Source organism: Pieris brassicae, chromosome 8, assembly GCF_905147105.1.
Source record: "Pieris brassicae chromosome 8, ilPieBrab1.1, whole genome shotgun sequence".
Classification (NCBI taxonomy): domain Eukaryota; kingdom Metazoa; phylum Arthropoda; class Insecta; order Lepidoptera; family Pieridae; genus Pieris; species Pieris brassicae.
In genome coordinates, this window is record NC_059672.1 from 20,815,338 (window position 1) to 20,887,426 (window position 72,089).

At 32.8% G+C, this 72,089-nt stretch overlaps 1 protein-coding gene across 1 annotated transcript; it reads left to right on the forward strand.

The window, feature by feature from the left end:
* Window positions 1–10,389: 10,389 nt before the first annotated feature.
* LOC123713354 lies at window positions 10,390–44,692 on the forward strand. Its single transcript, XM_045666966.1, has 8 exons — window positions 10,390–10,503; window positions 38,266–39,154; window positions 39,332–39,435; window positions 39,517–39,703; window positions 39,996–40,055; window positions 42,851–43,040; window positions 43,802–43,982; window positions 44,087–44,692. Exons 2-8 carry the CDS (start codon window positions 38,326–38,328, stop codon window positions 44,126–44,128), a joined length of 1,593 nt encoding a protein of 530 aa, XP_045522922.1. The 5' UTR covers window positions 10,390–10,503; window positions 38,266–38,325; the 3' UTR covers window positions 44,129–44,692.
* The last annotated feature ends 27,397 nt before the right edge of the window (window positions 44,693–72,089 follow it).

Sequence of the window (72,089 nt, forward strand, 5' to 3'; positions counted from 1 at the left end):
GATGGATTAGCGATGCCCGTAACGTTATTATTATCGGAAAATAATTAATATGAATGGGTACTGATTTAAATATTTTGGTTACAAAAATATACCAGCCAAACGTTGACTTTCTATTGAAACTAAAGTATGACGTTACTTTTCTAATATTCATATTTTAATAAATGAACATGCAATTTATTTATACATGAAAAAAATATTAAGATCGTAAGAGCTGATAAGTTTCTCAAGCTGCCAAAGGATGTCGCTAGCTACACTCCTGCACTTCTAACGAGGAAATGACAATGTTGCTTACAAGATATATACTTTATTATATCTATGATTTTTGATAGTTTTAATTCTTATAAGTTTATTTAATAAAAATATCTTGTAAGTAGCGCTATTGGAATTTCAAATAAAATAATGTCGCCAAGTGTTGAATATGTAACTAGGTCGTGAATGTAATGGTGTTGTCAGTCGCCTCTCAAGAGGACTCTGACCGGCCTGAGCTCTTTTCTCCACTTACGACAATAGATTCAACTTTTAAATTTGGGAATACTTTCTTTCCAGATCTAGTTTTTGTTCGCGTTATAAATTAATTTAACACAACATATTTATATTGAAATATTTAAGCATATTTTTTACTAATACTTAAAGACACATAATTATTAATTATGAAATACTATTTGTGTTAAAAACCTTCTCTTCATCATTCAAAGACATTTAGCGAGTACATTTCAAGGTAAATTTTCAATATTTTTCAAGAAATTTGACTATAGTTTTAATAAAAAATAACTATAATTATGCATTAAAAAATTGAGTAATTTAGTAAAATTAAAATTTAATTTATATTGTGTAATTACACACATATTTCTATTTTAATTAGACGCGAGAGTGGAATAATGGATTTTGTCACAATAAGTACGAGGAGAACAATTGCCGTCAAACAAATTGCCAATAATTGTTTGGGCTCTGTGGTTTATCTTTAAAAATGAAAATATAAGGAACCTCTTTGTAACTTTTGTAATAATTTTCAAGAAAAATCTTATTGTTATGTAAAGATAAAAGGAAAAGATAAAAGCGGATCAAACCCTCAATATCTTTAACAAAACGTCGAATTCTCACGAGTAAATACCCTGGATGTGTATTCTGTTGGAGAGAGAAATGGGGAAGTAGTCGCTAGATTCTTGTTAGATTTTTTTATATATTAGGTCCTTACATATGAAATTGGCGTTTTGTCGTACTGGCTAGTTTGACCTCAAATACCTCCTCTTTGGTTAGGAAATTCAAATTCAAATTTGTACTGCTATTTACTCATGTATTTGTGCTTCGATGACCGTCATTCATTTGTTTTTTTCTTCTGTTTTTTTCTGTTTGCGTCACTCATTTTACAAAATGGAAAACTTAAAGTATCGCATTATTTACGAGTACGAGTTCCGCCGTGGCACTAGTGCTGCGGAAACGACTCGAAGGGTGAGTGATGTGTATGGCGGTCATGTTGCAAAAGAAAACACAGTTCTTTTTTGGTTCCAACGTTTTCGATCTGGAAATTTCGACCTGCAGAACAAGCCCCGTGGACGGCCTGAGACCCAAGTTGATAATGAAGTATTGAAGGCTACTGTGGAAGCGGATCCATCGCAAACCACGTCCGAGTTAGCTGCAGGTTGCGGTGTTAGTGATAAAACTGTTTTAATTCACTTGAAGCAAATTGGGAGGATTAAAAAGCTTGAAAGGTGGGTACCTCACAAATTGACTGAAGCAAACCGGCAAACGCGCGTCGATTGCTGCCTTACATTACTGAACCGGCACAATAATGAAGGTATTTTAAACCGAATCATTACCTGTGATGAAAAATGGATTCTTTACGATAACCGGAAGCGCTCAGCGCAATGGTTGGATCCTGGCCAGCCAGCTATATCCTGCCCGAAGCGAAAATTAACCCCAAAAAAGTTACTTGTATGCGTTTGGTGGACTAGTGCCGGTATTCTTCATTGCAGTTTTCTCAAATCTGGCCAGACTATTACGGCTGATGTCTATTGTTAGCAATTGCAAACCATGATGCAAAAGCTAGCGGCTAAACAACACAACGACAACGCTAGACCACACACTGCACAACAGACGGCTACCAAATTAGAAGAGCTTCAATTGGAATGTCTAAGACATCCTCCGTACTTCCCGGACCTTGCTCCAACAGATAACCATTTTTTTTAAAATTTGGACAACTTCTTGCAAGGGAAAAAATTTAACTCTGATGGGGCAGTCCAAATCGCCTTCACAGATTTTATTGATTCCCGTCCGACTGTTTTTTTTTAGTAAAGGGATCAATGAACTACCTATGAGATGGCAAAAATGCATAGAAAACAATGGTTCATACTTTGATTAATAAAATATATTATATTTAAAAATATTCGACTTTTTGTTCCTCCCATACAAAACGCCAATTTCATATGTAAGGATTGTACAGAATATTTCAGATTCAAAACAATAAATAGTCATCGCTAAAACATCGTTGCCTCAAACTCAAGGTTTGTTGAAAGATCTGAGTGTAATAATATTTAACAGGCCATAATGAAAGGCTAAATTAATTATATTTTTCCCGCTCAATTATAGCAAACAGAAATATTAATAGCACCCAAGCAAAAGACTAGTAAATAATATATTTATCAAAGACGGCGAAAAATACTTTGTTTGTTTTCTCCGAGGCGTAAACATCGTTTGTTTTAACCTAGGGCTACAGAGCCACGAAACTGGAAACTTATCATTTAAAATGTATACTATAATACTCTTTCTATTATTAAATTTCAGGTGCGTTCAGTCTTGGCCGTAGGTTTTATGTTTCTTGATCCTTTTTTGTTTGTAGTTTTTAGGGCGTAACACAATACGATTTATATAAGCTTAATACAAAAATAATACGGAAGATTCCAACTCAATTCAACAACCTTTCTAATAAGATTTTGATTGCTTGAACATGGAATTACAGGAATTGTCTAAAGCATTTAATATTATGAATTACAAACGGAGAAACATTTCTGGTTATATTTGTAGTCGGAAAATGTCTAGATTGTTAAAATTAATCGATTTAACCTTACTGCTACTCTCTAACATTAGCATTTAATCTCGTAATTATATTGCCAATGTAGGTAATAGCGCGTGCGTCTAACAACTCACGACTGACACTCGGTCGCTAAAATTAAGAGACATGTATTACATACATACATACCAGCGAGAGGATCAACCTTCACGTTGGAAATGTGGTATTGGAGACGGCTTCTAAAAACACCACAGTCGTTATTCCGGACCACCATTTCCATCCTCAAAGAACTTTAAGTACAAAATAGATTTTCGTCGGTGGTACAGATATGGATATTGGAGTTCTTTGGGCATACCTTTTTGTGGAATTAAACTTATCCGAGTACAATATTTATTATATATTCGGGAACATGTGGAGGGGAAACGTGCACGAGGCCGATCTCCAACGCGTTGGACCGATTTTAATTAGTGCAAGAACGGCATCCACTCTGCAAAAGTGCTGTCAAGATTCGGAAGATAGACTAAAGCTTGGGTTCTGGAATAAAACCACGATGTAGACCAGAAACTGACCATGACCACTCAAAACAGAGCACAATTATCAGATATTCAGAAGAAATTGAATGATCTCGATCAATGGGAAAGCTGAAAATCCAGTAACATAATTTCTCGGGGAGTCCGTAGGCTTAGCTCTGTTTACCCCTCGCAATCGGTGTTAGGACCAGGAGTACCAGTACGGAGTACAACAGGTGGAATGCCATCAGGACCGCTCAAATTACATATGTATGTCCAAGATGAGGTTTTGCCGTTTCCGGAAGATAATTTGCAAGATCGGCCCTCCCATACGCAGCTTGAGTTAGCGTTTAACATACCTTAGTATGTGAAAAAAAATCTGAACTATAATACGCAATTTTATTTTTAATACTGCGTTGTTGCTTAATTAAATTTAGTGGCCCTACAGAAGGACGCTAGGGGATAATGATGTTTATTTTATAAATATCTTAAAAGAAGCAGATACCATTAATAAACCAGGCTTAGACATAATATCTTGTTAATGATGATTTAAACCTCAAAAAGGTCTGTAATATGGTTATTTATTTCCATTCTTTCTTAGGTAATGCGAAATTACAGCTCTTTTGGTATCCAACTGAAAAATGGTCTTTATATATGTCTATCTTATATGAATCAAATATGTTTTTGTAGATGCTTTTTAACTGAACTAAATGTTTATAGATTCGTAAGTACAAAGTGTTTTTTGTACCTCTGACCAGTGTACACTTCATTTCTTCTAAAACTGACTGAGACAGTACCAAAGTTACTGTTGATTATTTAATTTATGTGCTAAAGCGTAATTCTTTGGTTAATGATGGCAGACTCAAAAGAGAAGACATCAAAAACATCTATGAACATTTTGTATGACGTGTTTTGAGAATGTCAAAATTGTTTCTAAATTCAGAAATTATATTACTTTAGTTTAAAATATATTTGTCCGACAAAGTGTGAAACAAGTGGTGAAAAATAGCACTTGTGATAAGTGTGTCGTCCATGAGATGGAGAAACGTTTAAACTTTAAACACTTAACGAAATGGGTTTTGTATTAGGAGGTTATAAATATGTCATACCTCTTAGTTGGAAAAGTGTATATACATAATAAAAAAAGAACTATACAAAGAGTAATAAAGTATAATACTTACTTAATAAGAATCAATAAACTTAATATTGATAAATTAATCGCCAATTATGACTGATATTAGTGACGAACACGTATCCCAAGCTTTTGACAATTAAATTAAAGTATGACATGTAATAATAGTTAAATGATAATATTTTAAACTACTACTACTATTTCTAAGTCTAAAAATAGCTCAAGATAATTGTGTCCTCCGCTTTCAAAATGTCAAGGTGGAAGTGAAATACCACAGTGATCGATGCTCAGGTGATTGATAGATCCGGCTCAAACCGGTAACAACTGGAACGATGAAATTATATTAACCCGCCAAATTGAACTCGTTTCCGCAGTATTTTCTTTTTAATTTTTTTAGATAACGTCAATAATGGGAGTTATAGAAGTGTGATGTTTTGTTTGACGCCCGGGGTAGATTCAGGAAAGTTTAACATATAAACAATCAGATATTATTAGAACCATGTTTTTGATCTCGGGATGGTATAAATCTCCACCCCATGTCTTCTACCAAGTAGTAATTGATACGCCTAACGCTAAACGAGGCCTGCCGTATCCAAACCTGCTCACCTCCGCCAAACTGTTACTTATTGTAATTGTTAGAGCCCATTCTTATTTATTGCATCATTAAACACCAAAAGAATTGAGATAGCAGATAGCTTTAAATCAGACTAATGCTATGTTGTATGCTATTTTGAATAAAATTAAATAAAAATGATTATATTATATTGTATTCTTGAATATAAATGTTAATCATTGAAAATATTGTTACGAGCTAGGGGATCGGATAGAAAATGTCGTAGATTTATTCAAGGGTTTATTTCTTGAAAAATCAATGAGGAGTTTTTGGGCACAAATTAATTGCAGAGATGCACTTATAACACAGAAAAACAATCACTTATTACTTCCCTTATGCACACTTCACACTTCACACAGTACTTTATTCGCACTTTATCGCTTCGGTGTTTCTCCCTTGTTATAGCATTCAAAACTAAAGTTACTAGTCGCGTTTCGGCTCACTTATATATCCCTGGGAATAATTCTAAACAATATTCGAGAACTCTCTAGGCGGGATAGCTACTGAGTAGCGATTGTACAATTCTAGAACGTCCGCACTCTTTGTCTCTTTCGCACATTGCTCCGTCCTTGTCGTACGGCGTTCTAGAGTGCTCAGTCAAGCTTCGAGAAGGTTCCGATCTTCTCTCTCTCTCGTATCATTTCGTCCTTGTCCCACACCTAGAAAGTTCGGTCTAGTATATTCCTTCATCAAAGGGGTATAACTAGACCTGAAAACGGGTCTCCTGAAAACTGCACCACTCGACTCACATGTTCTGAAACTGACTGAAAAAATGTTTCAGCTTCCTGAAACTAGGGTAACATTATGGAATTGTCTTTTGTTAATAGCTTTTACACAAGAAGAAAAACACACAAAGAAAAACCAACTTACTAAATATTCCAAAACACTGTCACTAGACATTAAATCTTTAACAACAGCCTGCGTAAAACCTTCAAAAATGTATGGTTTGCCAAAAATACACAAACAAAACAATCCTTTAAGACCCATAGTCAGTCATATTGACTCACCGACATACAAATTAGCCAAACACTAAGTCTCAATATTATCCCCTCTTAGGGGGCACACTAGTGCTTATGTTAAGGACTCTTACCACTTTGTGGAAACATTGAGAGATCTCAAATTACTCCACACTGAAACCATGGTGAGTTTTGACATAGAGTCACTATTTACAAACTTACCACTAAATGACTGCCTAGATATAATTGCTAAAAGACCTAATGAACAGAACATGTCACCAGATTATATAGATATTGTAAAACACTGTCTCACATCAAGATACTTAATGTGGAAAGATGAGTTCTATGTGCAGGTTGATGGAGTAGCCATGGGTTCTCCGGTGTCACCTATAGTCGCTGACATCTTCATGGAGGACTTTGAGGAGAGAGCTCTGACCAATGTCCCGGTTAAACGTCGACTGTACAAGAGATATGTCGATGAAACATTTGTAGTACTCCCGAATGACAAAATATTTGCATTTGTAACACAATTAAATTCAATAAACAACAACATCAAATTCATTTGTAGTACTCCCGAATGACAAAATATCTGCATTTCTAACACAATTAAATTCAATACACCAGAACATCAAATTTACCGTTGAACAAGAAAATAACAAGCCCAAGAAGATTCAGCAATTCCTAAGACCAATCAAAAGTAACACCCCGTTGCAAGATACAGGTATATACAAACTGGATTGCGACTGTGGCCTGTCTTACATAGGGCAAACTAAACGCAATATGTCCAGCAGACTCAAAGAGCACATTGCAGACATAAGACATAGACGACACACAAAATCAGCAGTCTGTGAACACACACTAGATAGGCCTAATCATTACATACGCTTTGACCAACCGAAAGTACTTGCGGAAAAAAAAAGATTCTTCCCAAGATTGGTACGCGAAGCCATTGAAATAAAAAAACACCCCAATTTCAATAGAGAAGACGGCCTAAAATTATCAAACACCTGGGATCCAATAATATCCAAATTAAAACCTGAAGACAAACAATCCGCGAAAACAGAGGACACCGTGAGTCATTTTTGCAAAAACCCGTCGTCTTTTAGTCGATACCAACTTCGGAGCAATAAATACAGATAAAACAACTTTCTCTGCAGCTGTGATACTTTTGACATTTAACACCTTTCGTCTTCAGTCACCGTGACCACGCACACTGAAAAGTACGCGAAACGTCGGGAAAAAATTAAAATTTAGAATTATGTAAATAACTATAAGTTTTAAAAATATTGCATTGCTTTAATCCGTTCAAAAAGTGTTTTTTCTTAACTTTATGGAAATTACAATTTTCTAATATGTGATTGAAACGGTCAGAAATCATATTACAGCCTGCTGAAAAGTTCTCTAAGTAGTGGAAAAATCTAGAAACATTGCAGTCGACCCGTCTTCGTAACAATATAGTAAAGGACCATTGTAGCTTTTTCATTCAAAAATCACGAATTTATATAAAATTCAGATCTACGATAAGATATTCTTATTTATGTTCCTCTTACTCGTAAATCTGTTACACTAAAAAATTTTACAATATTATGATTTGCCCAGGTCTGTGCCCAGGCAATATAAAAAGGCGTTTACCACTGTCTGTACACCGGTGAACTACGATTTTACGCTCTCTAGTCTATCATTAAATAAATAAATTATAAACCAAGCATTTTAGCTTTAGTAAAAATAATGGGTGAAATTCTTTGAAGTAGTAACTTTCTCTAGGACAATAGAAAAAAAATCAATACTGTCTGACATAAGAATGGAATAATTTCAGTCGATCTTTTGTTTGGTTGAGTTTCAGAGCGTTGACATTTCTGTCGAAACGAATTAATTGACCCAGATACAGGTCAAGAGGAGGTTAATACGCGACAATGGAAATTTATCCTAAAATATTGTTACGAGCTAGGGGATCGGATAGAATATGCCGTAGATTTATTCAAGGGTTTATTTCTTGAAAAATCAATGAGGAATTTATGAGCACAAATTAATTGCAGAAATGCACTTATAGCACACAAAAACAATCGCTTATTACTCCACTTATGCACACTTCACACAGTACTTTATCACTTGTATTCACTTTATTCGCACTTTATCGCTTCGGTGTTTCCCTCTTCTTATCGCATTCAAAACTAAAGGTGACTAGTCGCGTTTCGGCTTGCTTATATATCCCTGGGAATAATTCTAAACAATATTCGAGAACACTCTAGGCGGGCTTGCTACTGAGTAGCGATTGCGCAATTCTAGAACGTCCGCACTCTTTGTCTCATTCGCACGTTGCTCCGTCCTTGTCGGACGGCGTTCTAAAGTGCTCAGTCTAGTTTCCAGAAAGTTCTGATCTTCTCTCTCTCCCTCTCGTATCATTTCGTCCTTGTCTCACACCTAGAAAGTTTGGTCTAGAATATTCCTTCATCAAAGGGGTATACCTAGGCCTGAAAACTCCTGAAAACGGGTCTCCTGAAAACTGCACCACTCTACTACACATGTTCTGAAACCGACTGAAAAAAGGTTTCAGCTTCCTGAAAACTAGGGTAACATTATGGAAATTACAATTTTCTAATATGTGATTAACCCTCTCCTGGAACGGTCAGAAATCACATTACAGCCTGCTGAAAAGTTCTCTAACTAGTGGAAAAATCTAGAAACATGGCAGCCGACCCGTCTTCGTAACAATATGTAGCTTACTTTAAACGTTAAACGTGTGTTTAAAAACATAAATTTAATAATAAACGTTATTATATGTATATACATTTTTTATTAAATAATCCTATATTTTTCCCAATGGATCCATAAATAACTTTATGGAATAGTATATTTAATATAACATGTTTATCTCGCTGACACAGCAGCTAATAACGCGAAGAGTAATTTATTAAATACATTATAGTTAAAGTCTTGGGTAGATTCACCGAAGGAACTATCTCAATTTAGAAGACACAAATAGCTTAAATCAAAGATTGGCCTGTGAAATAGACGCAAAAGTATGATTGCTTCATTCTCGGGGTAAATAGTTCCCAACTCTATTCTAAACTCAATACAACATTTTCCATTAATTTGACGCATACAAAATTCAAAGATATAAATTTACACAAAGAAACGGTTTCAGTATTAAATCTGTATGGTTTGCTTTATATTTTTTTATAGAACAGGGGCAAACGGGCAAGATACCGCTGCCCATGCACACTTACAATGCCAGCCGGCTCGCGAGTGCGTTGCCGGCCTTTTAAGAATTGGTACGTTCTTTTCGTGAAGGATCCTAAGTTGAATTGGTTTGGTTCAGTGAGCAGCTGGTTCACCATAGCGGTGGTGCTAGGCAAAAATTGCCTAGCACCTAAAACAGAGATTAGAAAAACTAATTATGTAATTGTAATATTAAAAAATGCAACTGGACAAGGAAATGGAATTCTTTTAAATTTAATTTTATGCGCGCCTCAGCTTGTAGAAAATAAAACAGCATTGATAAAACTCGCGTTTTTCATTTCCCGTTTTTTTATTGATTATCCTTTATAAATACGTTTCTACAATCTACGAACAATTAAATCTCCAATTTTACTAAAGATATTCGGTCTGTTGAGTAAAATCGTTAGGCAACTAATGTTTTGTATCGTCCATTCAGTATTTTATCAAAGCTTTACAGCTCATTAGCGATAGCATTCTCCAATCATCAGGAACACATTAAGAAAAGGCACTGAATTCACTTCATTTCGCTCTAAATTAAGTAAATTTTGGGTTCAGTCTTATCTTAAATAGATTCTAGTATATTTAATTTATCCTAAATATAAAACTCAAATTAATATAGAATACTTTAAAGACATAGTGTTTCTATTATGGGGACAATTTTTTAGTTTATTCGTTTTGCCTTGTTGATAAAGAATTTATTATTGCATATATCTCATACAATTTATCTCAATAAAAAATATACTGTGAGCTAGTATATAGAAACCACACATCAGCATAAATATAGTATTCAGTGTTGTTATTATCTTTGATTAGGAATGTGGTAAAGGCGAAGGACCAGCGTCCTTATATACATGGTTTAAATCAAATATCCCAACGTGTGCTTGAATCGCTGCATGTACAACAAAGTACGTATAGGATGCCGTAGGCTTGATGTAGCTCAGTACCTTTAGGGCGCGCGCTCGTAGCTAACGTCTACGAGATCTCGTAGACTATACGGCGATTTGTTTCGTTTCTATATGTGTGAGTGACTTTGGCAGTTTTGTTACTGTGTTAAGTTATATTTCAAGGTAAGCTTTTTTTAAATATTCATACATTTTTTTCTTTTGATTGATTCTCCTTCTTTGTTTGTTTGTCTGTATAAAAGTGATTATTATCAATGATCTACATGACGTATGTTTATTTTACTTCTATGAATAAATTGTGTGGAGATACATAATTAAAAACCAACAAGTCTGTGAAAAGGCCATATAATTTGTCCCTGTTTATGTTGCTTTTCTCTTTGAATAAAGGCACAAATTATTTTCGTTGTTTAGGTATAAATAATACTTACATGTCTTTTATTTACTTAATAAATAAATAAATTAAAAGGATGTATATATATCAAAATATATAATTTAAAATATTTGAAAGGCATTATAGTAAAAGGTACCTGACTGTTTTCATGTAAGGGAAGGAAATATGCACTACAGAAGAATTACAATTTTTTATCTCTTAGATGTTACTCTTAGGCATTTCAACATTTATAAAAAAAACTAGTAACAATGCAACTAATAGCTATAATACGAAGCTGAGATGTTAAAAAGTGATAAATGTAATCAATTTAAATGTTTATCAGCAACCATGGTTCCTTATTGCCGATAAAAGGTAGTTTATAAAGCTTTAGTGGTTACACAATCACACCCACACCCACACCCTGGTTCATGTTACCGTGTGGGTGGATAACAAATACACAATAAATATTCTATGTTTTTCCTACACTCGGAAATTTTATATTGTTGTTCTCCGGTTTTCTCATGATAAGTCTAATAGTATGGAGAAATAGTTTAACAGAACTCGGTGCATAATAGCAACATCACGAATTTAAGGTTTCATCGCTGAGAACTTTTTGACATCTATAGAACAAACAGTTTGTGGCGTATATTATTTGTGCCTTGTGACAAGTGTTTGCTTTCCCAAAGATGTTTTCCTATATTATTATTATTATTATTCTCATCGGGTACACTGTTGACAAAGCAGTCGTGACCGCTATGTAGTAGGTATTAGGCAGATGAGATGCACTTACGACGTTTTGCCATTGTTCCCTATTAGAGGTCATCCTGATTGACTCATTGACTGAACCTCCTACGGCAGACTTGATCTGGCCAAACCAACGCGTAGGTGACCTTCCGCGTGGTCTAGTGCCTTTCACCTCCCCCTGGACGACGACGAAAGCGTTCTATGGACTGAACACCACGCCAAGATACGTGTCCGGAGAATGTCTTGATGCGAGATTGTACAGTTGAAAACAGACGCTGCTTAAGACCGAGTTCTTGAATTATCAAGACGTTCGTACGAAACTCGATCCATGAAACCCCAAGCATTCTCCTCCTGCACTTCATTTACAGAGCATCTATTTTCTGCCTTTACACATCTCGCAAGGTCCACGTTACAGCCGCGTACTGAAATATGGGGAATATAGGTGTCTTCACGAACCTGATCTTCGTGGCTTTTGTTTTATTCTCCATATTTTATGCATCTTGTCCATAGCCGTTCTTTTGATGCCCATACATCGTTTGACCTCATCGTTGCATACGCCATTGCTTGAAGCCCCAAGATATATATAAGATTGGATCACTTTGCATTTCGCGATTTGAGTCGCTTCAAAATTATTAAAATATGTTTGAAAACTAAACTTAACGCTGAACTATTATATTTACTGTATTAGCTACTTATGTACGTATATATACTTGAATTTATCGTCAAGTCGACTACCAGCAAAAAAAAACATGAGTTTCTATTTTATTTAAATGTTACATACAATACAATGCTATCTAGTTTCGCACAACTGAAATGTTTTGAATTATAAAAGATTTACGCGTTTTTTTCGCGTTTTTGTTTTATTTATATGTTTGTAGTTAATAGAAATACATGAGTATGGTCGTAAAATATATAGTGAACCTACCTAGGGCCAGGAGGAGAATCACATTACGCCTATAATTTCCTTAGGGAAGCACTTTATCTAATATTAAAGAGGTCACGATATAGCCAGCCCGACACGGAACATTTTATTCAATACGCCTTGAAAAACTATACGAAACCCGTTTACTAGAATAGAATTGCACATTTACAAGTGTTTTAGAAAACGACACTTGGATTTCTTTATTGAGCCTAGATTATTATTTTGTTAGAGACGTCTCAGTTAATTATTACTGCGGCCATTTTATTCCAAGCAAGCGAAACAAGATGTCTGCTTCGATCGGAAATTGCCTATTGGAAACAATCCATATGCTGTGTGCATTATTGAAACGATTAAGCATGTGATTTTCAACCGTGAAGGCGGTCCTTCAAACTCCGGTTGTGCATCAATGGATTTTTCTGTGTGCAATTCATGCTTTGAGGACTAAATCTAAGCCTGTGATCGTAGCGCCATTGGAGTTTAACCTAAATTGTAAATATTCTTAATTAAATTCATCATATCAGAAAGTAGTTTGCTTCTCATAACATCACGGAAATTTCGTATATCAGGTGACTGAAATTTATTTTTCAAGTATTAAGCGCCCTTGAAATAAATTGCTAAACACAAGCGAGTCTCATTAAATTAGTGCGGATGGCGTTTCCGGGTTTGCTAAGTTGCCTGCACAATGGATTCTTGCTTTGAGCTGTCTCTGGGGTGCTTCCATTGAATGTAGTTTAAACACTACAATGTCAACACTACATATAAGCCTTTTACTATCAAATTAGTTGACTTTCCATTCTCTTCTGGAATGAATTAGTTTATAGCTGATGATCTAGCTAACTAATGTAGCAGTCGCTTTTTATTCGCATTATTTAATTCATTTACTAAAGTAAAATCTAAAACCTCAAATAGCTATTAAATATTGTATTTCGTATTTCTATTCAAAAAATTTGCCATATCTATTATTTCAATAAAATCTTCAGGTTTTTTACAAAAAGCTGTTAATATGTCAGACTGAGCAGGCATGATCCTTGCAAGTTTTGATCGAGTATTTTCAAATAAATCTGGATTTAGATTTACATTTAAAAATAAATCCCAGAACGTTTTTCATACGTTAGTTCTTTGACTTATTAAAAACTTTTCTTGATCATAAACACTATACATTCCTCTTACATTTAAAGTGATTTTTTCATGTTATAACTTACACGCTACACGTGTTGTAAATTGCACGTGGCATTTGTGTTCATATCTTTATTACATTATTTAAATATCGTTATATTAACACATATAAATTAAACATTTTTGTTTAAAAATTTGTTGAGTATTACCTAAAATTATTTTTTTAACATTTATAACGAATTAGTGATACTGGTGTCCTATGAATAGGCTAGTTATGCAAATGATAAAGCTAATTAAGATTTTATAATATTTACTCTTACAACTACAATAACTTATACATTTAGAAATAAATGTATAAAGTAAAAGGGAAAAATGGCTCTTCGCCATGTCGATCAGTGAGCTGATATAGAAATATTTCTTCTCAATGAGGAAGTTCTATGCGAACATAATAAGCATTTCCTAAACCCTAGCTAATAAATACTCCTACAGAGACAAGGAATTGGTTTATAAATCTTATTATTGGCCTGTCCTGTTGGTGAAGGCGGATTTCACCTAACAACGTTTGCGGGATCAGAATCACCTCAAGTAAACCTGAGCATCATATAATTTATCGATTCCCTAGTAGGACTTTAGAAAAATTAGATAAGAAATTTATTTTTCTTCATTATGTCTTAAGATAGATGCACTTTAATCCCCTATCTCGATATTTTCTTCATTCCATGAGTATAATCTCTTAGCAGAGTGAGTTAAAAATGTTTGGCATTGCTCGAAAGAAAGTATAATTCCATTAAATATATTATCTACATTTACAAAGTTGTAAGGTTCTGCGATACGTGGATATAACGGAATAAAATATTTATCCGGAGCTGGATATACTCGGCAGTTGGCTGATTAATTTAAGGCTGTTTGGCTAGTAATTTTATTGTATTTAATTATTTTATAAAATTAATATGTACAATAACTGTCATATGTTTTTAAAAAAATGTTATAAACCTTTTAACTAAAGCGATAGATATAGCACTATACTTGTAAATGTCGTGGTAAACTTTAGCAAATAAATACTGTATCATACTGCCTCATTCATGTTTTATAAAAAAAAACGCAAGAGCCATTTAATTTCACATTGTATTTTCCTTAAAATCGCTTCATTCTTAAGTAAAGTTAATCTAGCACTCTCAAAGTAAATGAAGTATGTTTAAATGGTTTAAGCTTCGTGACACCAGAGTTAGGAGGACATTTCCGCAAAATTTCTCTGGCGCTTTCTAGCGCTTTGTCGTTTTACTTGGATTAAATAAGTTTTGCTTTTGAGAGAATATTAGTTTACATTATGCGGGAAAAGTTAAAATGGTAGCAATTTTTCATTTAAAAAACTTATATTTTCCGTAACGAGTAATGAGCAGTGTTGCCTTTAGGCTTATTGGCTTCAGCGGCCGAGTCAGTGCTCATACAGTGCAGGAAAACATCGTGACGAACCCGGCTTGCGTTAGTCCCAAAAAGTCGACGGTGTGTGACAGTCAAAGTTATAAAACATTTGACTTCAGTTTCAAACGGAAACATGTTTTATTGCTTATGCCTATTTGCACTTTAGCAGCGTAGCATTACTACTTGCATAAATCCAGAAACGAAATGTTTTTCTATTAACTACGAACTTGTTGTAATAAGTCCGAGTAAGAAAATAAGTATCTGTAGAAACATTTTAGAACTAAACGTACTATTTTCAAAGAAAATTTCCAATCAACTTTTAGCTAAGTTTAATGAAAACCTCTTGAAGTTCGGATTTGATCAAAGATCTTATTAATTACAATGTACTTCAATAAGGCTTTACAAAGAAGGAAGAGTTTTAAGAAGGTTCGGTTTTACAAATCTGATTAAAAAAGTTGCTGTGCGCGTGTTTTACATCATGATAAAAATCGTAAATTCTCAGGATGGCAAGCTGGTTTCTTCACAAAGTTTCGTTCACTGTATGAAGGAGTATTCAATTTATTACGTGGATAGAAAATTCCATGTACATTGCTGCAAATCTATATATGTGATTCTATATCTTATCTATACTAATATTATGAAGAAGAAACATTTGTGTTTTTGTATTTATGTTTGTAATGTTTACACACAAAAGTTACTGAACCGTTTTGAAAAACGATTTCACAATTAGAAAGGTTATATTACATTTTAAATAAAAATTAGAATCCCTTAGAATAACTTTAAAAAAATTGTGAAAAAATTATCAAAATCAATAAAAAATCTATCATCGCGTGCTAAATAAAACGTGCTTTTTCGGGACTCAAAGGTCCGAGACGCACATTGATTGATAGTTGGTATGATATCAATAAAATACAAAGGTGAAAGAAAACAATTTTTAACAATGTGTAAAAGCTATGACCAAAGACAATACTAAAATAAAACTTTACAGTTAAAACAGCTTATATTCTTTTATTCTATTTCCTTCCTGCAATGTAGTAAAAATTAGTCTGCATTTAAGAAAAAAACATAAATATTGTAGCACATTATCTAATAATATTCGCTTTTGAGGTTGTGTGAATTGATATCTTTTGTTTTTATAGTACAGTAGTTATCAATATTGGTTGTTCAAAGCTTTCGATAAATGTATAATATTATTATTAGTTGAGGATTTCTTAACGAATCAAGTTTAAATGTGGCTGTTACAACAAAAATTATATTTTATTCGATAAATAGTTGGCATATTGATCTACTAAAACAGTATTAGAACATTTTATTAAAAAAAATGTAACCGCGATGACCGTAATATAATAATAAACTGATCGACAGCGTGAATTCGTGCAACCGCTAGCTTAATTACTAAATTATTGAAGGAAGCCAACAGGGCGCCGCTAAATTACCAATTACCAGCTAATGTACTTGCGATTAATCAAGGTAAGCTTTTCTAACACTAACAATGTCACGAGACAATCTATTGTTTACTTTAAAATTTATAGAATTTTTTTTAGGATTTATATTTTACCTTTTAAGGTCCTCAACCCTGGATGGCAGTGTAAGTAGGTAGAACAAGGTTTTTTAATATGTTTAGAGGACTTATAATAATAGTTTTCGTTATCACTTATGATTGGTTTTTGTGTATTATTAGCACGCCTCAAAGTTACTAAATAATAAGCCAATTGTTGTAGGTTGTAGGTTTGATCCCCGGCTGTGCTGCAATAGACTTTCTGTCTCTGCGCACATTTAATGTTCGCTCGAACGTTCACTGGGAAACATCGTGAGGACTTGTCTATTGGATCATAAAATAGATGTAGAAATCTGAGGCCCAGACCTAAAAAGGTAGTAGCGCAACTGATTTTTTTCTTTATTGTACTAATAAATAAAGGGAGACGGAAAAGTGTATTTACTCTTTTAGTTTATTTCTTTTTACTGCATCGATAAAACAATGAATGTTTAATTTAGCAGCTAGTGTTGGGGCAAATCAATACCAATCACAAACTAAATTCAAATAGGAAGACAGAATGAAAGCGATGGGTCCAAATAATTAAAAAAAGATCCAGATTAAAATGTCAAAATGTCGATAACAGGCGTTCCTGTCAAGTGGCACTTCGGCAAATTATCAAGTCTGACCTTTTATTACACTTAATTAACAATGTGATAAATATGATTAAATTCACCTTTGATCTAAATAAAATTAGAAGTAAAGGATAAGACATTTATTTTCATGTGCATAAACACACACACACATATATATTAAATTATATGACAAACAATAAAATTGTAATTATTTCCATTACCTCGTCATTAGTCCCTTTTTCGGGACGCAAAGGTCCGAAACACACATTTGACCTAAATAAAATTGGTTTAAGACTGCTTGTCGTGTCAGTCTCAAGATGACAACGAATGAAGCTCCACCTTTAAAATGTCAAGTTGGATGATAATTAACTCGGAATTATTGTATTTTTAAAATGTTACATAAATGACATTTGGCACGTGAATGTTCATGGGTAATCCCTATTCCTCAAACTCCGGTAAGCCTCCAGCCTATGTGTAATGTAATGTTCTCGTGTAACTAAATTGTATAAACTGGTGTTTGACTTAAATGCGGCTGTTTGATAATGAAAATGGTTTTATTCTTAATGCAAATTATTTTATAAAAATGATTTAGATATACAATTTTCTTACTTGAACAAAATATATATGTGCGTAACCGTACAGTATGCAGTTGTATTTACATAGCAAGTTAGATAAAACCAATCCTATTTCAATAATGATAAAGCCAATCGTTAGTTCTACAGTTTTAAGCCGTATCTCGAAACTGAGGACCATTCGTGAGATTAGTTGAAAGGTTTAGGAGAAAGGACTTGTAATCTCCCAATTTACAAGTAAAATGACTTTTGTGGGTTGGGACCAACTATTGAAAGGATTATAGAGCTACGGTTTCTATTTTATAGATAGCTATTTGGTCGCGACTTGGTCCATGAGGAGTCAGAAAAGTGTCGTTTAATTGGTCTAAGTATACTGACAGCGGGCAGTATCTTCGTTTTTGTATCTACGGTATATAAATAAACCTGTTTACTAAGACATAGTAGTCTATGAATGAACCGCTATAATGATTTTTAAAGGCCGACAGCACGCTTGCTATCCTTCTGGCAGTGCGAGTGTCTATGGGCGGCGGTATCACTTAACATCAGGTGAGCCTTCTGCCCGTCTGTCTCCTGTTACGTAAAAAATGAAAGAAGGTATGTTATGAAATGAAATGAAATCAGATTATGAAATGACACTTTATAATACTTATAATCCTTTTTAGAATAACTATAACTTACTTGTAAATGTAGTTTCAATATTCAGTTCGACTTCATAATTTCTTGACTTGAGTTAGAAAGACTCCGATCGATTCTATCATGATTGTATCTCAATGTGAGCATAAACAATATATCTGATGATTAGATAAGATAAAAAAAATTAACGAGAAAGAGGGTAAAACAGCTAAAGTGGATGAGGAAGAAGAATTAGGCACAATAACAAGAGAGCTCGCCTGCAGAAAATGAAGAGTGCTAACGTCCAAAATTAGTTTGGCTTCAAGTTTTCTGCTTAACTTGGCTGACCGTCGTACAAACCAGTAATTATAAAATACTTTTAATAATAATAATGACTATGTAATCACTATTAAATAGTCCTTAATTTATACATCTAGAAACACTGTCAAATAAAAAATACAACGAATTATGGTTGGAATTAATGTGGCTTTGATGTTATCAAATTATAGTGACAATAGCAGCAGACACTAACGCCATTATTTCGACATAATAAACTACAGTCAAATCTATTATAATGACATCGAAGCTATTACTCATATTTGGTCGTAAAAACCGATAGTCGTAACAGCCTATGATGTGATGTACCTTAGCCTTATACAATATAATACAGCCGGGAACTTTGATTTTGGTGAATAAAACCGGTATGTTGTTCTAAATGATTTTGTGGTAAAGGGTTTTGAGTGTACTTTTATATTTTTACATTATTAATATGGACTATCAATTAGTCGTAAATTTGAAGATCTAGAAATATTGGCAAATCGAATAGACTACAAGTATTAAAGGTAATAAACTGATTAGACTTTGACGCTGTTAATTTTTGAGCTCTGTGATATTTAATGACAATGGAAGCTGGACCAGCGCGCCTTTGCTCTGTCTTATATGGTTATGGATCTGTTTAAAGAATTTTCACTCTTAGTATTTTTTTTTCTCTTACTGACCTTTTATTTTTAGTCTGTAAATACTTGTTTAATGTTGTAGTTTTACAACGATTTCTATATGTCAGCGATAATGTAATAATACGTTGCCATTTGTTTTATTAAATTGTCAACATCACAGACATCTTAGTTCAGTTGTTCTCAGACGTTCACACTGCCTTATTTTAAAATAAAAACCCAATTCCGGACCAAGATAGTGATAACTATGTAGATTATATTATTTGCTTCAAATCTTCGATGTATAGTTTGAAACTCTGTTTAAAATAAGGGGATGAAAAAGGTGAAAGAGAGAGCCATTTCGTTAAGTAACTGAAATTGCTCTTATATTTTCCGTACTTTATATTTGTTTATATAATTCGTGATAAGCAAGGCTGCTGCTGGAGCGCTAGTGTGGAGAAAAGTTCTTGAAACAAAACGAAAACGAGTTATATTAATACCTAAAAAATCTTTTATATTCGTTATACAATGTCTGTCTACTCAATATTTTCCTACATTTTCACGGAAAATGCTACAAAATGCCTGGATTACGTCAATCTCAATTTATTCCAGTGCATAGATTTATCAAGCTTTCAGCGTTGATTTTTTTACCTATAAAGATGCTTATTGAAAACATACGATTCTGTTTTAATGTTTGACTCATTAATTTTAATTGCAATTTTAAACTACCTATGTACTAAATAAATGTAACGACTTGAAACACATTTACAAAAAAAACTTTCCCTGTATAAATTACCACGTTTTTAAAAAAGGTCAGAACAGAATACATTAAGGAATGGGAAAAAAATAAGTGTGTAAGTCCGAAATATACATTACAAACTCAACAAATTAATTGTATAATCACTTTTGTGCGTGTATGCTTGTGTCTCATATATTATCTATCAAAACGCTGTGCTGTATCTTACAAAACTATATTATGTTTATGACCCTTAAGCTACGAAGCATGCACATTGACATGGATAGTACAGTGAGACAAGAACATGCAATTCAAAGACCCTTAACTATTTGATCTCTGCTATAGATGAAAAAATATATGTTTAATTTAAAACTATGAGAAAGTGAAAATTTGTGTCTATTGAAATTCATCTCCTTTTTAGTAGAAGTAAATTCTCAATATATATTCAGCAATAAATTCATCAAGCGGCAGACAGAGATTTAAGCGTTTTCGTTATCAAATAAATCAGTTAGGATTCCAGTTATTTGTTTGGACATTTTATTACCTTCGCTGTACTTAGGCACAAGTCATCTGATTAATTCACCAGATTTATTGCTTCGGGATGAAACTACTTTATTTTGAGATTTATAATAAAGATCAGAGGGTACTTTGGATTATGTTTTCGACATTACGTTGTTGGTAATATATAATATCTGTTTGAAGTAAGCCAAAAATACAATGTTCTTTTTAAACATCATGTGTATTATGTATACGTAAGTAGGTAGTACATTTTCAATGCCTACCAACAATTATTTTTGTTTTGTTAAAAACAAAAAACACACTAACTTTCCTAGTTACATTGTCATATCTCTAGAACGCACAGTACTGTGTGTTGTTTTATTGAATAAGGTATTTAGTATTAAGAATAAATGTCAGTCTAATTTCGACCGTTCTAGAGTTTTGTTTGTCTCTCATCGTCGCGATTTGACTTCCTAGTACCTAAGAAGATATAGTGGTCGAGCAAAAAGATTTTTAATAAAATAAAATTGTTAACCTAAACGTAGATAATGTTATAAGTGTACTTTTAATTTCTTTTTAATTGCAAGCCCTATTATACATTGATAAGCCAAAAGATTTTCTATATTTTCCCCTATAGGGATCATAATAATCGGACATCTTTCGGGCACAGCTAAAAATCATCACTCCGTAAAATGAATGAATATATTTCCGAGTTGGAATACGGGATCAATAAGACCCAGAGGTGATTGTTTCCATGAATATTTTATCCAATTTGACTTCGCTATTGTTTTTATGAACACGTTAAGTTTGAGTTCTCGAGAGGATTGGGAATAGGTTGGGAGTTGAGGATTATGTGACTTTCAAGTGTTTCGATAACATTTACTTTCATAGTCTCACATATTTATAAACTCAAATATCATATAACCTATTAATTAACTATTAAATACTTAAGCTGTCATGTAATAAAATTACGAATATAAAGTAATCCTACAGATAAAATTAATTAATGTAACAAAAAACAATGACTAACCTTAAAATATAATAGCTAAAATATATTGTTACGAAGACGGGTCGACTGCAATGTTTCTAGATTTTTCCACTAGTTAGAGAACTTTTCAGCAGGCTGTAATATGATTTCTGACCGTTTCAGGAGAGGGTCAATCACATATTAGAAAATTGTAATTTCCACAATGTTACCCTAGTTTTCAGGAAGCTGAAAACTTTTTTCAGTCGGTTTCAGAACATGTGTAGTAGAGTGGTACAGTTTTCAGGAGACCCGTTTTCAGGCGTTTTCAGGCCTAGGTATACCCCTTTGAAGAAGGAATATTCTAGACCAAACTTTCTAGGTGTGAGACAAGGACGAAATGATACGAGAGAGAGAGAGAGAGAGAAGATCAGAACTTTCTCGAAACTAGACTGAGCACTCTAGAACGCCGTACGACAAAGACGGAGCAACGTGCGAAAGAGACAAAGAGTGCGGACGTTCTAGAATTGTGCAATCGCTACTCAGTAGCAAGCCCGCCTAGAGAGTTCTCGAATATTGTTTAGAATTATTCCCAGGGATATTATAAGCAAGCCGAAACGCGACTAGTCACCTTTAGTTTGGAATGCGATAACCAGAGAGAATAAAGTGAATACAAGTGATAAAGTACTGTGTGAAGTGTGTATAAGTAAATTAATTAGTGACTGTTTTTGTGTGTGTGTTATAAGTGCATTTATGCGATTAATTTGTGCCCATAAATTCCTCATTGATTTTTCAAGAAATAAACCCTTGAATAAATCTACGGCATTTTCTATCCGATCCCCTAGCTCGTAACAATATTATTAAAAGTCCCTTTAGAGATCTACTCGAATTCTTTGTCCGAGGTAGCTGCCAGCTCTTCGGTCTCTTGTGATGTCGACTAACCTTTTAGCAATTTCCTTAAAAAGCCTTATAGCGTTAGGACCCCACGGACCAAAGGTCTCGACACCGAATGGGACAAAATCATATTCGGAGCCTAGACCCCTGCATTTGCATGCGTTAGCTTTTTCAACCGCTTCACAAGCTGCTTCAGTTGTTGTTGGTTCCAGCGTGTCTGAACACGTTACATCCCATACCAGCGCCCAGCCCATCTTCCATGGAATCAAACTAATACCGGTCTCTTGCCAACGTCTCTTGTAATACCAGGCGGCTCAAGTAGACTTGGCACGTTGACGGTGGCACAAATTTCTATTAGCTATGCTCACTATATTTAATTCAAAATACAGGAGTTAAAATTTGTATAGCTATTTAATAATACTTGTTATTGACGGTATAATACAGTTGTTTGATAGTTTTACCCGACAAATGTTTAGCAGCGTTTTCCAAATCTTGATTTGTTCGTGCCGCGCGGTAATAGGTGGTTTTATTGAAATACTTTCAAATACGTAACTTAAAATATATTTAATTTGTTCTTATTATTTCTAATAGTAAAATATTCTTTAGTGAATATATGATCGGAAGTTTTCAAACTGCCCTGTAAGCCAAGCCAGAAAAAATATGAAATATATATTTATTTGTTCATTTTATTATTATTAATAATCTTCAATAAACTGTACAATTCAAGGAGTCTACCAAAGTATTAATAATACATGAACTCACATTGTTTCTAGAATGTCTGTTCCATCAGATGTTTATTCTTTTCGACGGCTTGCTCGGAGTTTTGAAATAACTTTATTATATGCAGCATTCAATTTCTTATTTCAAACTTGCAAGTTACAAGAATTCTGTATGAAAACTAAAGTCGAGATGTTTTTATTGTATTAGTCTTTACACTAAAAATAAAAATGCAGACTTGGGTGACCGAATCTTGTAAGTTCGATTAATATTATTATATGATTAATATGAAAGTAACATATATAGGATCCTTCTATAATGAATGACATAAACGCTAAAAACGCTTTCTACAAAGGCCGGCAACGCAATTACGAGTCTTCTGTAAATGTGAGTATCCATGAACGGCGGTATTACTTATCATCAGTCTCCTGCCCATTTGTCCCCTCATACATTAAAAAAAAACAAAAAAAAATCTTATGTACGTTAGAAACAGGCTTAAACGTTTCTAAAATATTCTAGAAAATAAAGCTTAAAAGGAAAGTAATTGACGCTTTAAAAATGCAGCACTCCTGTCAAAAAGGAAGCTTTTGCGACGCGTGTGCTATATAGATAATGCAAGCTGAGTGCTCTCATTCAATTTGCCTCTAACTTCGTTTATGTTCTGACAGTTATTTATTTAGATGCACTTTTCTAACTGTTAATAACGGATTGTTATAGCCTGTGGTATGTACCAGGTTATCGTTTGTTAAGGTATGTGACATGTAACAAAGTACACTTATCAACGTCAAGAGAAAAGATGTTAAATTGATTCTAAATTAACATTTCGTAAGGGCGTAGAGCTGGCAAGAACTACTGGGAAGAAACACTCCGCCACTATTTTTAAAAATTTCAATTTGAGATGTTATTGCCATAATTATAACACTACTATTTTAAATTATCTATACCGTATACGTGGGTAACACTGAAAATGTTCAGAACTGGCTAGTTATAAACATTGTTATGAAAACATTTTTGAATTTCAATTTTAGAACTTTGGTAACCTAATGTAGTATATTGCATTCATTCGTCATTAGTTTTTGTAAATTGGCAGCAAATCTAAAACTCCTGTTACACGTGAAAATTAACCTAACACGAGAAAATTTTCGGTCAATGATTAATTATGACTTTCGTTGTGGGCTTACTCAACAACAAAGCTGTGATAGACTGCGATTAGCATTTCTTAATTAATTCTCATCTCGTGCCGCTATTTACAATTGATTTAACGAGTTTAAGCGTTGACATAGTAATCTCAATGATGATTCGCGTGAGGGACGTCCTTTAACAGCGACTACTGAAGATAACATCAGTGGTGTGCGACGCATGGTAGAGGAAGATAAGAGATAACCTTTCAGTAGATACGGGCAAGCCTAGGCATTGGTATGAGTCAAGTTCAAAAAATATTACACGAACAATTAGGCTTCAGGTTTAAACCAAATAGTTTCCTCATACTTTAACCTTCGCATGAACTGGTGTCGTTAAATATTAGAGGTATAGGTTCAACGGTGCTGACTCAAATGCTGTATTTGACATCGTCACAGGTGATGAAAGCTAGATATTTTGCTACAAACCCGAAACTAAAAACAATCAGGCCAGTGGTTGTTTCCTTTCGTGAATCGGCCAACTAAGGTTAAGAAAGAAAGAAGTCAAGGAAAAAAGATGATTGCCTCATTCTGTGGTCGGAAAGGTCATTTCGCGACAGTTGTGCTAGAAGATGGAAGGACAGTTACTGCGGACTAGTACGTCAATCGCAGTTTGCCTGTTGTCTTGGAAAAAACCTCGAAGCAGGATCCTCCGTCACCACGACATTGCTTCAGCGCACTCCGCAAAACAGACTGTTGAATATTTGACTATGGAAGGTGTCGAAATAATGAGTCATCCGCCATACAGTCCTGACCTGGCACCCTGAGACTTTCATTTGTTCTCAAGAACTAAAGATAAAACTCGAGGTAATCGCTTTGCGAACCCTGAAGACGCGGTTAAAGCGTACGAAAATGCCATAGAAGAGACCCCTAAGGAAGAATGGGCCCACTGCTTTTCTCAGTTCCATCGAATGCGATGATGTATAGAGAGGAACGGAGATAACTTCGAAAACCAATAAAATTATTCTTAACATTTTCAGTGTTACCTTTGTATTTATTGGAATATTACGTAGATAATGATATATTGAATCATAAGAAAAGTAAATTTATCAGTAGTAACAACGTTTATCTTAATCCAAACAACTCGCCAGAAGCTTTATCATATTTAATTTGTATGTACAAGAAGGGTTTATTTGATGTCCTAGAACTCCAAAAATGGACATGGCGTAAACGTATTTCTACGTTTGTTTTATGAATTATTTTATTTTGAAGGTGATGTCGGTAATCATGCGCCAGAAAGTAATTTGCCGTTGCATACCATGTCTCAATTATGAAGTTATTGTCACCGAATTCTCTGAAACTGAATCATATGATAACCAACGCTATATATGGAAGCTGTATAAATTTTAGTTCAAGTCTAACAAACCTATTTAGGGATTAAATAAGGTTTACTATTCGCACAACGGACCAATTAAGAGTCTAATTGCGGAAAATGAGTCCACCTTACCTACCTAGGTTTACTATTTGATTTAGGTATTTAGTTAATCTCACGTCGGCGTCAGTATAAATGAAAGCAAAATTCGTTTAATTGTGAACAAAAATGAATGTTCTTGTAATTAATCTGTAAAAAGTTGAGATATCTGCGTCGCCCGGGAATTAAGCCTTTTCAAGCAAGAGAGGTTTTGGGTCATCCCTGATATTAAAATTGAAAAGTTCACAGGCAATTGTTTACTCAAATAATTACACTTTGAAATATGAGTTACAAGCGTAATAAGATATTATCGTCGTAATGAAATTAGCCCTAGTCTTCGATTTAATTCAAATTTTCCATTATAAGATTACTTTAAAGAATAAATTTTCATTGTTTAATAATTGGGCTCCGAAAAAAACAATAATTATGCAAAACTATATTTATGTTAAATTATATTTACATTATGTATTGTTTTAAACGAGAAATTTAAATAATAATCTTTACTTAAAATATCAATTAAATACTATAAAATCACGATTTGTGAATATGTAGTTATAAAATTGATGTATTCCTCCTAATTGTATCTTACTAGTCTGGCCATAAATACCACATATTTTTTTATTATTATTTTGAATTTGTAACACGTATATTATTTTAAAAACTTCTTACGATTTTGCGCCATTTCATATATTGTTTCGTGTTAATTATCAGTCAAGATCTGACTTTCAGTGATTATCATTTCACGGTTTTCACGATTAAAAAACACAGCATTAAGCGAAATGATAAAGTGTAAACTCACAGCTCTAAGGAAGTTGCTCAAGTGGTCGGAAAAGTACAACGTGGTCATCGTCCTGCGTCAGTGATGGTTTGGTGGGGCGTATCTTATCAAGGAGTCGAAAATTAAATTTTGTGAAAAAGGAGTGAAAACTTTAGCCAAAGTGTATCAAGATACAGTCTTGGATCATGTTGTGAAACCTATCAGCTTTCACTTTTTGAAAATATACCGAGGGCTTTCCAGCAGGATTCTGCACCTGGTCACAAGGCACAAACTACCCAAGCCTGGCTTTAAACCAAAGTTCCAGACTTCATAAGAGCTAAAGACTGGCTCTCATCTAGTCCAGACCTCAACCCTTTAGACTTCAAATTATGGTAATTTTTTAGACAAAATGGCCTGTTCCAAACGAAACGCTGACATTGAGTCTCATAAAAAACCGTTGGAGAAAGTAGTGGCGAAGTTTCCCTTGGAAACATTGTTTAAATCCATAGATTCGTGGCCAAACAGATTAAAGGCCTGTAGGCCAAAGGTGGCCATTTCGAAAAGAATATTGTTTTTATTTTATTTTAAATTTAAATAATATTACATTCCTTTATTTAAAATAATGCATTTTCATTAGTATCAGAACTTAAACTCCAGTAATACTTGCTATAGGAAAGTAGCCATTGAAGATACGATACTAGATCAAGTAGTTACGCAGTCTCTATAGTTATAAAAGCTGTAACAGTATTTTAAACGTCCATCCGAAATTTAAACTCGGTAACTATAGTCGATCAGGCTAATTTGCTTAACTGTGACAGGAATATATTTCCTACATTTTTTTTATTATCTAATGTACTTTTAACAACTCAAGTTTGTTTACCCACAAGTTATTTATGACAAACAACCCCAGAGACCTTCGTCATCACGTTAAACCTTTAAAATTATAATGCCTGTTATGACGTCTATTAATAACTCGCTTTAATAACGCCTGGACAGAAAGTTTTGTACGATGTTCCACTTATGCTATATATATACTTTCTAACGACAATAAAGTACTATAATATTTATATATGTATTCTATTGAGATTTAGATTCGTATAAGTATCAAGTCTTTTCCAACAGAAATAGGAACCAGTTAACCTTTCTAGGTTAACCAATTATCCTTATACTTAAACCTGTGTGCATGTGTGTAGTAGAAGTGTACAGATGTATGAACTTTTTCACGTTTCCTTCACTGTGTTACATTGTGACGGGTGGCCAGGAAGTGCTGAAGTGAAGAGAGAGCCTTCCCATTGCAATCATCCTTCAAATTTAGTATCGTGACCTATACCCGTCGTTTTCGTGGGTGCAATTGTATTGTATCATTACAAAAATAATAACATTAATAGTTCAGGAGTTTAGCAATAACTAATAAATGATGGGCATTTATTGATTGTTGTGACTAAGTAAGCAAGATAGATATATCAAGTGGGAATATGTGGTATCTGCTTACTTCTTTAGAAACAGCGGTGAAAATATGAATTGTCTGTCTCTAATGTATAAATATGCATAACACCGAGTTAAACAATTATTTTAATTAATGTAAAACGATAATATTGCACAAAATTATTCGATAATAAAATTAGCAAATCGAACTAATGGTATTATAGTTTGTATTTGGTACTCTTTTACATAAGCAGATTACATTCAATTGTTTCCACTAAACATTTTTCAAAGTTTACGTTGTAAACAGAAAAAAAAGTTAGTTTGACCTATTTTTTAATAAAGAAAAGCCTACTATCGAAGAAAGATCGTTCATTAAGCTACGGCGTAGCAATCAGCCTTTCAGATTTTTCCCTCATTCGATACATAATTTGTTAGCGTTATTATACAAATATCTATAATTGGTACTAAAAAATCAATAATCTAAAATTAGATGGCGGTCGCGTGTTCCCAACTACTAATCGTTACTTATACTCGCTCAATAAATCTTCACCCTCAATGGACGCTATTAACCCAAAAAACAATTGTGGTTTTTAAATATTGAAAAAAAGAGATTTTATATTACATTTATTACTTGTGGAATTAGTAAAATTATTGTATGTTTTATTATGAAATATAAGATACAGGTATCACTTATTCCACGTCATTTTATTTGTCTCGGTATTCATCGGCAAGGAACACAGACAAGAAAAAGCCGGCGTAAAAAAAACTCGGTCCTCTTTTAAAACATCAAATCATTATACAAAATGACAATGACCAACACAGATAGAAGAAACCAGATATGAGGGAGATACGGTCCGCTATTTATTTGTATTAAATTGACCGACCTTGCAGTCCAGTTTCCGGGAGCGGCATCTGTCAACAAGCATGATATTTGAGGGAATTAAACGACCTATCAACAACGTGGTGCGTGGTCAAATCCTCCTATGTTCAGATTACCACAACTCAAAGACGAGTTGATTCTTATACTAATACATATTATTTTCTTGTCTTATCTGTATTTAATTGTTTGGAACACAATAGCATTTTTATGTTTATCGAATTATGTCAAAGTATTATTCAATAAATTCAAAAGTCTCTGTTACGTCGAATCCTATAATTTTTATAAATACAAACATTTAAGATACACAAAACAATAAGAATAATTGAATCTATCCCGTTTGAAATCAACAATTCCATCGTTTTACGAAATAGAGGCGAGTTAATTTGATATAGGGACACTCAGAGGCAAATTGGGAAGACAGGCGTTGTACGACAGAAATGAAAATTGGAATTTCAAAGTGCATGACGACTTTGATGTGAAACAAATTACCAGTTTACTATTTAGTATTTAGTTAACGTTATTAGGTCGCTTCAAAATAAACTAATAAAAAATATGAGAAATAACAATAATAATGTATTCCAACGTGTAGTCTCTTTCGTTTCAAAGTCAAAGTCAAAAATCATTTATTCATATATGTAACACAATGTACACTTATGAACGTCAATAAAAATTGCTTCATTAAATGCTTCTAATTTTACATTTACTGCCAGTTCTCAAATCAAGGGCGTAGAACGGAAGAGAAGAACTGGCAATAAACTCTCCGCCACTCTTTTTAATCCCAAGTTTTTTTTGTATTTCACAACGTTTGTTAGGACCTGCAACCATTACACCATGTTCCACATGACATCAGCAGGAGGCATGGTGAAATAGGAGCACGCACTTACATTCTCGTAGGAACAACACAAATACATAGTCAAAAATAACTAACATCACCTCATACACGAATTCAAGTCCGACCAGTCACCACCAGGCACCCGTTCACGAGTATGACGCATGGCCAGCTATCGGCCCCCTCGCCATATTTTAGGGAGAGAGATAACCCGACGCATGGACGCCGCCATGTTTATGAATGAGATCTTTTTTGTAGCTTCTTCTCCACCCATGGCGTTTTTCACTGGAGAGGTCCCGAGGTTCCTATTCCTGAATAAAAAAAACACTAAACCGGAAACCCGTCATAAATATTATTAGCATCTTCGCAGGGTTTTTGTCGCCAAACTTTTGAAGTAAGAAGAGGGTACATTGTAATCATTAAAATATATATTTATGCCTTAGCGAGTAGCAAAATATATAATAGTATCCTATTGTCTTGTAAAGAAATGCTTCCAATAATTTGTAATATCTATAACATTTAAGTGCGATCGTTATCTTGTTGTAACGAATTCAACGCCAAGATATAAAACCTTTATGCTTGTCTCGTATAATTTACGAGTATATTCATAGTGTATACAATGAGTTTTATTTCCTCTTGTGTATGCCTCATAACATTCTAAACCATACAATTTTTAATTATTTTAGAGATTCGATTTCGAAAAAAAATTATATAGAAAATATCCTGATTAGATTTCAGAATATTACAAGTGTATTCAATATAAAATAATTCGCTAGTCCAACTGTTAAAAAATGTTCTTAGATTGCGTAGGCGCTGCTTGATGACGGTGCTTATAATTATATGATTATACATCTTACTCTAAATAGATAAGTATAAAAAAGTCACCTCGATCTAAGCTTATAAGTTGACTGAACATAATGTTAATACATCAAGTGTTAAATATATCACGAACACAAACTGGATTACAAGAATTTGTAAGCTAAACGTGAATGGGGAAATAAAGAATGCCGAAAGCAATGGCAGATCTTCAGGTCAATCGTAAATAGATTTGTTGGCAAAAACGAAAGTGTATATTTAACCAGCTCCGGAGACAAACAATTACTCTTGAAATACAAGACCTTAAACTTAATTACAAAGCCTATCTATCGTTGAACGATAGTAAGATAATGAAACCGACCTCAATCTCACTCATTTTCTAAATTAAATGACGGCAGGGGACTGACGACCCAATTTCACTAAAACATTTTTAATAAGAATTATTATCACCCCCAAGTGGTTTCCTATAACAAGTTTATATTGTCTTGATATTTACCAATTTTCTAAAATGTACTTTAATTAACCCGGCGTTAGACGTGTGGTTATGTATTCGATACACAATATTGAGTTTGATTGTTCTAAATTTGGCTTTTTCTATAAATATGCAATTATTGATTTAACCACTTGCTGTGTTGGAGGTTATTATTATATATTTCTTTTTATATTTTGATTTGTTATACTTACAAAACCGCAATGTTGTATACATGTACTGGTGTATAGAGCAGGTAGGAGTAAGCTACTAAGCTAACTTCTAACGCACTAGAACGTTTCGAGCGGAGAGAATAATCGAGAAGAACGTTCATAGTAATTTATTTGTTGACGTGGTAACGTGTGGAAGAACGCCTGAGCCGAGCGTAGCATGAATCATTGTCGCGTTCCGCCTGAGCCGAGCGTGCAAGCGAGAGCGCGGAACAAGCGATAGAGAGGTACTTTTTTTTCTCTTCCACACAATCCGAGAGCAGCGGCAGCGCACAACCTTTACGTGAACTGTGTTGTCAACACAGTGAATAACGTGAAGTGAAAAGTTAAAGTGATTTCATGTCTCATACAACAACAATTGCAGAAAAAAAGGAAAATAATCTTTGCATTTTAAGTATTTCATTAGCGATTAGTCTCAAATTTGTTCTTTTATTATTAAATAATAGGTATATATTAGAATAAACAAGTCTCAATTTATCGAAAATATTGTAATTTTGAAAACTTCTTATTCATCTTATACAAAATATTGATAATAATTCAATGCAATTCATAAAAGTATGTAATTTTCCATCAATGTTTTCTTATGACATTATCACATCAAATTATCTTACGTAAACCGAATTAGCAACCTTTTTTTTATATATATTATATTAAAATATGTAATCATGGTACAAATTAAACCATTGTTATGTAACTCTTATCTGTGCTTAAGTAGAGTTGAAATATCTGGATAATTTCAAGCTTTTGAATGCACCAAATAAATAAATGGAATCCTGATAAGCTACCTGGAATGCATATATTAAAACAGGTTTGACATTACGTTATTATTCGAGTTGAAATAGCTCAATGTAACACGAAATACGTGGAATAATTTCGCCTAATAAAGTTAGGCGAAATTATTCCACGTATATTAGGTTAGATAGGTAATTTGCGATTCAACCCTTTTGCTACGACGCAGTTCCGTGTATCAACAAAATTAGACTTATTTACGATTAACTTGGAACGCAGCTGGGCAGTTAATTTAACGAATAGGTTGTTATTTCGATCTACGTACCTAGAATATAACTAATAACGGAGAAAGGACTGTGTCTTTTATCTGGTATCTATACTCATTATACACTGTAAACGATGAAACGTATAAATTGTCCATTGAGGTGTGTTTTACAATATATATAATTTATAAATATATTAGTAAAGAAAATGGCAATAATAAAAACGTTGTATATATAATCTTGATAATTCTAAGGGATATAATTTCAGGTATGTATTAATTGGAATTAAACACATAGGATTTAACATATTATATTTTTTCAAGGCAATTTTTGTCGCGCACCACCGCTATGTGGAACCAGCTGCCCACTGAAGTATTTTCGTACCAATTCGACTTAGGGTCCTTCAAGAAAAGAGCGTACAAATTCTTAAAAGGCCGGCAACGCACTCGCGAGCTCTCTGACATTGAGAGTGTCCATGGTCGGCGGTATCACTTAACATCAGGTGAGCCTCCTGCCCGTTTGCCCCCTATTTTATAAAAAAAAAATATAAATAAGTATTGAAAAGTACAATGTACTACAAGTCCACGGAACTTCATTCAACAGCGTGTTAATGTTAATATTTATATCTCTACAACACATTGGTGTTATTAGCTACACGATATAATTTCCAATTATAACATATTTGTTATACATGAAAAATGGGAACCTACACAGGTGTCTTATACACAACGTTTTAAGCCGTTATGTCGTTTAAGGATTATAATATATTTAAAAATATAATTGTCGTCTATTAACTTTGTTAGACATAATTTTTCTGCAATCTGTCATGCCGCGTTATACACACTAATTAGTAAAAATATTAAATCATTAAGTTACATATAAAGTGACCCAGCTCGCCGAGTCTAGACATCTCAATTACATGTACAATCTGATCGAATCTGAATTGAATATAATATCGTTAGTGCCTTCTTAAGTAAGCAATCTCCACATTTAAAAATGATATAATATTAACGTAAGTTAGTAATAAACAGTGTCATAATTCATATTCTTGTTTCTGAATATCTTAAGGTTATTAAAAACGTTGACCATTGATCCTCCCCATTTTAAGTATTTTGCTTGATGTAAATCTTTGCAGTTTTAATACGATACCTTCCTGGGTCTAAATGCATCAGTTTCATTGGTAGCCGGGTTATGGACCGACCTCAGGATTGAGACTCGGACATCTATGGCTAGTTCAACAGTGACATTTTTATGATAACTGGCAATTAATTACCTGGGTTTCATGCAGAATCTTGACTCACCCTACTAGTCAAACCTACATTCATTTATTTTAAACCAGTGAATATTGTTTCACGAGTATATACACAACAAATATACATTGCGTCTATTTTTACGCTTCAGTATTCATGTTACAGAAAAGGAAAATTCTCGTTATAAAAACTGAAAATATTCCTACGTTGTCGCAGTATTTTTCGCAATAAAACAAGTTGCCGTAGTTTATCGACAGCGGAGACTAATTGACGTGCGCGATAGAATTTTTAATGGCCACCCCTAGATTCATTCCAGTGTTTACTAGTTATCCGTTTCCTCTGCATTTAGTTGTTCCAAATTTGAATGGTGACGCGTCGTGTTATTTTCATTAGCTTTTTAGAATTATAAAACTGTCTACATCACGTGTTTCAAAGCCTCCAATGATCACGCTTTGACTGTCAGCTGCACGCTGTAAAGGTAATAAAACTGTATTTTTCAACTGCTAATTCATCCTATAAAATTGAGTTCTTTAATTAAACTATATCTATATAATTAAAATTATATATATAATGTTGTACGCGAAATTAACACTTCCTCGTTGAAAGAAAAGATTACGAAGAAATCGGCCGTCTTAAACCCAAAAATCTAATTGATATGTTAGGGCCAAAAAGTACGTGTATCATTTATTAACAATATATAAGAGAAAAGAGTTACTACCAGACTTCATACCAAGTTAAGTAACAAAGAATAAGGTAATAAATTTGGTGTTGTTCACATTAATAAATTTCCAGTTATTGTTTGAACCTAATAAAATATATATAAAAGGTAATATTAATTTACCTGCAAAAGTAATATCAATTAGGCTTCCTTCGAATTTAAGATAAAACTTCTCGCAGAAACTTTGGCATCTCTCATAAAGTTTAACTGATTTTGTTTTATAATTTAATTTTACATGGATTATGAAATAAGAAAACTTTTTTATTAAAGGAAGAAACTTACCATCCCACTTATTGAATCCGTTTAAGACATAAATATCTGCTTCACTCGTTTTTGAAAGCATTACACTTGTTTGTTTCTATGGGATCTTTTAACTTTCAAATAATCTCGTTATATGATCAAGTAGAATGAATTTTGTGTTGTTTTTTGTTAATCACACTGTGTGTATAAGTACACTGTATCGTCCTGGAATCCTACATGTAATATAAACAAATGATGATAGCCATTTAGTGTAAGCCATCTTGATGGACGAAACATGAAAACGCTTTCCAAAATCCTTTAAAAACCATTCGTATTCACTTCTTTTCTTTGAAAAGTAATTGGGTCGTATAACGCTTTAGCCGAAGCTTATGCCTATCCTCAAATTCAATGAAAATATTTCATTAACTGAGTATTCTCCTGCTTTTCTGTTACGTCTAACTTCCTTTAATTTGAATGATAATCAAGGAAAACACAAAATATTTCTTTTTAAATTTTATTTAACAAAGGGCCAATGTGCCTGTCACCTGATGTTTTATGACACACTACACAGGCACTCACATTGACACTCGCAATTGCGTGTCGGCCTTTTAAGAATTGGTACGCTCTTTTCTTAAAGGACCCTAAGTCAAACTTGTTTGGACTTACATCGTTTTGCAGGTTCCACATAGTGTAGGTGCGTGGCGAAAACTGCCATAAAAATACTCAGTTGTGAAACGAACATGATTAAATCGTTCACTATATACCATGAAATAAAATCTAAAATACCACATTAATAACCAGTAATCTGAGTAAATACAAATTTTAATATGTTTGATAAAAATTCAAATTAGATCGCAGATATACAAGAAGGTTATTTAGATCCAAGAGCCGTTGAATTCTTGGAAATGGTTTGCTGAATACTTCTAAAGTCCTGGGACTGATACCTGAAGTTAATCAATCACATATATGATTGACGAAGACCTGTACATATATAGGATATACCCATATATACCCACTCTTAGCCAAAGGTATTTACTAAACCGTATGTAATTTTTTTTAAATCTCTTATATAATTTTTATATATTATATATTCAAAACTGTTTTTAAATAACTATCATATACTCTTTAATTGCTAATGAAGCGAAATATTTAACTAAAATTAAGTTACCTAATAGGTACGATCTTGAAGAGCGTGACTCGACACACTAAATTCTCCATAAATACGATTTTGTACTTTAATACTCAGTATTAAAAGTAAAAAATCTATTGCCTCGAACGAGAAATTATGAAGAGAGTGATTACAGCATAATTTTATTAATTATATTCTTGATTTCGTAAGCGAAGTAGGAGTAATCATTTAGAAACTCCATTTATTATTAAAGTAAAGCTTTTTAAAGCTCAAAATCTTCTCTTAAACGTTCTAAAACTTAAATAATTTATTTCATTAATGTATTGGCAAAATCTATTCAATAAATGAGAACAGCAGAAATTATTGTACACTCATCATGTATTTGCATATCAACATAGCATTTCAGTTTTTTGGTTGATAATATAAGTGGTCGAAAAAAAAATGTAAAAACTTAAGCACCACAGCGAAGCGCAATGAGATTTTCAAATTCAGCTGTGGACGAAATCATATCGAGTGATTTTACAATAACATCACTATCTTTTGAAATAATTCAAGCAATATTTTTTCTTCTCCAATAACTTTATACTACTAAATATAAGACAAAAACTTCGATAGTCAATCAATACGCATATTGCTAGTATAATCTTATAACTAAACAATTTTCTATATATTCTTAATAGGTTGGAGTCGCGACACGACAGACGCATACATATTTTTTGACAAATAAGTTACTTTACAGTATCTTATGTAATTCTCATGTAAGCAATTTAATAAAACGTTGTTCTATTATGTAATCCCAATTGTTGAGCTTAAAAACTTAAGCTTTCTAAATCAATGAGCATGATGTAAATTAACCAAAGTGAAATACTAAACAGGACTGGAATATTAACTTGCTGAAATTAGACCACAACGCTACACCACAACTTAGCTCGTAAAGCCCAATATTGCTGGCTTTAGTGTTTTAAGTAGAGCATTCAAACTCTCTAATTTTAAACTGATTCTATACTATTACAAAGATGTGAAGGTTTCTCATATTGGTTTAATTTATAGTTAACAAGTAATATATATAGTTATAGTGGATTTAGTAGATATATATATAGTGGGTATAGATGGTATATAGTTTATAGTGAAAAAAACTATCCGTTTACACGCAAAGTCGAGAAGGCAGATCGTTAATAAAGTGCTTAATTAAACTATAACAATCATATTTCCATTGAATTTGACATGCAGACAAACAAGACAGATTAAGACTTAAGATTGAGTGTTATCAAAAATGTATAATTGAATGTAATTTTACATAAATAAAGAGATAGGAGATCCAATGTATCCGACAAAATCGGACATAGATAAAAAATGCGATCATCAATTGTGCAAGAGGCTTCGATTTAGGGATTTCATTAAAGTTATTTACATAACAATTTCTCTTGAAAGAAAACCTTAAGCGATTCAATTTAGCGAAAGCCGTGAAAAATGAGTCGCGACACGGCCAACGTAGATTTATTGCTTGATATTAAATTAAGTAACTGTTTTTTGTCCCGTGGGATTAATTATACTCCTTTCTTTCATAATTATTCTTTTGTACTCTAACTTCAAAAAACTGAAATATTACATGTAAAACTTTCTTATTTGCTCCCGTATGCTGTTCATTAATTTGATAGATATGTCTCTGGTGAAACAACTGTGTGGAAAACAAAACTTTAGTCCGCTATGTCCCAAGAATGTAATAAAGTATATCAGGACAATATAAATGTTCAATATCATAGAGGAGTAACGTTCTTGCTATAGAAAATATACTTTGTACATATTATTGTGAGAGATCTAATACTATGATATTAAAAAAAATCAGTGGCTGTAGGTTAGATTTCTGTATGCGTTTCATAACAATCAGTCTCCTGTGCCTGACACACGCCATCGTCTTTTTTGTACTAAGGCAAGCCGGTTTCCTCATGATGTATTCCTTCGAGCGAATTCTAAATGGAACGGCACAGCCAGGTAACGAATTTACGACTTCAGCGATGAGAGTCGCACGCAGAAGCCACTAGGCTAACACTAAAATATATATACTAAACATAATACTTGCATGCATTTACTTCGATATAATATATATGAAATGCCAAGAAATTGGATCATATAATTTTCGCCATGTCGTAGCCTAATTATTTAAGTTTGTGAGGGCAGTAGCAAAACTATTAAAGTTTCAAAGAGGGTCCGTTGTGCAGAAGAATAGTGCCCAAACTTTATCGTATTTGATAATTGACGAAGTTTAATAGACTAAATTGACACAACCAATAATGTCAGGAGTTTAAATTACATATAAATATGTAATATTATATATAATATTAATACATTTACATTACATACAATAAACTCCAACGATTTCGATAATCGTGACTTGACGTATATTATCCAAGCGTTAAAGCTTTGTATACAGCTACTAGGATAGTATATTTCATAGATTGAGTGAATTTGTTAAATGATTATCTTTCAATATTGTTTCCTGGTTCTAATTTAAAGATAAAAGTTCATTATAATTCCGGTCACGTTTTGCATTATGATAAAAACAAGTTGGGATTAAAGTCTAAAACATGATTGCCGCATTTAGGAACATCTTGGACGCAAATTAAGTGATTACTTCGGAGCCATTCAAACATAATTTAGATATTGGGACGCTTCGCTCAAAGTTTAAATCGAGGTCTCAGACAGCTTTACTATGTTACCAACTCTTGAATTGAATATGAAATATATTTGAGCTTTATTTTCTACTTGTTATGACCGTATTTATGAAGGAAAGAAAGTTTTATTAAGAAGTAGGTTCTATACTAATCTGTCGTTTTATAAATTGTATTTAATTATGAGAATTAATGACCTTTTTTGTTAAACATTAAAAAAATAATATTTAGTATATTATGTCCGATTTAAACTTACGTTTATTAATCAAATTGTCCACTTTCTATTTTGGTTGTTTTCAAAATTATTCTTTTATTTCTTGTTACAGATGTTTGTAAAGCTGAAAGGATCAAATAAATAATGCATCGTTAATCGTAAGTAATTAACAATGCTACACAGAACATCTTCGTCTCGGCGCCGGAGGGCATCAAGAAGTGCGGCAACATCGCCTCAGACTAGATCTCCGAGACCTTCTGCACAAACATCGAGACGCGCCTCATTAGCAACTACAGAAACTGACGATGAACTAGAACCTCCACCACAACGCAGCCCAAGGGCAAGTCTTGCTCCAGATGCAGCTCTAGACTATCAAAGGAGTCCTCGTCATTCCCTCGTACCAGAGACACGGTCAGCTAGAAACTCTATCACTCCAGAAACAACACTTGTAAGAAACACACTCACTCCCTCAAGGAACAATCTTGGTGTCGAACAGGCCTACGGATCTCGCCTGAGCTTAAATCCACAAGACTTTAATCGCTCACCACGTAACAGTCTCATCCCAGACGCATCAGCAAGAACACCACGACGAAGTTTAATCCCAGAAGGAACTTCATGGAACCAACCTAGAAACTCTTTAGTGCCAGACGTCGGTAGAAGTCCCAGACATTCGGTTGCAAACATACAAATTGACCCCGCAAGAAACCAAAAGAACCTGGGTCCAAGTCCTCGAACAAGTCCTCGTGGCAGTATAGCACCAGATGCGTTAAGAAAAGACTTTGCCGAATTAAATAGGGCTCCTAGAGGTTCATTGATACCCGAATCGCAAAGGAGCCCAAGAGGCAGTATTGCTGCACCTTCTGAAAGAAGCGGCCGAGGCAGTTTAGTCACTGGAGATATAGACGCTTCAAGATTAAGCCCCAGGGGAAGTTTGACATTAACTTTTCAAGAACCATTAGTTTCGAGGGAAAGGAGAGCAAGTGATGAAAGCCAAACAGCTGGTAAGTATTGAGTTTCTAATTATAACATTCTTTTATATACTCAGTACTACGAGATTAACATTATAATATCAAAAAACAAGAACAAATTGACCGACTTGCACCTCCACACGTTTGTAGAATGACGAACGAACATTAATTAATTAATGAGACATCGTATTAATATGATTTACTTCTAAGGAGGCAGAGGTCGTGTCTCCCCGTATCGGTCGTCTTTGGGAGGTCGTCAAGGTACCGGTCTATCAGATACAGGATCGCGGAGAGCGTCCAGTTCTGTCAGCCAAGTGAGATTTATTTGTTTTATTATATTAATATGGTTTAAGTAATAATAACATACAGTCTATTTATAATCTAAATTAATGCAGGTGTCAGGTGATGAGCAACGAAGGCTGTGCGGGGAACAGACCAAATATAACGATCGCACGGGTCTGGGTTTGGGCGTGGGTTTGACTACTTATGGTTCAGTTGCCTATCAGCTAAAAGATGCGAACATGGAAGCAACGGGCACGATAGATTTTGTTTGCCGAGCTGCTAAAATTATGAATAGAACTAGTGAGTATTTTAGTCACAGATTGTGTTAAGATATTAAGTGGTCACGGTGACGACACGCACGCTGTCAAGCACGCGAAACGTCGGAAAAATTTTAATTTAAAATTATGTAATTAATTATAAGTTTATAATACATAGCTTCAATCCGTTTAAAAAGCGTTTTCTTAATGTGTAAAAGCTATGTTACAATAATATGTTAAGATATTTTTTTAATATAAATAGACAAAACGAACTCAAAATTAAATTATTTACACATTTCTTAAGGAATCAAGTAAATATGTGATGTTTCTTTCAGTTGTGATGACAGTATTTTTAGCTGTCCTGTCAACTCTCCCAGTTATTATGATGATTATGGGTAAGTGAAAAGTATACTGGTCCATTTTTTTGGTCAATAACGTTAACTACTATATGACGATTCTACCCTAGACGCTGGCTTGTAATCATTTTTTTACTTTTATATATTGGAACTGGAACAGAAACTGCAAACTGTTTAAATACCAATAATTTTAAGATCTTTACTTTTTTATTATTAATTACTTAATATGTCATGTCATTATGATAGTATATATTATGTGATATAATTAACCGACATAAAGTAATCTAGCTCACATGAATTAATATAACAAAAAACAATAACTAACCTTAAAATATAATAACAAATATATATTATTAAATTATTAGGCAAGGATCCGAAGATACTGGAATTCTTTGTCTCAGGTCTCAATCGTCAGCTCTTCAATCGCCTGTGGTGCCGACTAACCTTTTTACTATTTCCTTAAAAGGCCGTATAGCTCTATGAACCCCCGAACAAAGGGTCTCGACACCGAATGGAACAAAATCATATTCTGAGCCTGTGAGGCTCTAGAAAGGTTCCTGTAGTAGACGAAGGGTACGCGTGAAGCCAATAGCCGGCATCATGCGTAACCACGGCTAAAAGCCTAGAACACACCGAACCTGTACTACAACTCAAAAAATTGTCATAAGTCAATTTGCCATTTATGTCGTCCCAGCTCCTCTGTAAATTAGAAAATAGAAAATTTTGACATGGGCATGCATTTAAGAAAGCGTTTTAGATTAGATTAATGCGAGGTAGACAAGTTATAATTATACACAAAGTTTTAACGGTATCCTACACCCTAGTTTAGTAGTAGTAGTAGTAGTAGGTTAGTTTATAGGGTATCTATATATATATTTGCATCCAGCAAATAGATATATAGATAGGATAAGGATAGGATACGGTGTGGCTTCGATGAAAGGGTTCTTAAAAGCAATGTTAATTGTCAATTGAATGCATAGGTTTCAAGTTACGTTTCTGAGCAATTCTGTTAAATTAAATTAAAAATTGCCTTTAATCTATTCAAAAAACTACGATATTTTCAATTTATTCACGTGTAAAAGTTAAATCATGTATAGGACATATAAAACAGGACATTGATTGAATAGAACATAACATAAATTCCGAACACCCAGAAGCGGTGTGAGGTATTTCATGAATATTCAGCTCGCATTCGAATTAATATCTACCTGACAATCTATTGTCTACACTCAATCCATATTTTGTTAGTTGAATATATTATATGTACTTGTATGATTATTAGAAAAGCAAAATACTATCCGATATAAGAAGAATCAAACTATTATTAGAAGGAAACTGAATTATTTATTTATATATTCATACTTTAGTTAGAGAAGTATAAATAAACATTCATAATATATATATCTTGTTATCACAATAATAAATAATCTAAACATTGACTATGATCGTGATGGATGTAATATGTAACTACTATGTCAAATTCTATCTTTTAATTGTGTATTTCAAATTTGCACGTTATTACGTGTGGCAGAATATGCGAAGTTTTGATTGTAAATATTGGTAATGAACGAGAAAAACATCGCATTTAACGATAATCGAGAAAAATAGAAATCTCTTTTCCCGAATTGTTTGGAGAGATACATAAATGTGGTAAAACCTTTTTTAATTTAAATTTTAATTACAAATTCCCAAACAACTACACAATAGTATTCCTAATATAATTATTTTCAAAAAGTATAGAAAATTAAACTTCAAGTCTGAAATGTCAACGATAATTTAATCGCGTAGAACGCAATCCTTACAATGTTGGACGATTAATAATTCACAAGCTCTCAGCCTAACGAAACTCGAACAAAATACACAATTCGTTTTAGAATAATATCATTACGACTTACGGATGCGTAAATCACATTTCAAAATTGGATATTTTTCAGAATATACGGATAAAGAGTGAATACATATTGACAATAATGTTTTAGAAAATCATAATCAATATTCTCTATTCATGTATTATTTTGTAAAATAGCGTAATGTAACGTTATGATTTCACATTGCCTAATATTCGAATTCGCTGTTTCAAACAAACTTGAAACGTATTTACGTTTTAAATGTACGCCAATCTTTCAACAATTTGTACGTTATTCAATTAAGAGAATCGCCTTATTGCGTTAACAATCAACTCGCTTATAAAATTAAGCATATTTAAAAAGTTTGCACGTTTAATATAAGTGCAAAGTAATCAGAAAGCACTTACATTTATTTAATGCTATATCTACAGTATATGTTATAAGCTTTCTTTCCTAAAATATATGACAATAATGGTAAATATAAATGTTAAAATAAATTCAATAAAAATACTTGTGGTTTTTGCTGATTGTTAAGCAAAAACAAAAAATTTCCAGAAAACACAGCGGATTATTCTTTAAAATTGACCAACGCGCTACCGAATATATTTCGCTCTGGATTAGTACTTACTAGTCACGCGCTTAACGAAGAATTCGAATAAGAGGTACCTTAACTCCTTGGTTGATTTTTGCAGACGGATTTGGACAATTCTGCTGATTTTAAACATTGGTAATGATAAGGAACTACAACGTTAATGTCCTGTAAGAGGTTACTGTTCTGTATTTAACCATTTAGCCGTTTGTATAAGAATATAACACCGGCTAAACATCTCCGATCATACAATAACATCATATTCAATTTTCTAGAGAGATTTCCGATCATGTCTACGCATTCTGCATAATACCGTAATGGCTACAAGCCAGCGTTTCTTCTTATTGTTGGAATTTATATTCATATTTTCAGCTTTTTCAATCCTATCTTGTGTTAAGGCGTTCAATATATCCGCGACTGTCCGGCGGAGCCTCGTCTACCTGTCTACATGGTGGTGGGAGGTGCAGCAGGAGGTGTGGGCATTTGTTGGTTATTGTGGGCACAGTTGGCTAGCCGCAACTCTAATTCTTCAGCATCGGTGCCTGAGACAATACTGGCCTATTCACTCACTGCATTTCTTATCGGATGGTAATTAATGTTCATTAAGCTAGTATTAAAAACTTAAATGTACTAGTAGTTTGCGATTAGGATTATTCTAGGAGGAAATTTGTTACTACTCAATATAATACCAAAAAAAAAAAATAGTTTTTCAATTTCACTTGCAAATAAAGTCAAAGTTAAATCAATTATTTTAATAAGGCCTTTTATAAAGGCATTTTCAAATTCAAAATTACAGGTTAAAAAAAATAAAAAAATAACCCCTTCCAAAAGGTAGTTTCATATGAATGGACAAGAAACTTCAAGCTTAATCTTTTAAAATTGTTTTTACAATATTTTGTTTACATTGTGATAATATAAATAAGAAGAACAATAATTAGTTTCCATACCTATAGACTTGTAGATTTATCTACGAAAATTAATATAAATGCTTGGATATACAAAATCTCCAATTTTACCTTAATATAAAGTCTTGAAAGCTATAAGCGTATGTTATATGAACACAGTACACCCGCACTTGTCCTCGTTTTTTCGTCAAACGTTCTTGTGTCGCTAATTGGGACATTTCCCGAGAGGTCTTCACGAGTGGGGGAGTGCTATTGGACATTCTATTGTCAGCGATTTACATAGACATTGTTAATTCGTATATTTTCAAGATACCCGACTTGAAAACATTAGACGTAGAAACGTTATTTTTGTAAATGTAATATACGAACGTATATTTTCTTTACTAAGAGTATAGCATAGTCTATAGTATAGGCTTAAAAAAATTGAAACATATTTAATTGTAGGTTCGCATTTGGCAATTACTGGACCCTGGGTATCATGTGGCCAGACTACGCACCAAGCCTCTTTGATCCAAACAAGTGGTGCCACCGTACTCTCTACGTATTTGCTTTAACTCAACTTGGTGTCATGTGGGGCGTTCTGGCTTTGATGTCACTATTGCTATTAGCCCTTGTCGTCTGCCAGGTAAGTTAAAATAAAGAGATTCACTTTAGATAAGTTTTTTCTAACCATCATATGATCTTAAATCTTAGTACACATAATTGTCTAATCTTACTATATGTAAAAAGGTCTTCGGTTGTGGCTGGCTGGGGCCCCCTCGCTACAAGTAGCAACGGCGCAGCGTCGTGCTCGAGTTATGGCACCGAAACATCAACAACACCATGGACGTGGCTGGAGCGCTGCTGCCCTTCACTCAAGTCGTCCGCCCAGAGCTCACCATCCATGTCCAGGAAGTGCTTACTCAAGCAGACGGAGATAAACCGAAAATAGAGATCAATGAACCCGAGGACGATAGGAGTCCAAAGGGTCCAGCTTGATGGTTATTCGCCGTGCTTCCGAAGAAGCACGTTCATTTTGAGACTTCGGACATTATTTACTACTTCTGACTAGTAACATTTTGAGAACTTGAACTTCTCTTTAGTGTGTAAGTTTTTTGGTTTGGCAACCTAGAAAGAACTACTTTTCGCTCGTTTAGTATCAGAAATTCGTAAGAAAATTATGATACAAAATGTATGAGGATTCGATACGCGTTTCAGCAGTAGTTTTGTATGATGAATTTAAACACAGATAAATAATAAAGCAACAATAGTAAAGTGTTTTCAATAAATTGAAACAACTTGTCAGCTAACGTAAATAAACGAGACTTTAGTGATTCACGCAAAATTTCGATAAAATGGGAATGAATATTTAATTGGTCAAATTAATGATAATAAATTCTTAAAAACCGTGATGTTTCCGACATTAAAAATATATATCTTTAAAAAAAAACAACGAAACTTTAGTATATTATTATATAGTTTAATATAGCTTAAAGCAACTGTAAATATGAAATATTATTTTAAAAAATCATGATTATAAGTATTCATTTACATTTATGTAGTATCGATGCACTATTACCTACGTATATATTTTTGGTGTGTGTTTAAAAATCGGTGTTATATTTATTTATTATAAAACTTAGGTTCAAGGTGCAATAAATAAAATAATGAAAACGTATATCCACAGACTAAATAAAATAAATTAATTTTAAAGACACAGTTTCAAAAACTTTAATGACAATCTTGAATCTGTTTAATCGTCGAAAATGCATGGATCAGGCTTTAATAATGAATATTGTGGAGACCTTTGTATTTTTCATATGTTGTAAATGTTAGAAAATATATTTACGCTTTCAGATGCAAAAATTATTTACTATAAATGAATAATAGATATATGATGACAATTTTTAATATTGCAGTTTATATTAAGAAAATAATATCAAATTTCTTATTTATTTCTATTAATTCACGAAATCTCCGTAATTACTAAAGCATGTAAACCGTTAGTAAGCCAAATAAATCTATATACAATGAAACACAATATTTTTTATGTTCGTGTACCGTGAAATTTTATTATTTCAGATTACCTATTTACCAATTTTCCTGATAGAAAATCGATCGATAAGCAACATTGTAAAAACTAATATATATTAACTGGAGCGACGTTTGTTAAAGCGACCGAAGGAGTAGAACACAACACGTAATAACATTTCGCTATATACGTAAGCATTTACAACATATCACAATTAAATATATATTTTGCAAAATTCAACTGTTTAAACTTGACCAACAATTATTTTCCTGACATACTTTAAAAATGCACACAATTAAAAGATGTTCCTAACTGTACAACTATCCAATTATATATTCCAATAAAATTTATTTTTAAAAATCTTACACTATAATAAATCTATAGAGTCATATTAAGTTCTCAGATACGACTCTTTAATTCTTTACTGAGGCAGCTAACACAGTAGTCACCCCTGTCTAAGCCAATCATCGCCCAATACTGCTTATATAGATATCGAATTTCATTGCAAAAATAATTATCTTAAACCACTTTAGTTCAAAAGCTTTATACGTCCTTCAAATCGTCCTACACAGACCAATTTACCGAAAATGCTTATTGCTTAAGATACCCAGTACCAAATTGATCAATGAATTTATTTTGTACGGTGCTTTATTTCGTAAAAATAACATTTGTATATTAATGCAATGCGATTAGAATTGAAGCATAGATATAATAAGTGTCTATTAATAAATACTTTATATGATACTATATAGAATTGCCTACATGAATATACCAGGTATGAAATTGTATGCGCATTAGTGCTTTTGTTATTTTTCTTCTTTAAATTCTTTGTATGGGAGGAGCCTATAAATTATATGACTAATTGACCTTCATTATTGTATCAACTATTAGATAGGATAAGTGTAATATAATATGAACGCTTTTTTTCTACATGCGACTAACAGTTTCCTTTGTAAGTTTGTGTAAATGAAAAATAACATATTGTGCATAACATGCATGCATAACCTCAAACTTTTATTAAATATAATTTAATATCAAGTTTTCTATTACTCGATATAGTTATAACTAATGTCTTAGATAATATTCTATGTAAACTGTTTGTCATTGATAAAATGATTTATAAAAAAATACAATCATTCGGAGAGATGATACTTAAAATAATTAGAATGTAATTGAAGCACTATGTATGTATACCTAAATACATTGTAACCCTCGTACCCCACTAACGAGTAGACATATATACAGTAGACAGCTACGAGGCGTAGACATACGACAGTAGTCATATCAAATAATTTTAAAATTATTAGAATCGATTTGTAGTGTCAAAAATCTTTTACAAAAAGTATTACCAATTTATATATTTTGTATAAAATCTATAGATTCGTAGAATTGTATTGGTATAAAATAAACGAACTTGATTCGGGAACATAAAATACGTAGCACTTGGTAGTATTTTTATAGGTCAATATTGTACTATGTCGTAGAATATAATATTTATGCAACATATATGTAAATCGTCTGTAAATTAAACGGAATGAATTAAAATAATTATGCATCTGTGATTTGTTTTATTCACTGGGTATTATTCCTTGGTCACTGAACTTTTTGTAGTCCATTGATCGATAGATCCAAATTAGATTTTGTCTTTTAATTTCAGTCAAATAATTAATAATATAATTTTGGTCCACGTAAATCATTCTAAAACGCAACTCGATTTTTTTCCGTTTACTCTTTATTTTTAATACATTAGTTAACATAGTCACGATTATATTACTACGATACGATTATAATAGTATTATATTATACGAAATTCAAATGATTATTTATTTTTAAATGAGCACCGGACCTTTGAAAACAAATAACTGTTAAAAGAGGTTAAAACACTGGCTACGAAAGAATACAAATTCGTTTGGATTAGAAACTGGTACATTTTTTACATAGAAACGAAGAGTCTCCAGCCATTACAATAAATTCGGAGCGGTATTTATCAAAAAAAATTTAGATTCTACTTTGCATTTGTGTTTTTATAATATCTTCAATTATTTCACGGCGTCGTTCATGTATTTTTCAGTGGTTATAGCAACGGTTTGTTTTTTGAGTTACAATTTCACACAAAAGTCGAGATTTTCCCGCCTTAATAAGAATCTCTGCACCACTCGGTACCTTTAGATTTTCCTTTAAATGTTGAATAATAACATTTTATAATAATATGCTCTAGTATATCTTGAATATAGTTTTATAAACGGAATCTTGGTTAAACGATAAGTTTGACGACAGAAAACTTTGTGGGGGTATTTATATTATATTATTATTTATATATACATAAAAAAATATGGGGGAGGTTTGTTAATCTATATATCTCGTAAATTGCAGGCATATGAAAGACCAGAACGGAACTGCACTAATGTGGAAACTTTGTGGCTAACTATACCCATCAATTCGCTTAGAGCTGATGATCGGTGTTATCTTCATATCGGTGTAATCGAATTATAATAAACTATGTCGTAATAATTATAATAATAAGTACCCCGTGTGGTACTCTAAGCCTCTGATACACGTTATAAAAGATAAACTAACCCTAAAAGCCCACAGACGTTGAAAAATTTATAAGAATATATCCAAAAAGTGCATGCTATCTTATGAACAGCATATAAAAAATAACATGGCTAAAAATCCTAAGGCGTTGTGGTCATACTTAAGTAAAAATAGGCTTTTTTGTTAGGTGTTAATCAATTCTTTGAGAGCGTCTTTCACTCTCCCGCCAGATGTTATATATAATAACATTCACATAACGGAATATGATCCTTTTAAAGCTATAAATAATTTAAATATAAATAAGGGTCCAGGATGTGACAGAATACCTGCAATTTTCCTACAAAGATGTAGTAAGGAACTTGCAACACCACTATCACATATCTGTAATCTCTCCCTTAACACATTATGTACATTCCCTTTAAAAAGGAAATAAATGTGCTTATTTGTGTTGTATTATGTAGTTCCAAGTCATAAAAAAGGTTCCAAAAAAGAAATTGGTCACTATCGACCTATCTCAATCCTTAATTCTTTTCACAAACTTTTCGAAAAACCGGTACATAATGTTATAAGTCCATTACTAAAAATCGCTTAACTACTTCTAACTTGACTATATACTGCGAGGTGACGAGGGTGACCAAATTGACGCTATCTATACGGATATAGAAAAAGCTTTTGACCGCGTTGATCATATATATCTGTTACATAAGCTTTACTCCCTTGGAATACATATTGCCACGTATTCCAAGGGAGTAAAGCTTATGTAATTACAGATGGATGAAGTCATACATACATAACCCCAAGGGTCAATACTTATCGTCACGACTTATTATTATTTAATGCTTATTTATACGATATAAAATACTGTTTTCACTTTTCTAGACATCTTAATTTTGTTTTGTCAAAAAAATTTCTTAAGATTAAAATCCATTGATAACTGTAATCAAATGCAACAAGATCTTAATAGGCTAGAAATAATAATATTACAAACAAAATAAACTATCAATAAATATAAATAAAGGTAATTAAAAAAAAAACAATGTAAATACAACCTTTTTAGGTCTGGGCCTCAGATTTCTGTATCTGTTTCATTTGTCAATCGAATAGGGAACAGCCTTCTGTGAACAGCCTTCTGTGCCTGACACACGCCGTCGACTTTTTGGGTCTAAGGCAAGCCGGTTTCCTTACGACGTTTTCCTATACCGTTCGAGCTAATAATAAATGCGCACATACAAAGACAGTCTATTGGTGCACAGCCGGGGATCGATCTTAGGACATCAGGGGTGAAAGTCGCACGCTGAAGCCATTTGAACTTTTGTTTAGGAGCAGTGCAGTTAATTTATTTTAAGATTGATCTTAGTTGTATATACAAAGTACATCACATAAGAGGTATTAGTGTTATAATAGCTGTGTCAACTGTTAAGCTATTAATTCCATTATAAGAGTTAAACTAAGCTCAGTTTAAATCGAAGTGCCTCAAACTTTTTTATACAATATATATATTTACATGGAGGCTTTTTACACTTTGTCCTTTTTTCAATCACCTAAAATTACCTCACGATCATCAAAATCTAGTCGATAAATGCTATTTTTCCTCGTCAGAACTTGAGATTCACGCGGTGTCGAATATCATAGTTTTATCTGCAAACGATGCCTTCGGGGTATACGCGTTTCAGTATCTTTATCGCATTGAGAAGAAAAGGTTTGATATGTTATTTAAGAAAATCTACAATTGTACTAGTAGTGATATGTTCTACTTATATATACTATACTAATAATAAGTACTTTTTTTTAAATAAAATTATAGCAATATATCGGCTAATTAGATAAAAATACATTATTTAATAAAAACTATATAGTTCTACCTTCTACTTTTTTTTACTTATAGAGATATCAGCCTCAGAGTGCTTTTAATAGGTGTCTTGGCCAAATGGTGATTGCGGATGAGCAACTGGACATATACCCAATACACCTAGGAAAGACACTTCATACATTACATAAACCACAACAATGATTCACAGTCAATGAACCGACGTTATACAGAATTATTAAGCGTTGAATAATTTATTATTATAACATTAAATACAACTAGGTTTGTTTAATAATGTCAATCAAGTAGTTTCATATGACCTTCGTTATGTTGACAGTTATAAAAACGAAGATAAACATGTATTGATGTTTTTGTTCTAAATACGATTTAACGTAGACTGAAAATAACATATGGATAGAGTATGTGCCTTAATCCGTCATAACCTGTGAAAAAATAAAGACGAGTGCTATAACAATATATAAACAATAAAATATAATTAGTAACTGCCAAAATAATGAAGCTTTTAAAAGTACTAAACATAAATTTATTACATATCTAAACGTTTCAAGTCATACTATGCAATCAGGATTGTTAATAATCATCATTGTACATATAGTGATATCTGTGTAAAAATAAGAAATAGATGCAGATATGCATGGCCAAATAGTGTGTATTCATTTAGATTTGTTAATAATATTCTTGGAATTTCAAAATAAATAAATAATAAAAATGAACTTTGACCACTGTTTAAAACATTGTAATTTTTTTTCAATGTTTATCCGTCCTCTCGCAATGATATTAAAGTAATTTTTCTTCTGTGGGAAACCTTTTTATCTTGCCCAAAGGCTGTTGTAAAGTGGCTACCATCCATCAAGGCTTCCTGTGGCCTAGCTTGTGCACGCGTCCAGGGTTAAGTTGTGCTTCACGGAAATAAGCTGATATAAAAAATACATTTCTGTATTTAAAACAGGCTTACCTTATATAATTTGTTAGTAGTTTTAGGTAGTATGTATATATATATATATATATATATATATATACATATATTATAAATATTGTTTGATATTTGTTTTTTCTGTAAAAAGAACTAATCCTCCTACCTACTATAATAAATTATTATATTTTGCTTGACCTCCTGACTGTAGGCTATGTATGAACCACTAAGCCACGGAATAAAAATATCCTAAAGATGTCTTTAAGAAAATGTTTTAACGGATGTAAATGAAAATATCGTATTTACATAATTCGACAGTGAGTGCTTAACAGGAGTTGCGGTTGGAAAGAAATGTAAATTAACGTTTTTTATGGAAGTTTTATGTAATTTTCAGATTAATTAATTATAAAAAAAAACACCTCACAATCAACTATATACAAATAGGCATCCAAATGTCATATAAATTTTCATAATGCCAATAATAAGTTGTTTATAATTGTTGTGAAACAAAATATATGGTATAAAAACACCTTAACTTTAAAATGTAATTACCATCCCGTTTAACGCATTACACGGCAGTGATCTATAACTTCTTCTAATCATTGTAAATATTAATATTACTTCCTCGGTAAAACTAACTAATCTTCTTAATAACCTATGGCGGCGCGGGTTGTTAAATATATATTTATACCTATTTAAATTAATATTTAATAGTGGATTGTATTTATTTAATTTATGATTGCTCAATAATTGGAATAATTGGTTTAAAAAACTAATTAGTTTAACACTTCACAGATGTAGAATAGCACTGTATATAATTGTTAATAACAAACAGCAAATTTAAAAGTTTTAAAGAAAGCGGTGCGAGCGTGCTGCTCAACGAAACACTGAATGAATGAAACACATAACATGATGGGAATTATTATAGGTGTGATGGGATATGCGTCTAAGAAAATTAGGATGGATATATTGATGAGCAACCATTAATATAAATGCGAATTCGGCGCAACCAACCTATTTATAATTAACGAATCAATTTGACCTAATTGTTCGATATATTAAATTTTACTGACTGTCGTGCATTGAAGAATATATGAATATCAATTATTTAATTAGTCTGCTTAAAATAAGTTTCTGTTCATTATCAAGACTATATATACAAGCAGCTAATCTATAGGTAATCTAAGCAGCTATCCGACATTTACTAAACGTAGTCTCTCATTTCCGGTGCTTTGCGACTTTGACGTCACGATTGTTTTCCATTTTTAAATTAGTATGTTTCTGATTAATTTCTAATACCCTGGTAACACTGAAAATGTTTAGAAAATGAAAAACGGCTTATTGTAGAACGTTGCCAATACTTTTATTATTTTTCGGATTATTGTCCGTTCCTCTCTACACATCGTCGCATTCGATGGAACCACTGAGAAAAGCAGTGGGCCCATTCTTCCTTAAGGGTCTTTTCTATGGCATTTTCGTAGGTTTCACCGCATCTTCAGGGCTCGTAAAGCTCGTATCTCGTAATTTTATTTTTAGTTCTTGGGAATAAATGAGCCCAGAGCCCCAGGTCAGTACCATATGGCGGATGACTCATTATCATAAGACCTGCCATAGTCAAATATTCACCAGTTCATGCGAAGGTGTTTCTGGTTATCGGTGAAAGTATGGGGAATCCATCTGGTACAAAGCTTCGTGACGCCTAAATGTTCGTGTAATATTTTTTGAACTTGACTCATACCACTGCCTAGGCTTGCCCGTATCTCCTGATAGGTCACTCTCTTATCTTCCTATGTCATGCGTCGCACAGCACTGATGTTATCTTCAGTAGTCACTGTTAAAGGACTTCCCTCACGCGGATCATCATTGAGATTTTTACGTCCACGCTTTAACTCGTTACACCAATAATTGTAAATAGTGGCACGAGATGGGGCTTCATTAAGAAATGCTAATCGCAGCCTATTATAGGTTGGTTGTTGAGTAAGCCCACAACCAAAGTCATAATAAATCATTGACCGAAAATTTTCTCGCGTTAAGTTCATTTTCACGTGTTTTAGATTAGACAACAAGAGTTTTATATTTGCCGCCAATTTACAAAAACAAATGAATGCAATACACTACATTAGGTAACCAAAGAGTTCTAAAATTGAAATTTAAAAAAGTTTTCATTAGCAATGTTTCTAACTGGCCAGTTCTAAACATTTTCAGTGTAACCCACGTTCCATTAACGTTGGAAAGAATATTTGACTGAACGAGGCCACAATTTTTTGCTTGTTTGCTTCTTAATACTATATTATTAATATAATAACATTGTTTGAAATAAAAATAATTTGCGTCAAATGCTTGGATATATATACTCTAACGTTTTTGTTTTCATATAGCATTAACACGAAAAACCCATCATCAAATACGCCTACCCAAAATTACTGTTCAACAAAAGGGTGTTCTAGATAAAACTCGATATTGTACAACAACTCTCCATTATAAAGAGATTACATTACAATATATCAAAGGGTATAATAGGAAAAGGTTTGTATACGAAACAGAAAAAAAAACGTACAAAGTTACGTCAAACGTCAGACTAAAGTCCCTTTTTCATTTTTAAGAGATTAGATTTATTCTTAATAGAAAACACATTAATGTAATATCCATTTTATAAAATATTAAGAAGAATATGACTCGATATTCGCCCACTCGAGAATCAAACTAATAACAGCTTTTTAAATAACCAAATTATCTCTTTACTGACATAATTCTTTAGTTTAACGTTTCTCCATAAAACACTAGAGTTTGTGCGGAAAGAAAAGCGGCGTAGCGGTTATGGGGACTAATACAATTCTTATTTGCAAATTACCTTATATTACGCAACAGTGTTGTCAACATGAAAAGCTAATTTACTGCTGCGACCGGAAATTCCACGAAGGGTCTCTTCCGCATATACTCTATAAATAGTAAGCCGAATGTATACCTGAAGGAAACTTAATAAGCAATTTATTTTATATTAAATGTAATGACGGTAAGCACACGAACAGTATTTTAATAAATAAGTTTTCTATTAAAACTGTAATGACTGATTTAACCTTTTCGACAATAACGATTTATATAGCTAATAAGACTAATAAAAGATGTTCTGTCTCTAATAAGGTGGTGATAGACTATTTCATAAGTAAGGTGTGTCCAAGTAAGAAATGTAAATACCCAATTCTTGTACATTGCTGTATATAAAGAGCTCTATATTTTAAAGGAAAAGCACTGACGGAGTAGGGATCGAGTGTTGGAGAAGTAGGGATCCGAATTACAAGAGTTCTTGGGAGGGACCGCGCTGAAACGTCAATAAAGCATCGTCAGCGTTCCGCAAATGGCCCTTAATTCTTTCTACTTGTGAGAATTACGATATTGAGGCTTGTATCCCTTGACGTTCCAACGTCTGTAAAAAGTAAATATGTGCGCATTTTATGAGCCTACATCTTCAAATAATATAAATCTCCTTTATTAAAAAGAATGACACAGAGTAGAAAGAAACCTAAGAAAACACATCACATTCTTTTAAATTATTTATTTATTTATTAAGGAACATCAACAGATTACATGTATACATTTTCTAATTAACAATATTGGGTTTTATTCTAGCATGCAATCTAATAATAGGTGTACACAACATTGACTCTAATAAATGACAGCGGACAGAGTTACTTATTTGTATATTTAAACATAAATAAATTGAAACGTGGAAAATATTACATGACTTATGGCTGAGATGACTGAATTTTTTTCTTAAAACTACGAAGTGAGACATAATACACGTCAAGAGCATATCTACAATTACATTGGTTAAAATTCCTAAGTATTCTACTGAGGAGGGAAATTAGGTAACAAATGTTATTTTTCGTTGTTTATCCTATATGCATTATTATAATAATATTTAAGTACAGTACCCAACCGAATGGGATGGGATACGTAGAAGATATTTTGTTTTACATTCAAATTAAATTACTGAATGTTTGGAGTTAATACTAATATAAAATTAGAACAGTGTGAGCCTAATGGTTTCAACGTGCGACTCTCATACCTGGGGTGGTGTGTTCGATCCCCACCTGTGCACCAATTGACTGCCTATGTAGGCATTTAACACTATTTTGTAAGATGAAGAAAAAAATCGTAAGAAAACTGGCAGCCTTTAGTCCTAGAAAAGTAGGCGCTATATGTCAGACACAGAAAAATGGTAAAACTTGCTGAGGCTAGTTCTTCTCAGAACAAAGCCTCCTGGTAGTTTTGCGAACGTATGGCGTAATCTTGCTCTATCGCGAATTTTGTAAACTTCTATGACATTCATAAGCAAGACGCTTCTAAACTGAATAAACATATTTTGATTGATTCGATTTGATTAAGAAGACTGATCACCGGCATGTCTATTAGAAAAACAAATGATCACGAAACAGATACAGATATCGTAAATATACTAATTAAATATTAATAAAAAATGCATTGACATATAATCAATGTTGGTTACATACGTGATTTAATATATTAAATTCTAAACTAATGCAAAAATCTCAAGAACACGAAATATATACAGAAAATGATTGAATTGATGAAATGAATTTTTGACTTTTATCACTTTCAAGACACTCCAATTGAGTAAAGTTAAAATAGCTTGCAACGCGCTGTATTTCTTAACCTCTGATTGATGATCTGCCAACCCTTTGAAAGATTAGTTCCCTATAATGATAAATAGGCGCAGTATATTAGGATGACACCTTAAGATTTATGGATGTTTGTGGAGGCATCTTTCCATTTTGTCCACATACTTGTGGATTTAAACGTATTATTTATAATATTTAACAAAATTCAATCCATATAACAATCACGCTTCAATCAACTTCGATTGACACATTGCTATAACATATATATATATATATATATATATTCTACGTTATGTTACGATTTGGACTTTTTGATTGTGCTTTAAAATTGAAAATCAAGAACGCAAAAAGTGAATCTTTTGCACAAAATGTCTTAAAATTACTCTCTTAATAATTAATTATTCATTAAGAACTTCCGAACAAAGTTTTAACAAAGCATTTGATAATATCAAAGAAAAATCAAAATTTAGCAAATGTACAAAATAAATGCGGTCGTGTGGAACGGGTCACTATTTGTTTTTTACCATTTCTCTACGTAACGGCTTTTTGATGTTAATTTTATTACACGTTATAACGAAATCAGAGCTCTCTTTTTAGCCAACCATATTAAGCAGTTTCTCTGCTGTAATGTTTTTATTAGATGTTAATTTAGATGCTAAGTGAAGGTCGGTCGGAATTGCCCTATCGCGAAGTTCAAGGAACAGGCGTGGTGTAATAATATAGCAACAACTAAATACTATATTATTTAAAAAATATATAATAATATGTCCAAATTTTATTTGGTTTCTCAAGTGAATTTTTAATATAGAATCAGTACTCTGTAACTCTCAATACGATATAGACTTCTTGAGTTTTAACCGTGATATCTCAAAGTTAAAATGTCAGCGCTCCTATTGAGATAACCATATCAGAATCAGTACTGCAACTGCCATTGAAACTTCTTAAGTCGAATACTTTTCATACAACTACCTATAATAAAAAGCTTTTTAAATAGATCTCAACAGAGTCTTTGCTTGCTTTGTATAGAATCTAGGGCTGAGGGACACAAATCCATTAATCGACGAGCTGATCCCAGAGCTGGTACTCTTATAATCTGTAATCGGTAGACCACGAACGAACACGGTATTTTGACAGGACCAAGTTTCTATGTCTTTTGAACAGTTATGACTGTAAAGAAGCAGCCAAAATCATTCAAAACATATAAAGAAAGTTGCCTGTGTAGCCGGAGAGATCCAACACGGCTGTGGGTATTTGGATCATAAGTTTGACTACAATTCATTATAAATAGCTTGACTTATTATCTAGCTTGACTAATCAAACTTTTTATATTTTTTCATGTACAGCTTATGTTAAGGTTATATTGTATGTTAAATTTGCATAATGTTAAGAACAGGTACTTGAGAAGAGATTAAATAATATGAAACTGTGTCAATTTAACACCGACAATAGAATATACGATTTACCTTATCGTGGAGGAAAGTAGGTAAAAGGGAAGTGAGTGTGGCGGAAGTTAGCATAAGCTGATTGCATTGATTCCTTTGCACATTCAACTCAGAAATACTTAGTTGACTTAGGTCAGTAGTTTTACAACCTTCAAATGCAAACACAAAACAAAAATTACGAAAGTATGATTGCTATCTTCACTGCCCCAGCGTGGTTTAGTGGTTCACGCATCTGATGTATAACCCGGAGGTTTTGAGGTCATATGTCTCATTAATTTAGAACTTGAGTACCAGTTGACCTGATTAGAAAGTTGTCTAAAATCTCATTGATGAAGCATATACAAAATGTCTGCCCTGGGGCAATCTGTTTAGCGGCTTATATTTTTTTTGTAATATATTCGCACAGGCAAAGACACTACTATCAAAACAATATCGGGCAGAACAAATCAGTGACTACTGAGTCACTACCATATCGCAGAAAGTGTTAAGGACATGCTATGAAAAATATCATATTTAGTGGTCAAATTTATTTATTTATAAGTTCTAAAATAACGTGTATGCATAAAATTATACAAGAAAATAAAATCTCACAAATTTTGCACACATACACATCACTTATATTAAAACATAAGAAAGCTAGCAAGGGAAAAAGGAAGCAACCACAAAATACAAAATTAAACAGTAATAACTAAAAAAGTTTAAAAAAAATTAAATAAAATCAATGGCGCTACAATCTTTTTAGGTCTGGGCCTCAGATTTCTGTATATGTTTCATGATCGTTGTGAATTAAAGTAGGTGATCTACCTTCTGTGCCTGACACACACCGTCGACTTTTTGGGTCTAAGGCAAGCCGGATTCCTCACGGTGTTTTCCTTCACCGTTCGAGCTAATGTTAAATGCGCACATAGAAATAAAATCAATTTATACACAGCCGGGGATAGAACCTACGACCTCAGGGATGACAGTCGCACGCCGAAGACACTAGGCCAGAACTGTTCGACTCAAAAAGTTATCAAAACTATAACATAAAATAATAATATCTAAAACTTAAATGTCATTTAAAGTTACGGTACGTTGGAAGATAGTTGTAAAATATATCAATATTAGTAATTAAATTGTAAAAACAAGATACCCAATTTTCTGGACCATGGAGTAGCAGATAAGCGAGCCGTAGGTACGTATATACTTAGTTCTAAAAACATCAACGACAGCACCATCTATATAACGTCATCTTCAAACCAATTTCTATACACATTTACATATTGTTACGAAGACGGGTCGACTGCAATGTTTCTAGATTTTTCCACTACTTAGAGAACTTTTCAGCAGGCTCTAATATGATTTCTGACCGTTTCAGGAGAGGGTCAATCACATATTAGAAAATTGTAATTTTCATAATGTTACCCTAGTTTTCAGGAAGCTGAAACCTTTTTTCAGTCAGTTTCAGAACATGTGTAGTCGAGTCATGCTGTTTTCAGGAGACCCGTTTTCAGGTGTTCTCAGGCTCTCTAGGTATACCCCTTTGATGAAGGAATATTCTAGACCAGACTTTCTAGGTGTGACACAAGGACGAAATGATACGAGAGAAAGAGAGAGAGAGAAGATCAGAACTTTCTCGAAACTTGACTGAGCACTCTAGAACGCCGTACGACAAGGACGGAGCAACGTGCGAAAGAAACAAAGAGTGCGAACGTTCTAGAATTGTGTAATCGCTACTCAGTAGCAAGCCCGCCTAGAGAGTTCTCGAATATTGTTTAGAATTATTCCCAGGGATATATAAGCCAGCCGAAACGCGACTAGTCGCCTTTAGTTTTGAATGCGATAACAAGAGAGAAACACTGAAGCGATAAAGTGCGAATAAAGTGAATACAAGTGATAAAGTACTGTGTGAAGTGTGCATAAGTGAAGTAATAAGTGATTGTTTTTGTGTACTATAAGTGCATTTCTGCAATTAATTTGTGCCTATAAATTCCTCATTGATTTACCAAGAAATAAACCCTTGAATAAATCCACGGCATTTTCTATCCGATCCCCTAGCTCGTAACAATATATACAAATAAAACTAATTTTAGTTTTGTAATTTAGAAAAGAGTTTGTATCTGGTCCTATTGGGTCCTTAGTTCTACGTTTCCCGAAAATATAATTTCAATTAAACGAGAGAAACTTAAAAGTGTAAATTTGGGTGTGTCCATTTCTTTACCTTTTGTGCTCTGGCGATATGCGAGATGTGAATATGCCTCTGTAAGCCGTAAAAAAACATTTTTAATAGACATTTGTTATTGCCTAAAGTATTCATGTATTCTTCATTTTATTTTGAGTAAATTCTCAATCTGTCCGCACCTTTATGTAAATCTGTATAAATTGCCACAGTGTCACATGAAAGCCAAGTTACACAATTACCCAAATGTTGGGAATGAGATTTGGAAGTTAATTTTAAACGTTGATTGGGCCGTGTGTCATCCTACATACTTAAGTAAGGGCACAGGGGCGACCTTAGAGCTTCGATTGTGAAAACATACGAGATCTGGAATTTATTTTTGTTCATTAATATCATATATAATAAATGAAAAATACAGCTTTTACGTTGAGATTATCTTAAATATTGTAGATTTCTTTCTTGTTTAACTTTCACTTAAAAAACTTTAATTTTAAAAGAAACGTTACGTACTTCTAACTTGTGCGAAATACTAAACTAAACGAAATTCGAAGACACTTTGACAATATTAAAGAAAATAAACATTACAACCACCAATAGTACCGACCAGTGTACGATAATGTAATTCAATTCCACTAACACTTAAATTTATTTGTTGATAATTGTGAATGTAGTCTATACTCTATTAGTCAATAATCTTATTTGTATTAGGAAAAACGTTCATACCTGCTGCATGTAAATCTTGAACAATATTGCAATTGTATTAAAAATAGGTACTTCATGAATCATTTTCATATACAATTTTATGAATCAATCATTTGCCAATTATAATAATAAATGTATTACATGGCTATTTTCTTATTAGTTTTTAAAATACTTCGTATTTCGAGTTCTTGTATGACTGACTATACATAATTGTATAGTCAGTCATATAAGATGTGAATTAATGATTGTTATATGGCGAGTGTGCATATGAGTCTGAATGTATTGGAGGTTTTGTTACAATTATATTAATAATTTTCTTCTTTAATTGAATAACGTATAAAGAAAATAACTACAATAGAGGAATAACGTAGTAATCATGATATAAGTTGTTACAGTCATATCTTTTAATCTAGATATCTTTAGAAAAAAATAATATTACGTCTAGAAAATGTATTTGAACGCACCGATAAGTCTCTTAGATGATTGAAACGAAGTTTTATCGCAAATAGAAGTTTTCAGAGTCTTTATGATGGCAACATAGCCTATGTTATATATAGCTCCTAACGATGTATGAGAGAAATACTTTTAGCCTTTTATGATGTCATAGTATAGACATCGGATATCCACATTTAAAAATACGAGAGTAGTGTGGTATAAATTTAAACGAAGTGACAAGGAAACAAATGTTCAGGTGAACAGATGACAAATGAGAAGCGGCTTACAAATAGGTATGGTCGGGAAGTCGTATACTTGGAACAAATTCAGGACGTCCAAGGGAAGGAAAAAGTCAAACGTACCCATAAATTGAAATTTAAAACCATTTATTGATTTAGGTAACATAATGTACACTTATGAATGTCAATGCAAACGTACACATATACATGTCGTAATCGAAGAGCATAAATTTCATGAAAGTAGAGGCAGGGGGAGTGGAATGTCAGGACAGTAGCTAGTGGATGTCAATCCCTGCCTACACCTTCGCGAAAAAGGTATAGGCAATCGACTTTCTATGTATGTACACATTTAACCCTGAATCGTACGGTGAAGAAAAACATCGTGCGGAAACCGGTATGACTTGGACCAGAAAGTCCAGGACACGACGTCGTGTGTCTATTGAAAATTGTTGCTTTTCACACTATCACTAGTCTATGGATTATAAATACATTATTACTTATGTTAAAATTGCTTTATATTTGTTAAGGTTCAGTTGAAATGTATGAGCTTAGAGAAACCGTCAATTGAAAGTTATCTTCATTCTTTTTATATTTTATCGTCATGTTGTATATAACTTGAATAAAATCACAAAATAACCATTAACTTAAATAAAAATAAACCCAATAGAATGAATCTTAACCTTACCTCACTCAAAGGTCAGCAAATTAAATTCAGACTCGAATGACATGAAAAATCCATTTACTATGTGGGACTTCGACGCTCCGCAATCGATTTGACGTATTTACATCAATAGCGAAAATCCTTACGTGTCTTATTGAATGAAAACAATTTAAAATCAATCTTGTTTAATAAAAATATCACTAAAATTAAATTACTGATGAAATAATCACGACATATCTTCCACCAAAACTACTAGATCATTATGAAATATGTGAATTGTTAAATATATGTTTTGTTAAATATCAAAAGCTTCTGTTCAAAAGGCTCCTCCGTATATTTAACATTTGAATCCTTATTATCCGTAAGAGGTATTAGAGGTCGTCAGGTATTTTGCATGTTTTTGTTACGATTATAACATTAACCTTTTGTATTTTCTAATTAAGCGCAAATTGTGAGTTAATTAAGATTAATCGAAATTCGGATGAAACTTTTAATGATCAGTCATTATTTAAGCGGAAATTGAGCAATGTGGATAATTATAATTGTTTGAACTAAATATAACGTGAATATTTATACAATATACTCAGTTACGCTATTTTCTTAAGGAAAATTAATAATTTATTTGCAAGAATATGGTACAAAAATATTATGGTTGTACAATCTAAAGTTCGCAAATTCTGCCAAATTTGTCTTTGAAAGGAGAAGTTTACATTGAAGTTACATATATATGAATTATAAAGTTTTATTATTTTAACACTACATCATCACATAAAATATATTATAACATTATGAAATTGTAATGTTTCACTCAATCGTTAATGGAATACATTTTTTTCAAAAGTAGTATTCTAAGTCGTTTTTAAAACTCAAGTAGAAATATCTTTGAATATTTGGTAAATTAATATCAACTTTGATTGCCATACAAAAGGTGTTTTTCCTATACGATTCCAGATTAAGTTTTGGCGTTGCCTTTTTCTTCCCATGTCTACTTTTGCATTCGTTCAATCCCGTTGACTTGAAAATTTAATTGTGATTTATTTTTGCGGTAATAAACTGAAGGCAATATAAAACAGTTTTACACCAAATAGTGCAAACCTATGTCAATGCCTACATATTTTTGATTTGAACTGATGTTTTGAACCAATACACGTAAGTATTATAAATATGTTACTGTATAAAGCATACTTGATATAATTTTCTCAAATATAGTTTCTTTATCAAATTCAAATACTTTGCTTTCACATCTAATAGCTGTAAACTCAATCGGAGTGACAAAGGGTCAAGGTCGTATAACCCAACCAGAGTCAAGAGTTATGTGACAGGTCTGTAATCTATGACACATTATATGTAGATACAATCCAATATACGTGACATTTAGGCTCAAAACTAACATTTTAATACGCAGACTTTAGAATTATAACTAAAAGACATAATCCTCAATTACATAAAATATGCTTGTTGATGGTTTTTACAATGTTTAATACCGATAAAGGAATAGTTTTTCAAAGTTTTACAGTACTGCAAGTTTTATTATAATTTTTGTCTCTCTAGTATCTTTTACTAGGAGAAATTTAATTATCATATTATAATACTATATCCTGGCTTGTCTATGTATGTTATGTATTGAATTCTATACATTATTAAAGATCAATTAAGTGTTAGCCTAATAGCTTCAGCGTGCCTTTCATACCTGAGGTTGTAGGTTCATGTTTATGTCCACATATAATATTCGTTTGAACGGTGAAAACAACGTGAGGCAACCTGCTTGCCTTACCAAAATGAAAGCGTGTGTCAGGCATATGAGGCTGATCACCTACTTGCCTATTAGATTGAAAAATCATCATGAAACACTAACCAAAATCTGAGGCCCAGACAGAAAAAAGTTGTAACGCCACTGATAAAAATTTAAATCTTGAAAAATCAATATTATATGCGATCGTTCTCTATCTATATTAATTAATATTCTAATAATGTAGATGCAACTACTAGCACCTTTTATACAATAGTAAAAGTAAAAGAACAAAATTAATTGAGGATAATTTATTTTCGACGGACCTTAACTTTATTGTTTTCAATAATTTGAACACATTATTTTATTATACCATAGTCCTTTTATCGGTCACCCGGCGTTTCAAGGAAATTGTTCTGTAAATGCTACTTTTAGTTTAAGCCTAAAATGTTTCCTGATGGCGTCTCAATTCTCGGAGAGCACTGTCTTTGCCGAAGATATTTTTTTATAATAAGTTGGCAATTTTATGGAACTGTTACGCGGAAATTGCTTGGGATCTTTTTAAAAAAAAAGATTATAATGATTTCCACATAAGTATATTAACTTAGATTATAATTCACAAAGAAAATAGCAAATAAAATTAGAGCACGTCTGCTCGTATTAGAGTTAGGAGAAAGACTGATTTGATGGGAATGTAAGGTTGTTGATGCATGGGAAGAAATGATGACGAGGATATAGCACAGGGTATGTCAGCAATATAGGATGCATAGAGGAGTTGTCACAGAACGCTTTTGCAAGTTATTAAAAAAATTCCAAAATTCTCTAAATAACTTGTCGATTTTTTTCTTAGATCATAAAACAGATTTGGATGGACACTGATTTTGGCATTGGCTGTTCCGGCCGCCGGCATACCGAAAGCATTTAAGTATATTCAATATTTTTTCTTTGATAATAACTGATTTCCAATGGAAAAGCTGAATTTAAAAAAGAACAAGATTTCAAAGTATTTCCCTTTCAAAGACTGAATTAAAATTCAGTAGTTCACACCAAAGCTTTATAACTTCTGTACCATCACATCAGAGCATAAAAATTCATAAGATAGCTGGGAGCTTAGGTGTTGCGTATAAGGCTGTGTACAAACAATTTATCACTGATCTTAAGGCTGGCAATAAACGAGCGCGCCGGCAATAAAGTGTAATTGCTCGAATATAACTCAGTGTTATCACGCTCGTAGGCTTTTTGTTATGATCTTAACGTGTTGAAGGATCCTTCGTCGTGATTAATGATCACTGATATTTTAAACACGTTTTTGTCTAACATTATTTTTATACCCAAATTATACATAAATATTTTTTACACGGTTTATTAATTATAATAGAAATAAGGTAGATAATAAATCTGGCAAGTCCAGGGTCTGAAGATTTGATTAAATTATCAACGGCCCGCCTAAACTGTAATACTTAGCAGAAGTGAGTCAATTTGATGAAGTGGAAGTTTTAGTCCAAAAAATCTAAACACAAGATGGCCGCAATGCTTGGATAAAATCAATGAGTGTGGATCGTTGTAGCTTGAGTGTGCCGATGTCCGTCTCTAACTTTCAAAACTTTTAAACTTTGCTCAGCTTTAAGCAGCCAAACTATTTGGGGCGGTAGTATGGCATGGTAGTGGACACATATCAAATGAACTATGTGTTGCAACTACAAAATCTATCATCTCATAAGAATGTACCCAATGATGCGACGGCTGCTTGGCAGGCCTCCTCTCGAAAAGTACTAGTTTATAAATATGAACTTGATACATTGAAACATATAAACCTATACGTATTTTAGTACATAATTTTCCCCATATGCCTTATTACGAGCCATAAACTTTTTATTTCTCGCCCACTGATATGCTAATGTTAGCCGAGTGTGCGCTCACTGCGATATTACGTTCATTACTTAGTAATTTCACTCCTTCCTATATTCAAAGGCAATATAAGACGTCTAACATATGTGAATGATGAGCAAGGAAATTGAAAATTTTATAGCAGATTCTGAGGAACGGATTCCGAGTTCTTAATATATTTTATTAAAAACTAGTTCAAACTAGTCTGGCCATAAATACTGTTATATAAAAACTTTTCTTCTATTTAACTTAATTAATTAATTATTTTGAACTTGGAGCATGTATATTATTTTTAAAACTTCTTTAAATTTTGCACCATTTCACATATATCTATCGTTCATTATCTAATGCCATATGGAACGAGGTGTTAAAGAAAATAGCATTGCAGTGATCGCCTTGCACATAATGGGCATGGAGCCGTCGGTCATAATCGAGACACTTCAAAAGCCGTGTGTAGTGGGTAGCCGTAGCCGTATGTTCGTATATCGTACTCGTATCGTATATCGTATCGTAAAACAGATACAAAACCACTTCGTCTGTCATAGACCAGAATAGATCGGGGCTGCCGCCTGCCGCTAGAACTATAAAGACTGTTAAAGCTAGAATTCATCGAAACCCCATTATGAAGAAAAAATCTTATCGCGAGAAATTAAGATTCCTACTAGGACTCCATCGTTATTGTAAAACAATACCTGAAGCTCGGTGCTTAGCGTCTGTATACAGGACATGTCCTAAATCAATCTTTACAATTAAAGAAACTGCATTGATCAAAACCCCTTCTGTCGCGATGCGCAGTTGAAAAGGGAAGGGCTGGAAGATATAAATATCTTCTTTACCGAGGAAAAAGTTTCACGATTGAAGAACACAATAATAAAGTGGACGCAAACAGTTATAAAGAAGCTGCTTAAGTGGGTGGAAAGGTACAACGTGGTCATCATCCTGCGTCAAAAATGGTTTGGTAGAGAGTGTCTTCATGTCAAGGTGTCACAAAACTACATTTTTGTGAAAAAGGAGTCAGTCAAATTGTATTAAGATACAGTATTGGATCATGTTTTGAAACCTCTCAGCAATAAATATAAACCGTTGACTTTCCAGCAGGATTCTGCACAAGGCACGAACTACCCAAGCCTGGCTTGAACCACCAACGTTCCCAACTTTAGAGCTGAAGACTGGCCCTCATCTATCCCTCAACCATTCAGACTTCAAATCATGGTCAGTTTTAGAGGACATGGCCTGCTCTATACGACATTTTTTTTTACTGAGACTTTAATAAATATGTAGGTATAAATTTAAATACTTCATTAAAATAAATGCATTTTCATTTGTAACAGAACTTAAGGCTCGACTAGGTATATGCCATGAGCGTATAAATATTCACTTATTAGATATGCAAATACATTTTAGCGTAATTATTAAGAAATTATATAATTATTTATCAAATACAGTACCTGCTTTAAAAAATCACCGTTAATTATTTTTTTCGAATTATATTCTACATTACATCAGTGATTGAACCTTATTACGCTTAAGACGCGATCGTCTTAAAAGGGTTTACAGTTGTGTAAATGGAGATGAAAGACATAACATTTATAAATAATTTAGACTATGTATAGGAGGAACACGAGTTTCTGAAATAACAAGTCTGCAAATTGAAGGCAGGTGGTCTATTTGGAAAATTGTGCTAACGTGAACCGTATGTTGACTTTACCGGGTTATACGTCTCCAGCCAATTTGTGAGCTGAATGCCTACATGCCTACACGCGATGTTAGCTGTTCCCATAAATATAGTAAGTACCTATAGATGTATCTCGTAAAAATGTTTAATATTGAAATATGATATTTATTATAATTGAATAATGTTCATTACGATAGTAATCAGTTCCACGAAGTGTGTTTGATTTAAACAAGAGTTTTAATCTTATCTGGAAGTAAAACAATAAAACATATTATTAGGAAATAACTGAACATAATATATCAAGCAATTTTAAAAAGACTACAAATCTTGATATATCCATGGCGTGTAGAACTGTTAGTACAGTACAGCAATGAAGTTTGCAATTTTGATGGAGAAGCCCTTGATTGCCGACGCTTGAGTATCGATTTCAGGTTTTACATTGCTTCGTGTTAATGAGAGAATAATGTTTAGTTATAGAAAGATATATTACGGATACGTTTTGATTAGTACATTAATATTGCAAGATTACATAGACTATCATTACGTTAACCGGCTAGTTAAGTAAGACGTCATAGTTGTGAAACTGAAGAAGAGAACGTAAGGGAACTTGAAATAATTATAGAAAATAGTTATAATTATTCATAACTCACATTAAGCTGAACAAAATATTTTTCAAACAAAAACAAAAGATGATGACGTATATGTTATTGAATTGAATCATGAATATTTCAAAAATACATCAAAAGTAAATAATACCTAATCTACGTGAACGTCTAGTAAATTTGTTTACTAGTCATGCAAATAAACCGCGAAACGGAATACAAATGAAGGTCTTTTTTAATGCAAATATCTGTTTGTGTAAATCTTTGGAAGTCAATTTTCCTGTAGCGAGAAATATTATTGGTGTTAGACGCGGTGTAATGAGGACGGATACAATTTTTGCGGGGAATTTTACGTGAACCTCTTCAGACATTCATCGGAGGTGAAAATATTCAAATAGGTTTTTCTCGAGATACAAAGTGATATAAGTGAATTTATATTACGGTTTATCGGTTCGCATTTTTACGTGGTAAAGCCTGCCATCTTGATACTGAAGTTTGATATTAATAATCTAGTATGGTTAATGTATGAAACGATCGATGTGAGTATTTTGATCCTCTTTTTGAAGAATGTATCTTCAATTGAAAATGGAATCTAAAATTGTAAAAAATAAGTAATTTTCTCTCTGTAATTTTCTCTCCGAATATTGAAATGAGAATTGAAATTCAACAAAAATAAAGATAACGTAGCAAGTTGACATTTGCTTTGTCATTTTAATGTCAATGACCATATTTACTTCATAGAATATTATTAATTTTTACTGAGCGTAAAAATTTATAATATTAAGCGTAAATAATATTTTTTTACCGAGGCCATTTATTGAGAGAGGTTATTGGCGTATAAATGAATGCGAGAGAAGCCGCAAGGCACAGCTCGTTTAATATAAAAATCTGATATATATACGGCCATAAATAATACAAATTGCAGAAAATATTATGCAAACACAAGATAAAATAGCCGCTGTGCTGTCTGATCTGAAAAAAAAATATTAATTTTTCAATCTAAAAATAATACTTAATACAATTTTGTGGCAGCTCATAATTCACTAATCAAACTTCAAAAGGCAAGAAAAATAATATAAATACACTCCGGATGCCAAAAGATTTCTACAAGACATAAAGCTAATGTTGCAGTAAATATAGCTGTAAATAATCATTCAGATTTTTTATGAATAGTTAACAGTTTACAAAGAGGTTGAGAGTGCATGATTGTTCATTCTATGTGTGCCATTAACATTGAGACTGGCATATATTGTAACTAAGTTTACGTGTGTCAAGCACAAAGAACTAATCACCTACTTCTCTTAACAAAAAACATATCAAGGAGATGTGATTCTATTATTATTGTCACAGAAAACATAGTGTCTGGACTAAATTTAAAAAGTAGAATTTAAATTCGGACGACTTTAACAGGAGAATAAAAAAATATATGGTACTACTTGTGGTACAAATACACCTAACGAGCTGCTTCTTGTGTGATAACAATGTTTGAGGCAACACAGATTACATAATATGATATTATGTAGCGACGTGTAGGAAGTGAGAATGTGGGAATTAGGATTATTAGGACGCAATTTCTGAAACTCTCAGCTGCTCGTAATTTGCTCCAATACAGGATAATCTACAAATCATTTTTTTTAATTACATAACGTTTCAACCTTTTCAACCCTTCAACCCTTGTCTATTAAAATATTGAGTTCCTAATAATATTGATATTATGACAGCTCAGTCTAGATATTCTCTCTCTTTCTCTCTCGTATATCTCATCTATCTCTCAGCCAACATTTATCAAGTCGATACAGGCAACCTCACTTGGACATTTTTAATTTAGCTAGGATTAGAGTTTCCTCTCCTCTTAAATCTCGCAAAATGTGTATGTAACGTAATTTCGAGAGTTTTTCAAGTTCGGGCTCCGGAGTGCAGCTAATTGCAACACAGAAACAGGTCAAAGCTGTTTGCGAAAGAAAATAAACTGTTTACTATTTGCTATTACACTTTATGTCTGTTTCAACATTTAATGAGATAACTTTTAAAAGCTATAAAACTATATAAATAGGATCGAAACCTTATCTAAGTTTAGGATGGAACTTAATGATGAAATCATTTATTTTTTATCGATTTTGTCGATAATGTTACTGTTATGTTGCTGTTTTAGTTATTTAGGTTTATAAATAAGTTTCTAATATATCTAATAAATAAATATTAATAAAAACAAGTCAAATAACTATGAAATGTCGTGTATGAGGTACATAAATAATTATTATAATATTGTATGTAAAAACTTAAGAGCCAAGCCTTTTATTATTCTATTTGAATTTAGTATTATCTTGATACTAAAGTAAATTGTAAAGCGCTCTACGATGCGAGAAATAAACTTTATTTAGTAGCTATTTGGAGAAACACGGCCGTGAATTACGAATAAAACATAAGTACTTGGCACTAAAATTTACATTTTATCACTCTATTTTTTAGCATATTCTTTTTATATTTCTTTTTTAGAATTAAGATCTTATACAGGCTCAACATTGCTAACTTAAATTAAGCTATAATTCGAAGTTTGTGTCTTTGAGATGTTACCACTTGAAAAGTGGTTGCGTTCTTTGATCAGGTTATATTAAATTACAGCGATTATATATGTATCGATATGATAAATAAAAAAATTTAAGCCAAAAGACCGTTCGTCTTGATATTTGTCAATTAAGGTAGAATAAATTAAATCATAATTATTTGCCGTTGGGTTTATGCCGGCGATCACAATAAGGGCCTTCCCAGTTAGTCGCCCACATGGATAGAGCACCTTTTTGGAATTTGAAATTGTTCTATCGTTATGCACTAAATTCAATTATTTGGGTCCCCATTATATTGTGGTAATTTAGTTGGAGGCAATTTCAATTTTGGATGATCTAATTTCTCCTCAACTGGAGTACTTTTAATTTCCTGTAGCTTACCCTGTATGGTTGCTTACAGGTCCTCAAAAGACTCCCACGTGTGAAAAGAAGGAGCGAATTGAGGATTATGCTCCATTTGCTCAATATATAATCGAGATACTAACACAATAAATTTACTACGAAGTGCTTGTATAATAGACGTTTTGATTTGGAAACTTTTTTCGTCTTCCTTACTATTAAGGTTTAACGTCAAATCGTATAATGATTGAATCTTAGAAAAATACGAAGTGCTTGCAATAATAATATGTAACTTGGAATAGATTGGGTGGATTCATCGTTTGGTGAACATTTACCGGAATTTGTTCTTGTTATTTTATCCATATTATCCACAAATAATAATTAATTATTTCAAAATTAACTATTAAAATATTAAAATAAAATGAATTACTAACATACGATTAAATTCAACCATAAATTATTTGCAAAATTGGTGTTACTACCGTCGTCCGACATTATAATACAGTCAGTGCGCACGTCCGGCGCAGGCGACGTTCGAAACTCAAGTGACTAAAGAATTCACTTACTGCCACGAAACAGTCGCGCCACTGACATTTGGTAGATCACACAGACTAGGCATTGTCAATTGTCAACTGTTGACAGTCTACCTTACCTTACCACACCGCATTCTACGACTAACTTCAGAGTGGCGGGAATTTTAAAATATTCGTTCTTCGAAACAATTTTTAGAAAAAAAGAGATGTAGGTAGATACTAATGACGCATGATCATTCTCAACAAATAAGATTAGATAATAATTAAAATTTAACTATATCATCCTTGCGCCATTATGCCGGAAGGCCACCTACCATTTCCGGTTCGTGTGTCAAAGTCAAAATCGACAATTGTCATCCTTCTTTGACATCCTTCGATTTAGCACAAACAGGTCCTCTGGCCTTGAAATTGTCCATGGGCGGCGATACCACTTAACATCAAGTGCGCCTTCCGTTTGCTCCCTGTTCTATAAAAAAAATATAATATGCAAAACGGGCATTTATTTAAGTCACTTTGATTAACTTCGTTAATTGTTTGTTGGTTCTAGAAATTGTATATGCTAGTGCGATACAAAATCACTTTAACACTATCTAGTGCGGCGCTAAGTTTAATCTAGTTTTAATCAGTCATGCCTTCGCTCGAGCGTTTGATGAGATTTTGTAAATTAAACGAACAATTTCTTCGAATAAATTTAACCAATTTTTGTTTTATACTTACAAACATTGTTTTAGTGGTCGATAAAATTAAGAAACTACTACTACTATGTATACAAATGTCTAACTATGACTACTGTGTACAATCTTTATCGAATTACTTCACTAATGTGTTCCGATTTTACAAATAAGGCGTAAATTTAGAACTTAAAACAACTTTTAATTTAATAGTATAACTAAAATTTAGGTAAACTTTATCGGAAATCAATGCAATCGTATAACGATTCACTTAATCCTGGGCGTAGGCGACAATGCATTGAGTTTCATCAAATCATTCAATTTGATCTTCTATAAATAAATTTTATATAAATAGAGAAATTCTAATGCTTTTCACCCATGATACATCTTTATCATTAATGGCTTGAGCAACTCAATTGTGATAAGTTCAAATTATAAATATAATCAAACAATGTAGAAAGGGTTAATTATCATTCGATTCATAAACGGACATTAATAAATCTTCAAAAAAGCAATACTATTATAAACGCTCTCCGACATTTATCTTAAATTAGCTTAGCTCTTAGAACACAATTTGCAGCATCGCACATAATTGGTTTCCCTGATTATACAGAACAGCTGTTATGAGATTCCCTCTACCAGAATTGATTATCATACAGATTGTGTGAATAATCTATAAGCCTACTGGGTTTTGTATTCAGATTAAGAAATAAAAATTATGTTATAAAGAACAAAATCTTTATTGTAATATAAATATTGCTACTACTTGTAGTCTCGTAATTACCCTTAAAAAGCCTTGGATATCTTTAGTTTTATTGATTATTCGTTCTTTACAGGCAACAATTTAAATATTCTACACAAAACAGCTATTATTTTAACAGTAGCCTAAATTTAAGTCTTTGGTATTTCGATAATAATACTTTGCACTCCGCATTTTCCTAATTAAAATTAATTAGATATATAATCGCCCGAATAATCCTTAATCCTTAAACTAACAGTCGCATCAATACTATAGGTTCTAGTATATGAGTCGAAAAATGAGATTTATATAAAGTCTTTTTAGTAAAGTATCTTTTCGACAACGACGATACGGTAAGGTGGCTTATCATTTGTGTGTCTTGATTGTGTGATACAGGTATAGATCCCATTACTACCTCTTCACACACTG

Bases quoted from the DNA above. Each gene is read 5' to 3' on its own strand.
- LOC123713354 (XM_045666966.1), top strand. From the start codon at position 38,326: ATGCTACACAGAACATCTTCGTCTCGGCGCCGGAGGGCATCAAGAAGT. The intron at 40,056-42,850 runs GTAAGTGAAAAG...TCTTGTGTTAAG, and splicing joins AGTTATTATGATGATTATGG to GCGTTCAATATATCCGCGAC. The intron at 43,983-44,086 runs GTAAGTTAAAAT...ATATGTAAAAAG, and splicing joins TAGCCCTTGTCGTCTGCCAG to GTCTTCGGTTGTGGCTGGCT.